The sequence below is a fragment of the Mytilus galloprovincialis genome, chromosome 6 (genome assembly GCF_965363235.1).
Source record: "Mytilus galloprovincialis chromosome 6, xbMytGall1.hap1.1, whole genome shotgun sequence".
In the NCBI taxonomy this organism is placed as follows: Eukaryota; Metazoa; Mollusca; class Bivalvia; order Mytilida; family Mytilidae; genus Mytilus; species Mytilus galloprovincialis.
The window spans coordinates 16542097-16614185 of NC_134843.1; the positions used below are offsets into that span (position 1 = coordinate 16542097).

General features: G+C 32.0%; 3 protein-coding genes across 4 annotated transcripts in view; all 3 read left to right on the top strand.

Moving 5' to 3' along the window:
- The first annotated feature begins 2377 nt into the window (after nt 1-2377).
- LOC143079067 (sodium- and chloride-dependent glycine transporter 1-like) lies at nt 2378-26455 on the top strand. Of its 2 annotated transcripts, none has more exons than XM_076254222.1 (15): nt 2378-2502; nt 7215-7460; nt 8421-8552; nt 10849-10989; nt 12203-12380; nt 13669-13801; nt 14178-14312; nt 17420-17523; nt 18955-19079; nt 19644-19756; nt 20020-20160; nt 20454-20553; nt 21463-21563; nt 22713-22892; nt 24655-26455. In XM_076254222.1, the coding sequence occupies exons 2-15, from the start codon at nt 7247-7249 to the stop codon at nt 24814-24816; spliced, it is 1959 nt and encodes a 652-aa protein (XP_076110337.1). In that variant the 5' UTR covers nt 2378-2502; nt 7215-7246; the 3' UTR covers nt 24817-26455. The 2 variants fall into 2 exon arrangements, with proteins under 2 accessions (XP_076110337.1, XP_076110338.1); XM_076254223.1 differs by lacking the exon at nt 2378-2502 and adding an exon at nt 6821-6843.
- An 8746-nt stretch (nt 26456-35201) lies between these two features.
- LOC143078520 (glucose dehydrogenase [FAD, quinone]-like) lies at nt 35202-45197 on the top strand. The gene is made up of 11 exons (XM_076253382.1): nt 35202-35325; nt 35658-35866; nt 36229-36418; nt 36760-36888; nt 40868-40989; nt 41552-41719; nt 42402-42549; nt 42751-42911; nt 43295-43469; nt 44031-44256; nt 45026-45197. Exons 1-11 carry the CDS (start codon nt 35202-35204, stop codon nt 45195-45197), a joined length of 1824 nt encoding a protein of 607 aa, XP_076109497.1.
- A 6203-nt stretch (nt 45198-51400) lies between these two features.
- Nucleotides 51401-72089, top strand: part of LOC143079068 (protein maelstrom homolog) — a 26433-nt gene continuing 5744 nt past the window's right edge. Inside the window, exons 1-10 of the mRNA XM_076254224.1 lie at nt 51401-51596; nt 54358-54474; nt 60813-60897; nt 61189-61335; nt 64603-64644; nt 65277-65410; nt 66345-66547; nt 66956-67018; nt 68003-68207; nt 69219-69330. Coding sequence (XP_076110339.1) covers nt 51465-51596; nt 54358-54474; nt 60813-60897; nt 61189-61335; nt 64603-64644; nt 65277-65410; nt 66345-66547; nt 66956-67018; nt 68003-68207; nt 69219-69330 — 1240 coding nt within the window. The 5' untranslated portion in view covers nt 51401-51464. The remainder of the gene's footprint in view (nt 51597-54357; nt 54475-60812; nt 60898-61188; nt 61336-64602; nt 64645-65276; nt 65411-66344; nt 66548-66955; nt 67019-68002; nt 68208-69218; nt 69331-72089) is intronic.

A 72089-nucleotide genomic window follows, 5' to 3' on the forward strand; every position in this document is an offset into this window, starting at 1 on the left:
AAATGGAAATCGAATAAGGAAACGAAAATCCAATTAGGAAATAGAAACCGAATAAAGAAATAGAAACCGAAAAAGGAAATGAATATTGAAAAGGGAAAAAGAAACCGAATAAGGAAATGAAAATCGAATAAGGAAATGGAAATCGAATAAGGAAATGAAAATCCAATAAGGAAATAGAAACTGAATAAGGAAATGAAAATCGAATAAGGAAATGGAAATAGAATAAGGATGATAATTGAAAAAGGAAAAAAAAACGAATAAGGAAACGAAAAAAAAATTTGAAGAAAAACTTTTTGAGGAAAAACATTTTGAGGGAAAAAAAAAATTTGAGAAAAAAAAATTGAGGAAAAAAAATTTGAGGACAAAATTTTTTTGAGGAAACAAAATTTTGAGGAAAAAAAAAATTTGAGAAAAAAAAATTTTGAGGGAAAAAAACATTTTTTAGGAAAAAAAATTTTGAAGGAAAAAAAATTTTGAAGAAAAAAAAAATTCAGTTTGGACTTGTAATATTTTTCAAAATTTGAATATCGAAAAAGGAAAAAGGAAAAAGGAACCAACTTGTGTCTGGTACATAAATTTGTCGTTCAATGTGAATACAAACAATTTTAAAATTTTCATAGGCAATGTACGCATACAGGGTTAAAAAATCAAAAGTATGTAAGAATAAATTACAGAAATAGACCGAGATTCAAACTAGTCCAAAAGTTATACATAGAATTTATGAGAATCCAAAAATTGTTAATTCCACTACGCCATTGATTGATTTTGACGTTTGTGGTTCAACATATATAGTAAATCATAATAGAAATATATCATAATGACATATGACATATTATAGACAAATATCATACTGACGGGATCTTTTAAAGTACAGAGTCACGTTATAAGCACAAAAGAAATACAAAGAGTCACATATACAAAACAAATCACCAAAAAATGAAAAGCCAATACAAACACATTGACGAGATGTATAAGTACCGAGCCACGTCAAACGGATATCACATAAAACCATTCAACAGTAAAAGTAATCTTAATAATAGAACAAAAACAAATAAAAGAACAATAAAACATGTTGTTAAGATGATACACAACATCAGTACGCAAAATCTATACATCAAGACCATCGTGTATTATTTGAGAAGTTGATACGGAATATTTATCAACAAGGTCTTGGTACCTTCCGATGAACTTTTTTAGAAAAAGGACGAGACGTTCTTTGACATACCCCTGGTTCATCAACTTTCTACTCAGACACTGATGACGTTTTACAAAGTCTGAGTAGGAGCTGCAAGCTCTTGAATATCGAATAAGTTGGTATGTGTGTACCTTGCAAGGTCCTCATGCCCGTCAGACAGTTTTCACTAGCTTGAGCTAGACTTCATTTCATGGATCAGTGAAAAAGGTTACTGAAGTTTTGGTGGTCACGTCCATATCTCAGATACTATAAACAATAGGTGTATGGAAGGATTGTGATATGTACATGTCCAGCTGGCTGGTATCATCTGACCTTGACCTCATGTTCATGGTTCAGTGGTTAATATAGTTAAGTTTTTGTGTTTTGATCTGATTTTCTTATACTGTATGCAATAGGTCTACTATATTTGGTGTATGGAAGGATTGTGAGGTGTACATGTCCAGCTGGCTAGTATCATCTGACCTTGATATATTATGTATGTCTGACAGGTATCATCTGACCTGGACCTCATTTTGGTGTTTCATTGGTCAATGTTGAGAAAAATCATGGTTAAGTTTGTTTCTTAGATGCTATTTATAAGCGGCAATATATATATATACTATATATAGGTCGACTATATAATTAATGCATACATTGATTGTAAGGTGTACATGTCTCAGTGCCGCTGGCATGATGGTTTATCTGACCTTGACCTCATTGGTCCTCATTTTCTTGGTTCATTGGTCAATGTTTTGTCTGTTCTTAGAAACTATAAGCAATATGTCAACTATATTTAGTGTAATGAATGGTTGCCTGAAAGGTGTACATGTATTTCTCTGGTTTATCTGACCTTGACCTCATTTTCTAAGATTATGTTAAGTTTATGTGATAGTTTACGTTATAGTTAAGCTTTATATTTAGGAACATCAACAGAATATCAATGGTTAGTAATTTACTAAAATAAAGAACGTGAGACATTGCATTGTAATCTTGAATCTGTCTGATATTTAAAATATTTCCCTGATATCATCAAAGGTTTGTCATTCGGAGAATACACATTGGACATTGTGACGTCAAACTATTCCAGGAAAAGGCACTAGTTGGAAGTTCATTTATAATATATTACATTTTAAATCATCTGCATTATCAAAACATTAAATTATTTATGGAGTTTTTAAAAAAGATATTCGTTTACCAAGAAAATCTAAAAAGTCAGCCAACCTTCTTTTCCCTGGCAGTTGAGAGTTAGGGAAATGTCACCGTGTGGTTTGGGAACCAGTTTTCAAGGTCCAGTGATGCTGTACGCGTGTGCAAGGTTTCGTCATCTGGTAAGCTGTAAAGCAGATTTTAGCAAAATTTTAAGCTTTCCTCTTTAAAATAACATTTTCTTTCATATAAAATAGACACCCAGTCACTACTTGAATGATAAAATCGTTATTATATATTTAAAGATATGTATTTACAATATTAAAATCAAACATTTACCGGTAAATTTCCATTGATTGCAATGCAATCTCGTTTAAAAACTATATTGCACTGCATTTATAGCAGACAAAACTTTTCGAACATTCTCAATCCTATGAATAATTTTATAACAAATAAGTAATTACAGTCATATCTGATACAATATGCTTTTGCATTTATTGTAGTTGATATGTTTTTTTTTTTTTTATATAGGTTTGACAGTTGGATACTTGTTTTCTTTTTGTTTTGATTTTTTTTTTTGGTTTTTTTTTAATGGACGAAAATGTAAATTGTATAGAAACTGAAAGTTTCAAAGAGGGTAGTAAAGGCGGAATTTACAAAAATAAACCATAGCCATTTCACCATATTTACTAATGCACAAGAAACAAATACTACATATACGAGGGTTTGGATGGGGTTAAATGATTAAGGTTCATGTGGACCCTATGGCTAAAATGGCCGTATTTTCACCTCAAAATTTAATCTGAGTACAGGCAAACCTGTGCATTTTGAGAAGTTTTAAGGCATAGCATGCCCTAGATAAATAGAATTCAAATGCATTGTATGATTTTGGAAAATTCAGAACTTAACTGAATTTTACTGTACACTTTTTTTCGTCCCTGCAGAAGATAATAAAATTAACAAACAGTTGAGTTTACCTTGATATGGTCCACTCAGGTACACAGTTTAAATAACCAATTATTGTCAGGTATCTATTGTCCATCTCATGTCCATGTCAAACAAAACAGCTCACTTCAATAATTACCTGTGGGGAAGTTCTCAAACCTGTTTCCCAACTTGGTTTATTTTGGCACCTTCTGGAGGAATGAAAAAAAGTGCACGGCAAAATCCTGGTAAGTTTTTATTTTTCTTAAAACATATTTGAAATTTATTTATCTAGGGCATGCTATGCCTGAAAATTTTTACAGATGCACAGGTTTGTCTGTACTCCGAGTAAATTTTGAGATGAAAATAAGGCCATTTTAGCCATAGGGTCCACATGAACCTTAAAGAATAGCCACAAGCACTATATATATATATGGACACTTTTTTCTTCCAATTGCCAATATTTTTATACTATTGACAGAACCTCTAGTGCTTGTGGAATAGCTTCAAAAAATGAAGATTAGAGAATAACGGGCAAAAAAAATGAAGATAAGAGAAATGCGTGGTCTAATTTTTTGAAGATTAGAGAAACAAGCATAAGACTTTCAAAAAGCGCTAGTCGACTCTTAGCTGATGAAAATGGAAAGTGCTCTCCCTTTGTAGATTAATTCATTTACTAGAATAGACAGGTGCATCAATCAACAAATTTTACCACACACGTGAGGTCACACGTTATGAAGTAGTATATATCAGTCTTCACGCTGAACTGCTAATTCTACAGGCCCGCAGCTCAATTTTTGAAAATTTTTAGTTAGATTCTGTTGGCCTGTAGGTCTGATTTTTACAGGCCCGAGAGCAATTTTACCAGCCTGGGCTGCCTGGACTGCCGCTCGGCGTGAAGACTGATATATCGTTTTAACGTTGTTGTTTACGAAACTCCAGAAGATTCGACTATTAATAGATAAAAGTTACCTGTGTACCAATATCATGAATATGCATGATTAATGACCAGGCAAAATCTAATTGCTAAAATAGAGAGGACAAATCCGATACTTTACGGGATTGAAGGAAATTTACTAGGTTTGGATTGTCCTAACCAATCAATAAACTTTGATTATTCACGTCTTGTAATATCTTCCAATCAGGTACATGTAGCAAGAAAAATTGTCATGATAAAAATTAGATAGAGATTGCAAACATGTTGCTCAAAATTATGCTGTACAGTGTACCACCACATGAACAAGTCTTTTATTTTTAGGAGGTCATCAGTTTCATCTTCTTTTTTGTATGCTTATTACAATTTTTATTTAAAAGTAAAATAATGGCACACAGTCATGACTTAATGTTATTTGAGAGAAAAGAGACAAATTGTAATAATCATCTATTTATGTTAAAAAGAGTCCATGGATTTATCTGTAAATCAACCAGAAATGCAACAAAATACCAAGAAACATAGGCAGATCCAGGGGGAGGGGGGCCGTGTCGAAAAAAGAAACAATTATATCAATGTCATGCATGTCGAAAGGATGTTTTGCTCAATTTGTCTGTCAGTTTTTGCAGATTGTTTGAATTAAGCATAAAACAGTCAGGGGACTTACTGAAATAGGTGACTTTAAATCACTTATTTGAGTAGCAAAATCGTGGTTATGTCACAAATTGGAATTTTGTATTTTTTTCCAAATTTTAAACACATAGGTTTAAATAATATCTTTTAATTTGTAAAATTTAAAAAAAATAAACTTTTTGCTTCTTTTAAGTAGAAAGGTTTCTGCCTTTGATGCTATCATTTAGCTGAAAATTCTATTTTAGTTGAAAAAATGCTATAATAATGGCTTTACATAATGAACTGATACTTTCTTCAAAGATTTTTCCCAGCAGTGGGAGTATTTTTCCTGTGAAGTTCAAGGTTTCATCTTTCAAATTATGTAATAAAATTCTACTGTTCGCGATAAAAATCTCACTGTTCGGGGGTGTTGAAATTAGTAGGGATTATTAAAAGAATGATACTTAAAGAAGTGATTTTTGGGAAGGAAATTGAGGTATGATACTTAAACAAGTGATTTTTATGTCATTATCCTAGATTCAGTACAAGGTCATCACCTGAAATGACCTGGTCATCCTAGACAACACAGATGTTGGTTCTGATAAGTTTAGAAACATAATTAGTCCCTGGATCATTAGTATTCTATATTTAAAGCTACAGTAAAATTAAATCACTTCTTCTAGTGATTAATTTGTACTACTTAAATAGGTGATTATTAAAGAAAGACAACTCTAACTTCCAACCTTTATGGAAATAATGTTACTTAAATCAGTGATTTAGAAAATCACTTATTTAAGTAAGTCCCCTGACTGTAAAAAGAATGATTTAATTTTAAGTTTGGACAAAACCTTGCATGAAGTTAATAATAAACTAAAGAAGTCAATGAGGTAGAGTTGCTGATCCCTATCTTGATGATAGAGGAGTTTTAATTATAAGAAAAATCCCAAGGCTACTTTGAAAGAATAAGTCCATTAACTTACTAACTTACTGGACTTGCATACTCCTGAAATTTATATATTAACAGAAAGGGACAACAGAATTATGTTAAAACAAGCAAATTACAAAATAATATCATGTAGTGCCTGGAACATTCATAAAATATGTACTTAAAGATCAAAGGAAACTTCAAATTCATTTAAATAGCCTGTTAATAGGTCATGTAAAAAAAAACATGTAGGTGTGATAACTAAAATTTGTAAGAGATAATAAAAACTCTTGTTAAAGTCATACCCCTGATTGTAGATGCAAAATGTTTAATTATGCTACTTAATGTTCATTTCCCAGGAACTTTGAAGTTAAAGGTCAGCTATATACTAGGTACTTAATAAATAGAATGATAGTATATTTCCATCTGACCTTGAAATTTGTTTGACCTTGACCTTATTTTTCTAGGAACAGAAACAATGTTACATTTAAATGTAATTTTCTGTTATACCTGGCTGTATTGAATTTGAAAAATTTCTGTTTCAAGACATCATTTATTTATATAAATACAGAAAAGACATTTCAGCCTGAGTAAACTTGTTTTCTAGCTGTACATTATTAAACCTTTGTTCAAACCTCTCTTAATCATGTTTAATCACTTCAACTTAACTTTAAAAAAATGTTATTAATATACGTATTCAAGATATTTATGTAGTTAAATCAATTACTGATTTGGTTCATATGAACTGATTTAAATAAACTATAAGGCCAAATAAAAATATATGTGTGGTTCCAGTAACCCTACCGTCCCTACTTTTTCTGCTGAAAAATAGCCTACCCTAAAGATTTTATTGTCATTTTTCATTAAGCACTGTTAAAGTCAGAATGTTGCTCCCATAGACTCAATGTAAAAAAAAACATAAAATAAAAAAAAAATCCCTACCTACCTACCCTAACTTTTTTTTAGATGTAACTGGAACCACACATACTTTTTTATTTGGCCTAATACATATTAGGAATTACGCAGTAGATTTTAATAATTTTTGTTTACAAAACAATGAAACACTTGAGTAGAGAATTAAATGCAGCATGAATTAAATATTATTCCAAACATTATTTAAAGGATTAAAAGGTAATCCACTATAGTTAGTTAAAGACAATTAATGATTTTGTAGTAATTAAACATTTGTGTATTGAAGTACAAGAAAGTTATTGAAAGTAAATTAAGATGCTTCTAAAAGTCAGCTTTATTGATTTAGATAATGTGACATGTTGTGTACAAATACTTCTAGCTCATTGTAACACTTTGTGTCTGTATTTTAGTCAGTTCTGTAAAAACATTTGTCTGACCTACAATTTATAGATGTTATGAACAGGTTGAATACCCTCATTGAACTTGGTATAAAAAGTTATAGGTGTAGTAAGGCCGCAGATTAATTACAGGTTGTCGACACTATGTCACATTTTATAATTATCTGTTTTGTTGGATGTCTCTTGTTTTAGGATAAAAGCATCAGTTTCAAGCTGCATGAAGTATGCCTGGAAGTCCTATACTACTTAGCTCAGCTCCGCTGAAACTCATAGATAAAGAATCCATGATGTCGAACAGTTCTGATTCTAGTGAAGATGAAAATCCTGAACGTGGAAATTGGGGAAATAAAATGGAATTTGTTCTCTCCTGCCTTAGTTATGCTGTAGGTCTTGGTAATGTTTGGAGGTTTCCCTATGTTTGCTACAGAAATGGTGCAGGTAATTCAGTTTTCTCTATTTAATCATATAAATCATCATTAATGATAGCCTATAGCCAAATGCACTTTTTGTTTGTTTGAATACAACACTTATTGCAAAGTATTCTTAATTGAACATGCAAGTTAAATTCTTATTTAAAAGGTATTATCATGATTATCATGATTATATGTAATGTAAAAATTTTATACAAATTGAAAAAGGAACTATCATTTTATTTAATATCCATTAGGAAATTGTGATTCATGATACATGTACATGTAGGTATGATAAGGCTTTTTTTTAATGAAATAATGGTATCTTTTTATCAATTTACAAATACATGAAATAGGATAAATTGTGTAACTGAATATAATATGAATTGAACAATCTTGAAATATGGATGAAAAATGACAATGTCATTGGGGCTTTTTTCTTGCTCACATATAGTACCATAATTGGGTATATATGAGATTAGCTGAAAAATGATATAACTTCAATTGAAATGCCTGTTTGTAATTATTATAAAGCGCAATATTTCACTATGAAATTGACATGTTTATGGGCAATGGCCATTGCGTTACTAATATCATAATCGATTTAAACATAATGTCAGTAATTTATCAATGTCATGGGGCAGAAACTGAATTACACAAATAACAGATAACAAGATGACATTCAGAGGAAAGTATGTTATAATCTACACTTAGTATACATTGTATGTCCATATACTGGTACACAGTATGACATGCTCTTACTAGTCCTGAGTATGAAAAAACTTGTAAATAAATTGAACTGAATCTAGAAATAACCATGACAAATTCTCAAAATTAAAAACTTCTATGAACTAGTGAAGATATTCATGACACAAGTTATGAAGTCCAAATTCACAATAAGTGTATTTAACGGTAACCTCTTTGTGTAGTTTCTAAGAAGACTGGTTAAAATACATATGTATAACATATTTATGTGGGTTTTTTTCAGGAGCTTTCCTAATACCTTTCATTATAATGTTATTTATAACTGGTATACCATTGGTCTTTATGGAGCTATCCTTGGGCCAGTACTGCAGTTCTGGAATTGTAACCTTATGGAAAGCATCACCAATATTTCAAGGTACATGTACATGTCTTAACTTTTGGCCTTGTATTAAACTACAAATTTTGATTACATTATACTAAGGCAATTTTTGGTTGGATGTGGGTTTTAGATACTTATTTAATTCAATAAATTGCATTATTACCAATAAAATTGAAGATTGTTTTAAACCTGATTTGCTTTTTCTGCAGAAACCATATTACAGAAATTGTAAAATATCAAAAAAAAAAATCACTTAGACTGAAACAAAAAGAATGTTCACATGTTGAAATTACTCATTTGCTATTAGGGATTATTTATTGTAATATTTTTGCGCATCTTTCCAGAGCTTAGAATTTAGTTATTTTCCATCAAAATTACAACCTTTATGAAAATGCAACTACATTGTAAAAATAGTACAATGATTAGTCACAAAGATTGAAACCCAGCCAATTGAGACTTTGACCCATTTTTGCTTGTTGGTTTTTGTTGTTGTAATTACTTTATTTTTTACACAAGACAGATACAGACATCAAGCTTGACTACATGTGTACATTTTGAAGTATGGTCTTAAAAAATATTTGTTTCCTTTAAACATGTTAAAGTCTATTATCATATATTAACTCTCCATAGCTAATAAAAAAAATTATATAAAAATAATTTTTATACCAGCTATGCAATACTTAATACATAGCTATGCAATACTTAATACATAGCTATGCAATACTTAATACATAGCTATGCAATACTTAATACATAGCTATGCAATACTTAATACATAAAACAGTTTCTAATGGCAATTGTTTTTATATAATTATGTATATTCTTTTTGTGTAGAGGATAAATGTTCCATTCTCATGCAATATTTAAGACAGTAGTTTTATCTATTGAATTTTAAAATGTAACTATAGGAATAATATTTCAAAATTAACATTACATGTTGAACTGTATTATACAGCTCAAATGTTTGCAAAACCAAAAATAACATTTTTTTTGCTTGTTTAAAAGTTTTAAGAAAAAATGAAATAAAAAGGTTCCAATTTCTGTAGACTTTCCTAAATTGGCCATTTTTAAAGATAGTTTTCATAGAACTCCTCCTCTTTTACTACAGTCCAAGTTAGACTGATTGCAAGTTGCAACCTAGAATGTTGTTATGTTCATTTTTTGTCCCATCAAAATGATCAAGCATTGCTGCATGTCAAGGTAAACAATTTGTAAAAGACTTGAAAGAGTTGTATTCACTGGAAACAGTTTTTATTAATGATTTATTTTTTTATAAAGGTCAAAAGTTGATGCTTTGTTAAATTTACATGTAAATATTTGTATGTGAATGATTTATTATGTCACCTATTTGTCATGTTAAAACTATACATCACTTTTGTATGTTTATACAACATTTAGTAGTTAGCTGCATGTGTATGCTTTATGTCATCTGTACTTTTTACTGGTGTAATGAAAGCCAAAATATTACAACTAAACTTTATATTTGTTTATAAATGCTTTTAAAAATACATCAGCTGAATCCTTGTTCATGATGATTTCCCTATAATCATCTTAAATAGTTTAAAGGTATTTTTATGCCCCACCTACAATAGTAGAGGGGCATTATTATGCCCCACCTACGATAGTAGAGGGGCATTATGTTTTCTGGTCTGTGCCTCGGTTCGTTCGTCCGTCCGTGCGTCTGTTCGCTTCAGGTTAAAGTTTTTGGTCAAGGTAGTATTTGAAGAAGTTTAAGTCCAATCAACTTGAAACAAACTTAGTACACATGTTCCCCATGATATGATCTTTCTAATTTTTATGCCAAATTATAGTTTTGACCTCAATTTCACAGTCCACTGAACATAGAAAATGATAGTGTGAGTGGGGCATCGGTGTACTATGGACACATTCTTGTTAAAGTTATTGTTATAATATACATATGTAATATAAACAAATTGAATGATTTTTTTATGGGCAGAATAAGTCAACAAATAGGATTCCAGTGACTTTCTTGTTTCACTTTTCAATATTGATATTCCTTTCTTTTTAATAACTTAACATGCTTTTAAGCCCAATTTCATGAATTTGTAGCCAATCCTAGTAATGGGTTAAATAGAAGTTTACATGAATTTAGATTCCCAAATGAGTTGAATTATTGACTTGCAATCTAATAAAACACTTTATTAATTAGAGGTTTTATTTAGCTTATTTTGAAAAAATGTTTCAAAAATGTTGCTATATTTCACAATTCCGTTTTTATCAATGTTTGAAGCACAAACAAAACCTTTTAATTTTATTTTTTTCCCCAGTTTATGATCACCCCTAATGAAAGGTTTTCTCTTTATCATTTCAGGAGTTGGCTGGGCCATGTTTGTTGTGTCAGTTCTGATCTCAGTATATTACAACATGATCATAGCCTACACGTTGTATTTTTTATTCGCATCATTTGCCAAAATTCTACCCTGGAGTGCTTGTGGATCCTGGAGTACTGAAGGTTTGTATATGAATGTTATAAACAAAAATTAAGTCTCCTTTGTTGATGGGTAAGTTAGTGACCCCCGGTAAGGCCTATGACATTTAAAAAAAAACATGGATAGCACTGAAGAAAGTCATTTTAAGTGAATGTTCCCCTTTAACTCATTCAGACATGGTGTATGTCAGCTATTGCCCTCATTTGACTTTGTACCTGCCCTTATTATCACATAAACTTAAAATTAACATTGTAACAAATTATCAAAAGTTATATCATGTATATCCTTTCAACTTGTTCCATATACCTTTGATTTATTGCCACAATTATTATACCATTAAAAGGCTTTGTATGAAATGTTGAGGCACTGTAAGGCATTAATCACATTTTTGGTGCTTGCTGTTGCTTAACTCTAATTACTGTCAGTGGATAATTTAGTTTTTACTACAATCTAGGCTAAAAGGGAAAAAAGTTATATGTCTAATTAAAGTACATGTAGTTGTCATTTATCAATGCTTTTAGGCCAGTTTTTTCAATGAATTTGACCACTACCACCTGCTGTCACTAAATGTTACCTTAGAAGGACTTGTAAGGTTAAAATTATAAAACCAGGAAGACAACTACTAAATACAACCACTAGGTATTCACCCTAACTTTGCCTTTACCACATGTCGACTACTTCATGGTGTTGGTTAACAAAAACCATTAAAGTGAAAAATGTACAAACAATATGATTGTCTCTTGAGGTTCTACTGTTAATCATGTTTGTGATTGTCTCTTGAGGTTCTACTGTTGATCATGTTTGTGATTGTCTCTTGAGGTTCTACTGTTGATCATGTTTGTGATTGTCTCTTGAGGTTCTACTGTTGATCATGTTTGTGATTATCTCTTGAGGTTCTACTGTTGATCATGTTTGTGATTGTCTCTTGAGGTTCTACTGTTGATCATGTTTGTGATTGTCTCTTGAGGTTTTTCTGTTGATCATGTTTGTGATTGTCTCTTGGGGTTTTTCTGTTGATCATGTTTGTGATTGTCTCTTGGGGTTCTACTGTTGATCATGTTTGTGATTGTCTCTTGGGGTTCTACTGTTGATCATGTATCCGATACTTATGATATGGGGGAACAATAGGTTTTAAATGGTTATAAAATGAAAATCACTAGTTCGAAATAAAGGGGTATTAAAGTGGGAAATACCTGTTTTATACCAGAAGTAAGAAAGAAAGTTGTTTACTTATAGTTTGTAACGATGGAGAATTATTCAAGATTAAAGCGTGTACGAAGAACGGAGGTGAATGGTGTAATGGAGGATGTATAGCTAACATGACAGCACTGAACGAGACATACAGAATGGCTATATCACCAAACTGTTCTAATTTTACATCAGAAATTAAATCACCTAGTGATGAATTCTTCCAGTGAGTACCCTGTGACATGTAGTTGTTAGATATGAAATGTAGCCAATAGTTCAGTATTGAAAAATACCCACAGGATGGTTGGGATACTGGAATAGAAAGAATCAATTCATAGCACAAAATCACGTTCTTGACTAAGCACACTTACAAAAAAATTAATGCAAAGGAATAGTGCTTCCTCTCTAAATCTCATTAAGGCCATAAACATCAAACAAAAACTATCATCACACTGCAAGTTTAAGATGGCCTTTGGTATTGGATTAAAATTCTCTGCTAATTGTCTAGCATACTACACCTAAGTATTTATATGAGTAAAGAACACAGCTGGGGGTGAAATCGACAAATTTTGAATAGTATCTGGCTAAAAAAATGAATTAAAACTATCATAAATAGCCGAACAATCTCACTGTGAATTGGGAGAAAACCTGATTGTAAAATAGAGAAGCCATGCAAACATTTGGACAACCAACCACACACATTTGTCAGATAACTTGACAGGAATTAATGTTTGAATAGAGTGATTCATTTGGTTGACTACATAACAATTTCATTCCACAAAAAAATGAAAAAGTTACCTGCCTAGCACAAAAAAATTACTGTGAAAGTACTTTTATTCGTGGGGAACCAATTTTCGTGGTATTCGTGGATGACTTTGAATAAAACAACCGTTGTCCAAATCCATTAGTGGCAATACTATAATAGTAGTCACAGGGTAAACACACAACTGCATGCAGTTTTAGACCCATTTAAACTATAATAGCCTAAACCTTGTTTGTTTAAGTTACTGTTTTCTTTAGGTGACATGTTTATGGCCTAATTAACACCTTTGATGGTCTTTAATCTGTTGACCACTTTATCTCCGTTTAATTAATGTGGTCATTACGATTTACACAGGTTAATGTTTACTTTGCAATTTCCTTCAATCCAGACAATTTGTAACAATCGTTCCTAATGGCTTTTATTTTTCAATTATTTGTTTTAGAAAACTAAAATCCACCAATTTAAAAACCCACGAACATGTAAATGTTGCTCAAACTACGAAAATTGATACCCACGAACTAAAGTACTTTCATAGTATAAGCTTATTCTTCATTTTTTCCCTATGGTATCAAGTTCACTAAGTGTTAGAGGTCAAGGACAATTAATAATTTCATGGATACATTGCATTTTGTTGTAAACCTAATTTCATGGTTCACCTTATACAACAGAAAAACCTCATTTATTAGAAGTTTTTTTAATTGTATATTAAACCTCTATGAAGAAATTTTCTAATAATATTTTTCTTTTAAAGTGAATATGTATTAGGAATAACTGATGGAGTTCATGAAATGGGAACTATACGATGGGAGCTTGTTGGATGTCTAGCTTTAGCCTGGATACTAGTTGGATTATGTCTAGCAAAGGGCATCAAAAGTTCAGGGAAGGTGAGTAAAATGTCCAAACCCATTAGTGCTTTGAATTTTGAAATTGTAGATTTTAAGTTGATGAAAAAAATGTGGAGAAACTAGGGTCATCATGAAATATGTGGCACAAAAAAAAACAAGAAATAAGCTTATAATGAAAAAAAAAACCATTAAACTGATGTGGTTCTCACTAGAATTTCATCAGGCAACTGAAGGTAACTTAGATATAAGAAGATGTGGTATGAGTGCAAATGAGACAACTCTCCATCCATATATTTTGACCAATCATAGACAAGACATAACCAAGAGGGACTTTACTGTGACAATTGCTATCTAAAAATACAATGAAGATGATCAATTTTACTCGTTGGACTTTAAATATGTATTTTGGTTTCAGGCTGTATATTTCACAGCATTTTTCCCCTATGTTGTACTGCTGATATTATTGGTGCGTGGATTAACATTAGAAGGATCTGTGGATGGTATTGTATATTTCTTAACTCCACAGTGGAGTCAGCTAAGTAAGGCTCAGGTTAGTCATCTGTAGAAATTAAACCCACTCTTGATATTGTTTTGTCATTTTATATCAATTTATATTCCTTTTTGTCAGTCAGGGGTACTACTTGTACAAGTTATTTTTAATTACTTGACGAAGTAATATTAATATACTTATATAATTAAATTTGTAGGATATTTATACAAGTGAACTTTATTTACTTGTATAGGTAAAAAAAAAATTGGCTGAGTTATGTCCCTTAGACATTCAGATTTTTTTACTTGTAGAAGTAGAAAAGTCATCCTATCTTCTTTTATTGAATTTTTATGATTTCTTTGCTCTAAAAGAATTTTAAATTATCTGCCCTTTGCAGATGTCTTTACTAATCATTTAAGTGTAATTTCATGGACAATGAAAATCCCATTTGTCTGTTATCTTCAGAACACTGCTCATTTACAAGCCCCCAAGGAGCAATTTTTGAAGGCTTTGTCACATACTTAAGATCTTTGCACAATCAGTTTCTTTGTTGAATTAATGAGATGAAACATTGAACTCTAATAAAAAAAAATTTGAGCAAACCTGGGAAAAATTATTAAAGGCATGAATTTACTTTTAAAAACTTGAGGACCTTTGTGGGATTGTAAGAAAAATTTATTTACTTATATGTGTATATTTTTCTTTACTTCTTCAATTACCCCCGACTGTTTGTGTAAAGAGGAAAATGTTTTTAAAAAATTTACAGAATGTTATTGAATTCAATAGATAAAAAGGTCATTTCAAAAGTTGCTCAAGTACTTTGAAAATTAAAATTTCTAGATCTGTTGTAAAGCCTAAAGGTTGTGACTGGTTCATTTCTATTTGAAGTAAAATAATATTTATATATAGAAAATGAATACGCTCTTTAAAAAAGTTGCAAGGATTTTGAGATTTTTTTTCTGAAATAACTTTTTACTTTGTTATATTGCAAGCATAAAATCTGTATTTGATCTTTAAAGAAAAGTAGACAATATGATCAAATATTTTGACGGGTCATGCATGTGAAGTTTGTCTTGAATGTAATTTTAGTTTATGTATCTATAAAGTTACAGGATATTGCATTTGAATTTTATTTTGATCTTTGTCATTTTTACACTAATGGTGACCAGTTATAATTCTTGTTGAATTAGGCTGTAAATTGATAATATTTTTGTTTTTCACTGATCAAAAGTAAAGGGAGATATAGATAAAAAATTTCAGGGATGACACTAGAATCAATCATTTTCAGGAAAAGCAATGTAATAAACATCTTTTCCCTTTTCACATATGATGACAAAACCATCCATGATGACTATACCCGGCGTGGGACATTTGCGCTTTTTCATATGACATTTGTGCTTTTTATTTTGGACAAATGGGCTTCAAATCATAGGACATTTGCGCTTTTTATTTTGGACACTTGGGCTTCAAATCATAGGACATTTGCGCTTTTTATTTTGGACACTTGGGCTTCAAATCATAGGACATTTGCGCTTTTTATTTTGGACTCTTGGGTTCAAATCATAGCGCTTTTAAAAAAAGGATATCTGTTCTTTTGCAATATTTGGTTTTTATAATTGACCTCCTCTTTTATAAGGGCTTGGGACCCACAGGTTTGACCTGGTAGAGTAAAAGTCATATTTTTCTTTATGGTCAAAAGTTTAAAAATCTATTCATGGTACCTTTCATATCACATTCAGGTCATAACACATTGATATATGTTTTCGCTTGATAGTTGAAGCCTAAGGAGTGAAAAATAGCTCTTGTTATCTGTTCTGACTTGTATTTTGTCCACAATTCAGATAAATAATCAAGTTTCTCTTTCTCAATTCTTGAGTGGGTGCCTATTAATCAATACAATGATTCTTACTGTAGTTCTGTAATTCGCCGACTATTATTCAATGATACTCTTCAAAAAGAAAAACATAGCAGGATGAGTCAAGTAAAACTGTTCATTATAGTGGGCATTGGGCATGGAAGGATTCTGGACCATGTGTCGTATGCTTACTGTATGATGGCTGGAAATCTTGATTCAATTGTCACATAATTTTCTGTCAGGTAGTCGCAAATTTGGAACATCTAGGTTCACTTATACATAGGTAAAAAGCGCAAATGTCCAATCACTTTAACCCTTTCACCGATTGCTGCCCAGACAGAAGCTACTCCGAGACGATGGCTTCCCTGGCTACTTTTACTCAAGTGGAAGATCTTCATAATAAATGTCAATAAAAACTTGTTTGTAGTTTTTTGTGTATTTATTTCATTCACTAACACCATGTTCACAGTTTTGTTTATGTTTTGATAATTTTTTCTTCATAAAATATTTAAAATTTTCAAATTTTCGGCATTATATAGGTGAAATTCTCAAAATTCTGCTCTTTGACCCCAAATCGTAATTATTTAACCCAAAACGGCAAAATTTTTAAAAAATTTATGAGGCTGTACAAATTCCTCACATTGAACGATGTCCATTCCAAGTGTTTTGTACATAAAACGACATTTTATGTCAAAAAAGTATACCAGTTTGGCTTCAATTCTTCCATATTCTTTCAAAAAAAATGCTCCCTCATTTCAAATTCTCGTAAATTCCATAAATTTCCTCTGATTTTGACACGGTTTTCAACAAACGGAAGCGCCATGTTTACACTTTCATCCGGGTATTCATCTAAGAAATATAACTCATGTTTGCACTGTTTTGAGCGGGAAATATAAAAGATGTATTCTGATCCCGGTAAAACGGGACTCGTCGTCAGCTGTCTGAAGCGTGAATCCCGGTAAACCGGGACTCATCGGCGAAAGGGTCAATACAGGTAAATCAAAATCTAAAGCGCAAATGTCCTATCATTTTACAGGTAAAAAAGTGCAAACATCCTGTGCCCACTGTACTAGTAGGTTATGACCTTGACCTTTATTGAATTGTTCATATTACCCTTTTTTTACGGTAATATTTGATGAAATTCAATTAAGAAAAGTAAAGCAGGCAAGTCTATGGGAATTTTTTTGTTATCTAAACCATAGTTGCTGATCTGATATGATGTTATGTAAGAACTGATCTAATTGGATATTATAAGCAAACTGATCTTATTGGATATTATAAAAGAACTGATCTGATTGGATATTATTAACAGGTATGGGCTGATGCAGCTGTACAGATATTTTTCTCTCTGTCACCTTGCTGGGGAGGTTTGATTACTTTAGCCAGTTATAACAAGTTCCGTAATAACTGCTTCCTGTAAGTATTTACAGGGGTGGGGAACCAGTTTACCTGATCCATATAATGCTGTGCAGTCAGTTACCTCCACTTGTCTGTGCACTTACAATTTGTGATTTTTGTTGTTGCTAAAAGAGTGCATTAGATTGATTAATTTATAAATGTGTTTTTGCAACAGTATCACTTTTCTAATACTTCAGCTGCTCCAAGAAAAATAAGCAAGGATCTTTGTAGGAACTTGCATATTTAAAATTTCTATTGGTGGTTATAACAATTTTTACTAGCGATCATATGGTACAAAATGTACTAGAATGTCAAGTGGGGCTTTTGGAAGAAATTATCATGGATTCTCTTTTAACATTCAATAGAATAAACCATATTTTAATGTCAAGTTACAGTAATTGGGCTTTATCCCACATCTTCTTAAATCTATGAGTGACAGTTTTTTGCTATTCAATTTAAGAATACTAAATAAAGTGAGCTGCATCGAATAGAAATCGACCTTATACATATGAATATCAATTAATCTATTTACTTATTTCAAATTGAAAAAAAATCTTTATGCAAAGTATGTTACTATTTAAAAATTGAGTTAATTCTAAGAACCCTACTAAACAGATCTAAATTTGTCTGTTATTTCGTATTTGAAAGTTCCAAAATCAATAAAAGTCTGATATATGTACATGTATAGGTGCAATTGCATTTGGTTGATTTTTATCTGACGAAGCTCAAGTGATACGTTTCTGGAGCACATTTAATTTTGCAGGTCCATACACAAGACATTTGAATTTACATCATATTATCTTACATAACATCAGTAAGTGCTAAAAAACAGTTTCATCAAATTAATAATAAAAAAATTAACTTATTGACTCACCAGATTGCTAAACCAGGCTTATTTTAAAGATTTGGCATGTAAGAATATGTCTATATATTTTGGAAGTACTTAATATATTCTTAGATGATATGGAATTCAGATGTCTGATGTATTCTACCCTTGTGACTTTACTTTAATTTTTGATAAAATTGACAAGGAGTTTCATACAATGAAAATAAGAATTATATTCAATAATTCCTGAGATTTTGTGCATTTTTGGATTTAAAGCAATGATATCATATACATATATCTAAAAACATAAGACTTTGAGAACTTCATGTCAGTTAATATTTTGTGCATTTGTTTATTTCAATATTGTAATCTTTATAGATCTTATAGAAAATTTCATTGACATTCAATCTACAAGAAATTTTCCATTCCTACATAATATTAAGTGTTAAAGCATTCTTGCTGTAGCAAAGCCATTCAATTTAGATATTTTTTTAATATAAAATATAAAAGATTATGTAAATTCATACATTGCTTGAATGTCAAAAATAGCTAGTTTATATTGATTTGTAGAGCTTTAACGTCATAAAAAATATCTGTAATTACATAAATTGTCTGTTTTCCAGCGATGCCATTATTGTATCTGTGATGGATTGTGTGACAAGTGTGTTTGCTGGACTGGTCATTTTTGCCATCATTGGATACATGGCACATGAACTGAACGTAAAACTGGACGAAGTAGCAAGTGAAGGTATATTATATTTAACACATTTTAGGAATAAGAGGAAATTAGACAAAATGGAACTTTTTTTTATACTTTGTCAAATTGTATTTTATGTCAGACTGATCATACTTTTTCTATAATTACACAAAAAAGTCAATGTTATTGAGCTTGTTTTCAAGTTTTTGGCAAGGTTATACCAGGGAAATAGTCAAAATGTGTTTGAAATTAAACAATTAAAAAGACTTTTTGGCAGGAGTCAATAACCATGGAAATAACAATAAAGTACGGATATTATGTGGAAATGATTTTGTGTGTGTGTTTTTAACACCACTTTTGGGCTATTTCTGAGCAGTTAAATTTATTGGTGGGGGAAGTCAGAGTGTCAATGAAAAATCACTGACCTTTGATAGGAAAACTGACAATCCTAGTCAATTATTAAAATTGATGTCGAGTGCACCCACACAAGCAGGGTTCGAATTCACAATCTCAGTGTTGACTAGCTAGTGATTACAGTAGTAACTACTTAGACCACTTGGCCACCAAGGCCCCTTTATGTGAAAATGAGATTTGATGATAATTTTGTTATTTTAGGTGCTGGTTTAGCATTTGTTGTTTATCCAGAGGTTGTGACAAAGTTACCAATATCACAGTTGTGGTCTGTTCTCTTCTTTGCCATGTTGATCACATTAGGTTTGGGTACACAGGTACGTATGATCTCAGCTTTCTAAATATCAATCTTAATTTAGAAATTTAATGACTTCAACATACATCAGTTGTTGTGAAAATTATCAGAAATAGCTATTAACCCTACATGTTTTTGGTGAATCTTTGTTTTGAAATGAAATGCAAATGTGTTGTTTTTTAATGTATATTCCTGATTTGTATTATATAAATATAAAATATTTGAAAAGAAAAATTGATATTCATGTGCAGAGCTTTATCAATAACATTATAATTGATCTTTCAGATTGCTACTGTGACAACAGTCCATACCACTTTAATGGATTACTGGCCACATGTGTTCCGTGTCAATCAGAGACGCAGGATGTTATTATTGGTCATGATTGCTGTGTCTTGCTTCTTATTGGGACTTGCATTTTGTACACAGGTAAGATTCTGTATGAATGTCTACATTTAATTCTGATCAGTTAAAATTTTGATTTTCAAAAGTCTTCTCTGAAAGTTAATAATGACGAGGAAAATTTTTGTCTATTTGATATTTCATATCAAATTTGAATTTGAAATACTGTTTGTTTTCATTTTGTAAATTGTTTACTGAACCCTGTCAGATTTATTTTAGTGTTGAAGAACGCATTCTTCCTGTTTTAAGTTAAATGTCAAATCTGGTAAAGATTGAAATAACTACATGTCTATAAGTTAACCATTTCTTTTTTGTTTCAGGGGGGAATGTTTATTCTACAGCTGTTTGACAACTATGCTGCTACATATTCATTACTATTGATTGGTTTAGTAGAATGTATTGGTATCGGTTGGGTATATGGTGAGTAATACTGTTTATTGGATTAAAGGGGGGTGGGGCTGAGATATAATGCTTATTACCAGAAAACAGATATCAAGTTGGAATTTGGGGGGCATTGCTTTTACTGTTCTCAAGTTAAAGTAACGGTACCCAAATTGCACCGAGTATCCAAATTGCACCTATTTAGAAAAACTAGCAGCGAAAATCTTACAAGATTTTCTAGAGACTAAACAATTTGTTTTTTTTATGATTTGATACTAAGCACATCTTTCAACATAGGTAAAACTATTTAGATATGCACAAAACGTTCACAGTATCTATCAACAGATGAAGTATTTACTGAAAAAGCAAAATGTACTGAAACGTCGCCATGCGACGTCATCAAAACGTCATCTTTTTAAAATGAGCAAATACAATATGTTACAAGTATCCATTTAAAAAATAATGAAGAGTAAGCATGGACTAATATCCAATTTTTCAAAATATTTAAAGAAATTAAACAAAAGCTCTGTTACTAGACTTTTGACTATGTGAATTTAAGCATGGAAGCAATTTGGGTACTCCTCATTTCAGAATCATTGATGGTTTGGAGGTCAGTTTAGACCAATTTTTCTATGATTCCATATGGAATAAAAATCAAATTGGTGTACCTTTATAATAAAGAAGGATAGGGCTACAAAATAAATACAGAATGGACATTTTTGTTTTCATCATAAAAAAACGTAGATGAAAAAACTGTCAAAATAGGTGCAATTTGGGTACCGTCACGTTAGCCCCTTTATAACGTTTTATGCAAGTGGGGACATCACGTAAAAAATGTGTCATAGAAAGTGTTGTAAAAATATATTTGTTGAGTGTCCAATAATTATTGCTAAAATCATCTCCTTCTCACTTACAGCATATTCATTTTCTGCTTTTATTTTTATCCAGGTGCTGATAGATTTTTGGGAGATATAGAACTTATGTTGGGAAAGCGTCCTTCCAATATATGGAAATACAGTTGGAAGTTTGTAGCACCTACAGCTTTATTGGTAAGACTACAGTGCTTTACATCTATAGATGAAGTTTTGTTCAGTTTTACTTTGAAGACTCAATAAGATACCTTAAGCATTTGTTTAGCATAAGAAGTAGTTAGAATTAAGAATGGAAATGGAAAATATTTCAAAGAGACAACAACTTCACTAAAATGCAGCAAACAGCCAAAAGCCAAAATGGGTCTTCAAGATAGCGAGAAAATTCCACAACTGGAGGTTGGCTTCAGCTGGCCCCTACTCAAAAATGTGTACTGGTTCAGTGATAATGGACGTCATACTAAACTTCAAAATATATAAATAAACTAAAATTAAAAATCATACAAGACTAGCAAAGACCAGAGGCTCCTTCCTGACTTGGGACAGCACAAAAATGTGGCAAGGTTAAACATGTTTTGTAAGATCTCAACCACATGATTATATTTATTGCTATTCAATTGACATGATGGCCTAGAATTAGAATAATGATAGGGTGACATGGGTTTCTGTGAACTAGCACGACACATATTAGACTTGGTGTGTCTATCTTTTACATATATATATATAGAAAAACAATGGATATGGGGCATCTATCCATGACACAAAATGAGCATAAGCACAGAAATAAACACACAAAAAGCAAATTTCTGTACCTAAATATGTGAGATTAATTTTTGCAATTTCAAGAATTACATAATGATATATGCATAAGATTTCTGAATTGAAAGTATTCATTCAATTTGGCACTTGAAGTTAACAGCCATCCACCATCAACATGAAAAATTGAGAGCTGTTGTGTAGTGGTTAGAGCATCTGACTACCAACACAAAGGTTCCTGGTTCAATCCCCGTTCCAAGGAGAAAACTTCAGGGACTGAATGTTCAGCTCTCCCTTGACACCATTTGCGAGTATGGTCCTGAAATACAATGATAGTCTGTGTAGGACGGGGATGATAAAGGCTGACTGGTGTTAAAAAAGAGTCATATCTCTTGCTAGTATATGACTCCTTCTGAAAAGAGCAGGCTAATGCCGCTACAACTTAGCACTCACACCAGCAAAGTGGATAGGGACTTATATAAGTTGCAATAACTTGTTTCCCAATCCACTATAAATAAATATGTTTAAACTAACATAAAAAATTATTCTTTACATGTAACTTTTTTATTTCAGGCTATTTTGATATTTTCATGGGCTGATTTCAAGTCTTCCAAATATGACAAATACGTGTTTCCATTGTGGGCTGATGGTTTGGGATTCATCATCACCCTATCTTCTATCGTACTGATACCAGCTATAGCCATTTATAAAGTGGTTTGTGCAAAGTGTACATCAGGACTGGGATTAGTAGAGGTAAAGTTTATGTCTTCTGTTGACTTAAGGATGTTCACTACTCTGTTTCAAAATAACAAGCTATCAAAAAGAATGATATAAACTGATAGTATATAAATAAAGGAACTGTTATATATTTGTTTGGGGGACGCCTCCGGGTGCGGGAATTTCTCGCTGCATTGAAGACCTGTTGGTGACCCTCTGCTGTTTTTTATTTGGTCGGGTTGTTGTCTCTTTGACACATTCCCCATTTCCATTCTCAATTTTATTAAAGCCAAAAAGAATGAAGGGTCTGTGTGCTTGTTTTCTAAAAGCAATTGAAAATTTGGTGGGAAAAGAATATCTCTAGATTGTTCATACATTTAACATTGTCATCATTTTTCTGTCAAAAAGTATGAAAAAATTACAAGGATTTAATAAGATTATCAAAGATGGCATTTTGAAACCATATGTAATCAAATGATGAAAAGAAAAGTAGAGGTTAGTGGGCAAAATAATGTATTGACCCTACATGAGGATTCGGAAATCTGGCAAAAAATCAAAAACTTGAGGAGCTCACATCCTTAATAGAAGTTTCTGTTACTGAAGAGGTGTTAAGAGCTATTCCAGAAAAAAATGTATTGGGGGGGGGGGGGGGGGGGGGGGGGGGGGTGGAAGGCAGTTTTTGTCAGTACCCGCCACCCAGACAATTGTAATTGAGAATTATAGTGCATTATAGTGTGAAAAGTTGCATCCCCCATGTATTATTAATACAATATGCCTTCCAACCCCCCGTACATTTTTTTCTGGAATAGCCCTAAGTTAAATAAGTCTTCTGTAAATAGATATACAATTAATTCTGTTTTCTGTTACTCTATAGATGAAAAGATTCATCTATTTTCTATTTTACTAAATAACGGTCAACTTTAATCAATGTCACATTAAGTAAATTTTCTTTTTTATTAGATAGAGGTTTAATTTTTTTTAAATCATCTATTTAAAACTCTGAACACTTTAGATAGGCACATATATACATTGTGCATAAAGAATAATATAACAAATACACACCCTTAAAACACATTTCTTATAACCATCACTAGATTCACCTTACTTCATAAGGTAACACTAAGACTTTTGAAGTTAAATTTTTATATAGCGGATGTGGTCAGCTGGACATGAGGCTATGTGTATTTTGTTCTGTAGTGTATCAAAAGTGTGAGTTCAAATCCCATTGAGAGACAAGAATTTGTCAGCCAAAAAATCTAACTCTAACGCTGTTTGGTTTTAATTTTTAGACAGATACATATATACATGTATACAATATGTGTCATTATAAGAAATTGATGAGGGTTAATAAAGTGATTGGAATTCATATTTATAGCTCATAAAGAATTTGATTCCAAAATATTGACTTGCAAAAATTGCATATGATAAATACTGATATAGGATTGATTTGATTTTGATTTTTGATGTTTTAATGCCACTTTTAAGCACTGCATTTAGGCTATTTTGTGGCAGCTAGTTTTTATTGGTGGAGGAAGCTGGAGTGCCCAGAGAAAACCACAGACCTTCGAAGGGGAAACTATCAAACCTAGTTAATTCAGATTTGAATCGAGTGCTCCAGCAAAAGTGGGGTTCGAACTAGCAACCGCACACTGATATAGGAAAATGTGAAGTGAATTATATATATTGATATGACAGTGACCCAACAACCAGACATCTATGAAAAAAACAAATCAGCCTTTATATCATGATATTTCTATTTAAATTCCAGTATTATATTTTTCACATTCATTTTATACAGGTGATAAAAAACTTGGCAAAACCAGCAGATGATTGGGGTCCAGTGTCGAAAGAACACAGAACAGAAAGAAAAATGATTGATGGAACTCCTACTGAACAGTTTGAATCTCAGATTCCATTTGTAGGCTCACAATACTCTGCTGAACAAGACACTAAAGTATAAAGGACAAACCAAAAGTCAGAACTGTTTGATGTTTCAATGTACTATTTAAAAATAGAATATCTGAAATTAAGATTTTTGCTGTATTGGGACTCTCAAGTAGTCACTTAAAAGTTAAAACACAAACAACTATTTAAAAGTCCTAGAACCTAGAACCATTTGTACAAAACTAACCAGATTTTATAGAATGCTCAAAATTTATTACATTCATTTCAAGAAAGGATTCTTTAGGATCTGATGCATTGGAAACCAAGCAGGATAACATGAAAAGTGAATTTTAGAACTTTGGCTGCAATATTTGTCTTGATATCCTATTGAGTAGGAGAGGTGTTTGAAAAGTAAACAAAATATTTAATGATCACTTAGCAGAAGTCCATATTTCAACATGGACATATGGTGTATTGGTAAAAGGCTTACTAACAACTTATTATAAAAATAAGTTTGAAGGATAGCTTCATTTACAACACATACATATTTTTAGAAAGATCTTGTACAATATATGTAAAGAAGGCAACTTTCTCGAGTTACACTCACAGAGGATGAAAAATGTGTCTATTGAAAATGCAATACATGCATATTTCTCAAAAAATATAAACTTTTTATAAGAAGATGCATTAAAGACCATAATCAAGTCACTTTTGGTCATTGTATATCCCAGTTCCAAAAAAAAAAACTAAATAAGAAGAAATATGTTATAGGTCTACACAACGAAATATTAGAAGTAAAGAATTATTTTATTTCCGACTGAGAAGTGCTATTTATTTATGTTTTAATGCTCATTTATATGGATATTTTTATTGAGAATGTGCCAAACTTGAATACAACAAACAATTTATTGACTTTTGAATTGAAGGGTAAATGATATATATTTTTAAGATGAAATTTTTATTATGCCTTTAGTATAAATGTTAAGAATTTGATTTCTGGATGTAGATGAACAGGGCTTTGACTAAATAATTAGATACAAAGGAAGAAAAGAAACCAAATTGCAGATAACAAAGTTTAGATAATGCAAGTTTTAATGGCCTGCTGCTGCCAAAGGGTACAAGTAAGTGTTTCTACTTACTTGGCATAGGTCATCCATCAGACAATACCATAGGAGTTTTTTCATTTGATGAAAATGTCTACCAATACTTTTTGCCTTTTATCTCTAAAACATTAATACTACTAGTAATTGTTATTGAAGTATTGCATATTTGGTATGCATTTGTATTTGTATAATGGTCTGTTAGATTTACTACTTGAATACTTTAAGATGAATCTCTAGACATTTTTAGTTCAGAATCTCGCTGTTTTTATGATATTAATGATTAATTTTATTTTATTTAACAATTTAAAACATAATTGAATTATGTTAATTTATTTGTTAAATTTCTGTGTTTTATGAAATCTCATATTTGAACTTTTTATATGTGTTTATGTTATTGTTTATTGTTTTATTACTCCTTATATTTTGTTTTGTTTGGTGAAGTCATTTATGTTGTGAATTTACATACTCTTAGTACTATTGCATATGATAGTAGAATTAGTAAAAAAAAAATATGATCTTGAATTAGTTGAAGTTTCTGAAGTGCTTTGTGCTTTATTTTTGTCATTTTGTAATTGACAAGATTGCTGGCATGAATAAAATTTATAAAATTGAGATGAGGCATCAATTTAAGTTACTTCGTTTTTTTATCAAGCCATGCTAGATCTTTGTGATCCCTCCAGATTATGAGATGTTACAGATTTCAAAGTTGAAGATACAACATGAAAGTAATTTTTAAAAGGGTTGGCCTAACAGCTACTGTATTTTAGATATACACTTGCACATATATAAAAAAAGAAGATGTGGTATAAATGGCAATGAGACAACTCTCCACAATAGACCAAATGACACAGAAATAACAACTATAGGTCACTGTAAGGCCTTCAACAATGAGTTCAATGAGTCAACACAGTCAGCTGTAAAATGCCCCGAAAAGACAAATGTTAAAAAATTCAAACGAGAAAACTAACGGCATAATTTACCGATTTATCCCAAAAAATGAATGAAAAACAAATATGTAACACATCAACAAATGACAACCACTGAATTACAGGCTCCTGACTTGGGACAGGCACATACATACAGAATATGGGGGGGTTAAACATGTTCGTGAGATCCCAACCCTCCCTTAACCTGGGACAGTGGTGTAACAGTTCAACATAAGAACAAACTATAAAAATCAGTTGAAAAAGGCTTAACTCATCGGATGGATGCAAATAGATATACATTTAACAAAAACACATAGTGGACGTGGCTGGGTACTTGTATATTCCAACAACCACACAAAAAGCACTTAAGTACAGATCTGAGAATACTTACAGTTACTGAAAGCTAGTTCAAAGCCACTAACAACTACCGGTAATAGTTCCTTTGTAAATTAAAATTTTTGTTAAATTACTATTTTTTTTTAAATAATGTGAAAAAGTAATATTTCAAATTTAAGTAGTTGAAAAAAAAGTAAAATAAAAAAATACTGAACTTCAAGGAATATTCAAAAATGGAAATTCCCTTACACATTAAACGTGGAAAACAACTATAACATTTCTGACTAGGTGCAGGCATTTCCTGTAGAAAATGGTGGATTAAACTTGGGTTTTAAGCTTGCTTCAACTCTCATTTGTATGACAGTAACATAAATTTACATTATATTGATTAAAATGTGTAAACAAAACAAGTAAAAGCATAATAGGTAAAAATGTCAAAAGTAGCTTCAGATAGACTTTGTTTAGAGAAAGAACGGGATATTCTTTGGCATAAACCTTGTCCATCAAACTTCTCCTCTGACACTATGGACGTTGAGTAAAGTCTGCAAACTCTAGGAAACAGAATGCGTTGGGATATGTGTATCCCATATGAAGGCGAAGTTGGTATGTTGCTACTGTAGTGGAGAAAATTGATAATTTCAAAATTTAAATCTTCTCGTTTGTCACAGGTTTCTCGGCTTCTGAGATGATCGCTTGAGTGAAATTCGAGGTATAAGTCGCAGGAAGCAGTAGCTGTTTCTAAAATCTCTAATTCTTGGGGCTATTTTAGTGAAACCCTTTGGAATTTGGATTGTTAATGGAAAGGGCATCACTTCTACATCTGAATGTGAAATTAAATGATCTGGGATTTGTCTTGTCTGCGATTACTATAACACATCTCACTGAGGTCCTGTTCACTATTAACAAAATATACCATATATTATCCCAAAGTAATTAATGTAAAGCGAATACTACTATTTTCATGTTAAAAAGCATTGTTGGTTATTTCTTAGTTCTTTTATACGATTTTTTAAATTTTTACATGGGGTATACAATGTTGAAAAATCAACAAGTTTTGACAGAGTTTATTTCAGAGAATGATCGAGATTTAAAATTATATATAAGTTCTTGATCAGTATCTTATAATACAATGAAAGTATTTCATTAGTATTTATTCAATTCTACCATATAGTGACTGCCTTCAACAAATTATTATTGTCACAGGAGGAAACTTACAACAAAACATAGATTGATAAATATACAACTTTTAAAAAATACAAAAAGTAAGATGTTATAATTGAGTTAATATTGATGCTTTGAACTAGAAGATTTGAAAGAGTCTACTGAAATGCAATTTATAATGTTATCGGGTAGTTTGTTCCAGTCGGTAATAGTTCTTGGAAACTAGGAGTATTTTCTGTACTGTGTTTTGCAGGATGGAGTTTGGAAGATGTTCGAATTAGAATGTCTTTTTTGTGGGATTGATTTATTATTTTAAGGTATTGCAACCTTTTCGTGTTCAATTTTATAAAGCGTTACCAATCTGGTGTCTATTTCTGTCAGAGAAACTGCGCCATTCAAGATGTTGTAACATGTTACCAACACTTGAGGTGTTTCTGGTTGGTAACAAAACGTGCATCCCTCCTTTGAACTTTTTCAATGCTATCTATGTCTTGTTGTAAGTATGGATCCCAATCAGAGCAAGCATACTCTAGTGATAGTCTTACTAGGGACGTATATGATTGCTCTTTAATGGATGTTGAGCTTATGTTCAGGTTACTCCTTAGAAAGCCTTGTGTGCTATTAGCTTTCTTGCATATGTTGTTTATATGCACATTCCATTTAAGGTTGGAACTGATGGTAACCCCCAAATATTTTGCTGTTGTTACGTGTTCTAATGAATGATTGTGTAATGTGTAGTTAAATGTGTTTGTTTTTTTTATTTCTGGTGACTGAAATTACATTACACTTATCTTATGTAGTTTCCCACGATTTCAGTTTGTCAAGATCTTTTTGTAATGTGGATGCATCGGATTTTGATTTTATTGCCAAATAAACTATTGTGTCGTCTGCAAATAAACGTACTGTAGATGTTAGACCAGTTGGAATGTCGTATATATAGTACCAGATAGAGACTTGGTCCAAAAACTGACCGCTACTGTCTGTGTACGATTGCTTAGAAAATTTTGTATTCAGTAATTTAATTCCCCCTGTATCCTGTAATGGTAACTTATTCTTGTGTAAAGTATTGGAATACATTTGGTACAAATAAGTAAGTAAGTAAGTAAGTAAAACTTTATTTGGATTCGGCATATTGACAAACAATACAAACATAAGCTCTAATGAGCTTTTCACCGAATATAAAAACATGTGCAATAACAAATAAAACAAGGCATGCAGCATGCAATAAATAATAAAAAGCAGCACCAAAAATTAACTATAAGCAATAGCATATACATGTATCTTGCAAAATACCAAAACATATATATGAAGCACTAAATTTTTTTTAAATTTGCAGTTTAAAAATTATTTTTTAAATAATTTATCATTTATAAAGTCAAAATTTCAAATCTTTCAAATTTTTAAAAAAACTAAATTTCAGTTGCAATGCAAGCTGTTAATGCAGCATAAAAAGCATAAACACTAATTATCTACAGGCAGAGCAAAAACATTATGTTCCACTCCAGGACTGAACAAGACTTAAAATGTGAGAAGCTGTTAACAGTCCTGAAATGGTCTGGTAAGCTATTCCATAAAGAAGCAGCAGAAAAACTAAAAGATTTTTTTCCATATGAGGTAGTTCTTACCTGTGGTATTTCCAAAATATTACTGTATCTAAAAGAATATTTAGTGTGTTTAATTTGGAGTAAATTTTGTAAACATACAGGAGGCAAATTATTTAAAAAAAAATTAAATAGTGTTTGATATCAAAGTTCCAGTACTATAGAAATGCTTTTTCCCCATCCTTATACGCAAATAAGAGTACTAATACAATATTATGTGATGATATACAAATGTTATTATTTATAAACAATTCATTTAAAGGTGGGAGTATTAATTGGAATCACCACCCACTTAAATGCCAATCTCAATTGACCACAGACAATAACTTTTTCATTGCATAATTGAATACACACTTTATTATATCTTCAAACACAATTATTGACGTTGACAGTATTCATATAATGTCTTGATCTACAGTACATGCACATTAGTCTGTAAATTATGCGTTAAAGATGATTGATTATGGATTTAAAAATGCGTTTTTTTGGTAAAAAATACAATAAACAAGACATGTATACAAAATTTGTTATAATAAAATCAGTGTTTAAATCATCCGAAATTAGTCGATAATTAAGGTTAAAAATAAAAAGGAGAAACGATCCTTTCCTAAACTTCCCTTTGACAACAAAGGTCTCATTGCCACCAACTTGGACAATATCCTTCATCATGAAGTCAGCACTCGATAATACCCCAAAGATAAGTCTGTTTATTATCCTGATACCTTTGATAACTATTTATACCTACACCAAACCAAATGCAACTAAGATTTACAATTACAAACACGTTTTGCAGGATCTCAACATTGACGCCTTCAAGTCTACACTTTTCTAGCTCTCTCATATATAATCCGGCTGGCCACATTATAACAAGTAAGACCTGGACATTGTCAATAATACATCACTGCAAACTGTATTGTCAAAAAGCATGAATTCGGAAATATAATTGGCCTAAATCCATCAATTGGAAAGTCAACTTTACAGTACTAATTAATTCAGTCTTCCTGCCATGGTAGATTGAAATATCCAGCTGTAACTTCTATTGCATTGTGAATATGTGATGCCCTTTCTATATATATTCTTGTCGAAACTGTCAAAGGCTTTCGTCAGATAGTGTTAATATTCGGATAGGTAGATGACTTTAATTCCAACTAGCTCTAGTTTGCACTATACCGTTTGCGATTCTGGAACAGATGTGGATATTTCTTACTACTTTACTTTATATGTTTCCATCATTTCCGCATGTATTATTCCAGTTGGGGAAAAAAACCTGAAAGTCTAACAGGCTGATTTTTATTCAGGTTCTGTCAACCAGATTTTGAAGCATTTTTTTTTTATTTAGTTGATTGAAAATGTAATTCCAAGTTCTCTGATGGTGCTATGATTTTTTAGTCGTCGTGGTGGGTGGTTTTGTTAGTGCGGTTACGTGGATAGGTTGCATCTAGTATGTTGTTGTTGGACTTAATTGCAAGTGGTTTGAAGTACCGAAGTCCATGCATGGAAACAGAATGTCAAATGATTCGGACAGTTACATGCAATGCATCCATACAACTGCGGGGTCATTCACATGTTCTGGGTAAATACTGGGTTTCCTTGACTTGCAATTGAAATGATAAAATTAATTTTTGACATGTTTATCATTCACATCGTTTGAAGTAATGATGAGGATTTGTTATGAAAATGATTTAGAGCATCTTAAATAGTTCATTGAAGTTATTCCATTGGAAATATAATCTTCATGTGATGAACATACTGGACTATACATGCTATATAGGCTTACCCTTCCGGAGCACCTGAGATCACCCCTAGTTTTTGGTGGGGTTCGTGTTGTGTATTCTTTAGTTTTCTATGTTGTGTCGTATGTACTATTGTTTTTCTGTTTTTTTCTGTTTGTCTTTTTCATTTTTAGCCATGGCGTTGTCAGTTTGTTTTAGATTTATGAGTTTGACTGTCCCTTTGGTATCTTTCGTCCCTCTTTTATGGTATATTGTTTCCTCTGTTTATCCTCTGTCGTAGAGTTTTTGATCAAAAACCAATGTAGGAGTGGAAAGAGTACGACATACATGAGTACGGTGGTTTCCATCTTGGTTGGTTACAGTCTGTATGAACATTTGATAGTTTGACATTTTTGTGGGATTTTTTTTTAAATATCTACACTTGATTATGATTTGATGAAGTGTTGGTGTGTTTGCGTTATTTGAACTGAATTCGAGAAAAATAAATTGAAGTGAGAGGGTTAGCGCTATAGAACCAGGTTTAATCCACCATTTTCTACATTTGAAAATGCCTGTACCAAGTCAGGAATATGACAGTTCTTGTCCATTCGTTTTTGATACGTTTTGTTATTTGATTTTGCCATGTGATTATGGACTTTCCGAATTGATTTTCCTCTAAGTTCAGTATTTTTGTGATTTTACTTTTTGCATACTTAAATAAAAAATCTTCTAGAGTATGCCAGATCAGTATGACCTCTCAAATATTGGTAAATATTGAAAATGGGAATAAAAGTTTCTCGTTTGCAACGTTTGCATACTGGTCTGTTATTAATATAAATAAGGTCAATTTAAGTTTTATAGATGCTATATTTGTGTTTTAATTTGCCTAAAAATGCATTGTTGTTGTTTTTGTCTTGTGAATCAGATGTAAATCCTTCCGATGACCTATTGACCTTTTATTACAAAGCGAAACCGTGATGATTGTAAAATTCGAGGGCACTAATACTTTATTCAGGTAAACCTTATCTAAACATGTAAGTACATAATGTTATCTTTATAGTAAGAAATTATAGTTATGGAATTCATTTTAAAACAGTGTAATGATAATGTAACTATAAATTATTATTGTTATAACTGCAACCAATGGTGTTACTGTGACACATTATAATACTGAAGCATCTTATATTCTCACTTTATAACCACCACATCAAAAGACAAATCATAGAGATCCAATGGACTTTATTGTGTTCTATGTTCTGATTGGTCCAGATGTCAACTACGTAAATTATTGCACACTGTATTCTAATAGGAAGGAAGTTAAATTCTAAATCAGTTAACTTCCTTAGAACTAAAATAGCGAGATAGTTGCACCATACGAAAGGCCTGTCAAGACAGAGACAAACTAAATTGATACTGCATATCATATTCAAAGATATTTAAACTAGTTAATTTGATTTAACAAAGTAATCAAAATACATTATCCCATCGTAATCTAGTATGTAAATTATTTTTCTAAAAAATAGAAATTAATAGATTATCAGAAAAATATGCAAATGAGCGTGGCAGATTGTTCGCAGACAACAAGACGCTGAGATCATGTATACTGATATTCAGTAAATATAACAAATACAAATATACAACAAATAGAAGTTTTTAACGACCTTGACCATGATACCAAAAGGACAAAACATCCTGCATAATGTGAAAAATTTCCAAGTAACGTGGCCGAAAATTTTCCGAGTAACATGGTCGAAAAGAGACACTGGGTTTTGAAATAAAGAAAATCAATGGATCATTAAACACATTGAGCAAATTTAGCCTACAGAAAAACAAAAAGAGGTTGTTAAATGTACAGGAAATCAGTTAACCTCTTGTATTCTTGTCTTTCATTTTTGCTAATGTGCTTTGTCTGTTTGCCTTTTGTTGTTTCTTTTATTAATACGACGTGACTCTGTACTTAAACATCCCGTTATTGTGTTATTGTAAAACATTTTTGTACTTATGTCTTTCATTTGTGCTAAAGTGCTATATGCCCCCTTGGTTTCTTTGATACATATAATACGTGACTCTGTACTTATACATCCCATCCTTGTGTTATTCAACTATGGTAAATTTGTGTATTCTTGTCTTTCATTTTTGTTAATATGATTGTGCTATTTTGTGCCTTTTTGTTACATATTTTATAGTGATTAAGATTATAACACAATGTTGACTGCTGTACCCCTTTTTAACATTTTACCAATTATGTCTGTTTGTTTTGTTCACACATTGTTGTCAATATAATGGAATTTGATGCGCCTGTCATACAAGTGGAGAGGTTTGACTAGCTTTAAAACCATGTTAAATCCACCATTTTCTACATTAGAAAAATCAGTCAGGAATATGACAGTTGTTATCCATACGATTGATGTGTTTGATTTCTGGATTTTGCCATGTGATTAGGGACTTTCCTTTTTGAGTTTTCCCCGGAGTTCAGTATTTTTGGATTAACTTTTCAATAGAAAAATATGATGCACATTCACTTAGCCTTGTCATCATTACGTTGGAGGATACTATACAACACAAGCATCGTAACTTGACTTACTACAATTAGATAACTTCAGTATATTATCATCATTGCAAGCACCATAATGAACATGCTTTGAAGCATTAAAGACCAAAAATACAAACAGAACAAGTAATACAAGTAATTAGCAGCTTGTTAACAAATAAAAATCGCTAAAATCTTCAAGAGTTTGTGCATACAATGTAGATGCATGTAACATCATATTTACTGTTCATATCATCATGAAAACGCAAATGTTGTAAATCCAATCCTGGACCAACTCATAATGAAAGCACTGTATATCCCTGTGATCCACAACCGCAAACCTATAAGATGCGATACATATAACCAATGATTTCATATGAACAAAATAAAATTTCCTTTGTTGGTGATCGAAATATTTCAACTATATTGAATTGTCTCATTTACTCGAACTACCAATTTATTGTTTGACAGCATTTCGAACTAATAAAATATTAAGCCTATTACTAAAAGGTACATTTGACATCAGCTCATCATATCTACCGAAACTATTATGACGAAAAATCAATAAAGACCGCAGTAGTATACCGCTGTTCAAAAGTCATCAATCGATTGAGAGAAAACAAATCCGGGCAACAAACTGAAACCGAGGGAAACACATCAACGATAACAGGCAAACAACAAAACAACAGAAGCACTGAAGTGCACCAAAAACAAACGACAATGCAAGTTATGCAACATACATAGAAACGAACTATTAGATAACAACTGCTAAATTCCTGTCTTGGTACAGGTCATTTTAATAAAAACAAATAAAAAGAGTGGGTTGAACCTGATTTTGTGGCTAGCCGAATATACCACTATAAGGACAACATTATATGACAAGAATACAGTACATATAAATGCAAGAACATTCAGGACAGAAAAGTACATAAATAAACAATGTAATAGTGCAATAATCAAGCGAGATTATAACTACTTCTTTCTTGTCACTAGTAGTTATGACAAAATTATTCTTCTGTCTTATTTGTATCGGTTTTTTTTTTATAATTTACGCAGAGGACCTTTGCAATTTTTTACAATTGACGTTGAACCATGATCGCTTTCTCATCTATACTTGTGATATTTCTGGGTATTATCCTCACACTGTATTTTAACACAACGAGAAAAGATGAGGTGCTCAATGTTCATCTAAACTCAACATATGATTATATTATAAGTAAGTATAAATTAGAGTTACTAATTTCTGTCCACTATCCATGAAGTCCGTATGATTTGTGTACGCAACTATTAAAATATGTAAACGCCATACAATGTGATAAAGAGTGTTTCATTGCTGAGAATCGGAAAGTTGACAATTGAAAAGTTCATAATGTGTGTCATAGAATCTAGATGACTATATATGATTAGTTTCGAGTGAAATGTAGATAACAATTTTGAGAAGTGCTAGTTCTCTGTCATTCATTTATACAGCATATAAAAACAAAGACAAATAATACTTCTTATAAAGATAGCTTTTGCATCAAAAATGTCTTTTACTATTTATTTCAGTTGGCGCAGGATCTGCGGGTTCCGTAATAGCCAATCGTTTGTCTGAGGACTCTGGTGTCACGGTCTTATTAATAGAAGCTGGTGGTTCCGAATATGGTAATGATAATATTAAAATACCATTGATTGGTGGAGGGCTGCAAAAGTCGTCAGCTGATTGGAATTATCAAACGCTACCTCAGAAAAACAGTCATTTTGCCATGAATGAGCATGTAAGATAAGAATCTGATTTATCATTGTATATCTATAATGGTTACATTGTTTAATACTAATTTTCAGGATTTAACTAATAGTTATCAAAAGTACGAGGATTATAATTTAGTACGCCAGACACGCGTTTCGTCTACACAAGACTCATCAGTGACGCTCATATCAAAATAGTTATAAAGCCAAACAAGTACAAAGTTAACTAAATTTGTCTGTTTTTGATGCTCATGCAATTTTAAAAAGTGAAAGTGTTTAATAAAAAAAAGTTCTAGAACTAAATGAAATTAGTTTCATACATACGTGATAAAATGCAACTTTAATTGTTATTGGCAAATAATTTAAGAATATTAAATGTAACTATTCACAGAGGAGTTACTGGCCACGAGGACGAGTGTTAGGTGGAACTAGTTGTCTTAATACTCTAGTATATATACGTGGAAGTAGACATGATTATAACCAGTGGGCTGAGGAAGGGTGTGATGGCTGGAGTTACAAAGATGTATTACCATACTTCATAAAAACGGAAGATTATCAAATGCCAAATGAATATGACTCTGGTTTGTCTTTCTATTGTATGTGTTGTATTCAGTTAAAGTATTTCATTTGAATAACAACAAGAACGACGCATTAATGTTCAATAAAAAAAAAGGATAATGCTCAAGATTGAAAGAATGACAATATACGTTATTAATTAACACTTAAACATTCTCCAAACGCAATGATCAAGTTATTGAAAGACAAAAATCCTTAAAAAAACGAATATTAGTTTAGAGACTGGAATAAATTTTGGGCCTAAGAGGTTAAACATCGAATGAAATCACACGATGAGACAGAAATGAATCATATTTGGAAAAATACTTGTAGAGCTGAATTTAAACAAAACAAAATTCAATTTTAGCGTATCATGGTAAAGGTGGATATATGAAATTGACAGACAGTACACTAACCCCTCTAGTTGAGGTTTACAGAAGAGGTGCTGAAGAGATTGGATACAAAACCGTGGATGCTAACGGAGAAGATCAGATTGGTGGGTTTCTAAGACTTTTATAATTGTTCTGTCAGATAGTTGTGTCGATTTACATCATGTAAAAACAAAATTTATATTTTTTGAAAACTAGTCCTGAGAGAATATAAGAATATAGATATAGGATAATAAGGTAAATTGTTATGCCCGCGTCACACTGTCCCGATTTTTATATACGATGGACACCCGAATGCGAAAATTGTAAGTTCGTACGAAGTTGATCCCGATCTCGTTAAAATACCAAAAAGTGACCGAAGCAAGTACGATGAATAACGAAGTCTATACGATGGTGCCGAAATTATATACGATAGCAATAGATGGACATACGAAGGTTAACCGAAGACGGGTATTTAAGCTTCATATCTCAGTCGAAGCCTACACGATGGATCACGAAGGCTACACGATGGATTACGAAGGCTACACGATGTATTACGATGATGGCGCGATGGCCATACGATGTCGTGTACAGTTTATTATCCCCTCGCCTACTACATGTAAGTTGCGTGTAGATAAAATTGTTATGGACACTCTAGAACCAAAATGCTCAAAACTTGGTATGGTGTTACTCGTTAAGAATATCTTAAGCGCTATTGACTTTAAAGTTCAAAGGTTAAGGTCACAGTGGCACTTGTAATACAAGGCAATATCACCCTAGTGGACACTCTAAAACCAATATGCTTCAAAAGGTTTTAACCACATTTGGTATATTGTTCCTCCTTGTAATGATCTGACATTTTTTACATTCAAGGCCAAAGGTCAAGGTCGTGCAGATAGACTTGTTTTTTTCTCCTTAAAATAGCATAATACACAGGAAATTGGTTGCTCATTTTTTACCTGCTGGTTCTAAAGACAATATTAAAGGTATTTCCAGTTACTGAATGTTTTGGTTGATTTCTAAAAAAATAGTTTATGTATCAAATATGCATATTTAATTTATCATTTTCTGCATGTGTCATATACAAGTATAGTGTCCATATTTGTCCCCAAAATGTTACATACGAGGGGATGCCACGCTCGGCATTGCTTTTTTTTAACTGTAAAATGTGTGCACTAGTCCGAATAATCACCCATATTTATGCCCATGTTTACTGATCTATTTTAAAGGTAAGGTAATGGGTTCGTTGATCCCTTTTATTCAAAAAGGGCTTTTTCCAGGAGAATATCATAATAATATAGACAAAAGGAAGGATGTGGGGAAAGCAACAAATGCGCAAAATATGACATATAGAAAACAAAATGGCTTTGGAGAAAACATTGGTGTGACAACAACTCAGACGATACATAAAAAATCAGAATAATGAAGAAGAAGTTGGTTTCCCTATATACGTGTACCTGCAGTGTTGGTATACGAGGCGCGTTTATGATTTTCATTATGTTATTTGATATGCAAAATTGACAAAAAAGTAATATTTTACTTGTAAAAGTAAATCCTGAGCCTGTTATAGCTGCTCTTCTTGTTCCATTTGAATCAATAGAAACAACGCTGTCGCCTTTCTTGTTCTCATAGAATCATATGATATGAGCTCCATGTTTTGTGAACGTCTTTCTTAACTGTCATATTAGACTGACCAGTGCATATCGGGCATGGCACTTTAAATGTATTTTAGTGCGAAAATTAACTTACATTTAGCTGGATTTATTGCCGTCGTAGTTCCATCTTGTCGCCTTCGTACTTTTATTCGATGGCAACACGACGGAATTACGAGGTCTTCATGAAGTCGTGTTGCCATCGTAAGACCTTCGGGTAGCTTCGTGATTCATTCGTGTAGACATCGTAATGTCAAAACTGCCTGATGGAAACGATGGAAACACGAATGCAATACGATGTTCAAAGATGCATTCCCGGTGACATTACGATGGTGAAGATGGTGATACGAACTCAATACGAACCCTCAACATCGGACGCACCTTCGGGGATTTTTTAACATGTTAAAAAATTTAGAACCCTTCCCGAAGTTGTCCCCGAAGGCTAGAAAAAGTGGCCGATGGTTCTACGATGGTTAAAGATGGCACTACGAATAGCCCGATCTGGATACAATCAGTCCCGATTTTCACAATTTTCATAATCGTGTTGCCATCGGCGTAAAAATCGGGACAGTGTGACGCGGGCATAACAAAAATACCGAAATCCAAGAGAAGTGAAAATGGAACATCAAACGAGTGGGAAAATAACTGTCTTATTTCAGGCTTAGTTTAAACTTGCAGGCTTGCTTTACCAATGAGACCTTAAGTAAGTGTAACAATTATACTGCTGAGATTAAAGTATGGTCTGCAATAAATGAATATAATCAAGTATGATGTTGTTAGTAAATATATGCACTCAAATTGTGATAACTACAGGCGGGAACAAGGACAGAAATCGTAAGCATTAACTACGGGGCGCCGAATGGGACTCTTGTGGTTTTGTACAAAATTCAATTCTGTCATAACAGAATCATTTTTGTCTACAAAACTATGTGCTACAGACTTGTTTTGTGAGAACTTCAATTTTGTGATGACAAAATTCATTTGTGTAGACAAAATTCATTTTTGTCATGACAAAATTCATTTTTGTAGACAAAATTCATATTTGTCATGACAAAAGTCAATTTTGTCTAAAAGGTATGCAAATATGTAACACAATTGACTTTTGTTACCTGATATGGAAATTAAATCACAAAAGTCAATTGTGTGAGGTAAGATTCAATTTTGTGAGACAAAATTGACTTTTGTGAGACAAAATTAACTTTTGTGAGACAAAATTGACTTTTGTGAGACAAAATTGACTTTTGTGAATCAAAACTCAATTTTGTGAGACAAAATTCAATTTTGTCAATTTCGTTGAGACAAAAGTCAATTTTGTTAATTTTGTTGAGACAAAAGTCAATTCTGTCAATTTTGTTGAGACAAAAATCAATTTTGTTGAGACAAAAGTCAATTTTGTTAATTTTGTTGAGACAAAAGTCAATTTTGTTAATTTTGTTGAGACAAAAGTCAATTTTGTCAATTTTGTTGAGACAAAAGTCAATTTTGTGACGACAAATTCATTTTTGTGACGACAAAATTCAATTTTGTAACAACAAAATTGACTTTTATGAGACAAAATTGACTTTCGTGAGACAAAATTGACTTTCGTGAGACAAAAATCAATTTTGTTGAGACAAAATTCAATTTTGTCAATTTTGTTGAGACAAAAGTCAATTTTGTTAATTTTGTTGAGACAAAAGTCAATTTTGTCTCACAAAAGTCAATTTTGTCTCACAAAAGTCAATTTTGTCTCACAAAAGTCAATTTTGTCAATTTTGTTGAGACAAAAGTCAATTTTGTCAATTTTGTTGAGACAAAATTCAATTTTGTCAATTTTGTTGAGACAAAAGTCAATTTTTTCAATTTTGTTGAGACAAAATTCATTTTTGTCAATTTTGTGTAACAAAATTCGATTTTGTATGCAAATTAGTTCACAGAAACCAAACTAAACTAATTTGAATACAAAATTGACTTTTGTCGCCCAATTTTCAAATTAGGTAACAAAATTCAAGTCTGTGTAACAAAAATGAATTTTGTCATGACAAAAGTGACTTTTGTCCGCTGATAGATAATTTTGTATGACCAAATTTTAAATTTGTAGTATGATACAAATTTTGTTAAACTGAACTTATTTTTGTTGAACAAAAGTCACTTTTGTCCGTACAAAATTGAATTTTGAGTACAAAACCACAAGAGTCCCATTCGGCGCCCCGTAATAACGACTGGTTAAATTAAAGTATTTGCCATCAATGAAAAGCAAAGATGAAAACAATTAACTAGCTATTACAAATGATGATTCTGAGACCCAAAAAAATAAAACAACACTTTATAAATTGTATGCTAACGAAGTTCTTAATTTATGCAATTATCTGTGGAAAAGGAGATTGTAAGAACATCATGAGAGATTATCACACATGGTCCTAGTTTTGTTTAAAGGGTATGACATTATATTGATAATCGTTTCTCTTGGCTTCAGGGTTCTCGTACGCCCAAGCTTCTGTACACAATGGCGAACGATGCAGCACAGCTAGTTGCTATCTAAGACCAATATTAAGCAGACCTAACCTTCACATAAGCATTGATTCATTTGTAACAAAGGTAAACACATACGTCTTTTGAAACATTCACAATACGTTCGTTATCTTCGGTATACTTAATCAGTAATTTCATGATACTAAAAAACGACAATGTTTTGTGTCAACGTCAAAGAGGATGTAAAAAGTGAAATCACAAAAATACTGAACTCCAAGGAAAATTCACGGAAAGTCCCTTATAAAATGTGATGGTCAAAAGCTCACGGTGTATGTTTTTCTCGCGAACTCACGTTATTTTTTTTAATCTTTTCTTTATTTTTCTAGTTTTTATCGTGATATGACCTAGCGTTCATCGGTCTAGAAATTTGAATTGCCCTCTTTGAAAGTTTAATTTTCAGTCTGTTTTGTTCCATTAAAAAGATACATTCTTATATGCCTCCCTCGATCATTTATAATATTTTCACGGAATGTTAAAGTTAAATGGAATTGTAAGGTTCAATTCGGATGTTTAGTGTGTCATAAATTTTAATTTTAAGTTTTGTGTGATTCCATTTTATTTTCTAATCTTTTTTTCTTTTCTTTATTCCTTCGTCGTTTCTTCTGTAATTTACGCTTTCTTTCCTCAGGTGATTATAAAAAACAAAATTGCTACAGGCGTTGAGATGTTAAAAAGTAATCGAAAATTGAAAATATCTGCCAAAAGGGAGGTCATAGTATCAGCTGGTTCCATCAACAGCCCACAGATACTTATGTTGTCTGGTTTAGGACCAAAACAACATCTACAGAATTTGAAGGTAACCACCACTTTAAATTTATTCAAATACTGCAAAATTTATTTGTTTGTCTTCTTTTCAATACTTCTTTTTTCACATCAGCTACTTTCGTAGACAAATAAATAATTAAGCAACATCATCATTCATCATCAAAAAGGAAATCACAAAAATATTGACCAATGAGGAAATTTCAAAACGGAAAGTCCCTAATCAAATGGCAGATCAAAAGATCAAACAAATGGATAACAACTGTAATATTCCTGGTATACGCATTTTCTTATGTACAAAATGGTGGACTCAACCTGATTTTATGGCTTAGCCTAGCTAAACCTTTCACTTGTATGATAGTCGTATAAAATTCCATTATATTGAGAAGGATGTGTGAACAAAAAAAACCACAAAAGGCAAACATGTAAAATATAAGGGTACATCAGTCAATATTGAGCCACAACCTTAATCCCTATAAAACAAAAATATGTCAACAACGAAGCACAAACAAGCATAAAGACAAAGCACATAAGTAAAAACGAAAGACAAGAATACAAAAATCTACCATACCATTGCACAATAACACAATGACGGGATGTTATTAAAAATTTGTTTTGTGATATATCAAGACGTCATTTCAAATTTTGCTTTTTCTATGGATATTACATTTTATCTAAAAAATGGATGAACCCTGTTTACTGTTGTGATATTTCAGATTCCAGTAATTGCGGACTTACCGGTTGGAAATAATCTAGAAGATCACCTCCAGTACTTTGTAAAACACAAAATAAACCAGTCGTACAGTTTATCATCAGAATCAAGAAATATGTTTAGCTCACTCCAGTATGCATTGACGAGAACGGGTAAGGTTTGACAAGATATCTCAACATGTATCTCGATTTGTAGAATTTCGTAGTTCACTTATTCATTTATATTCATATTTGGTTATTACTATAACATGTATAATTATGTTAGAAACAAAATGCTGAATGTCATTTCAAAGTTTTTGTTGTTACTAAGTAAAATTGTTAGCCACTCATTTCTTGATATTTTTTTATGTTTAGGTCCTTTGTCAGGAACAGGTTTAGAAGCCAATTTATTCGGCAGAATGATAAACAGGGAAGAAAGTTTACCAAATTATCCTGATTACCAGATCCTATTCTTAAGTGTTGCACATGATAACTTTTTCTACGACTATGGTTTACAACTGAATCTGAAGGAATCGGTAACTATTCGTAATTTCCGTACCATAAATGATATACTAGTATATGTTATTCTGTGAATGATCTTTTAAGACTATGGTCAACGGGAAAAGACGAACAGAAACAAAACACTACTTGCAAAACGAAAGATTGAATAACAAGCTAAAGTTATGGATCAAGTTAGATTACGGGAAATCAATGATATTTGGTATACCGTTGTAGCCGCATTGACAGTCTTCAGTCATAATTCAAAAGATGGGATATTCAAAGGCAACAAATGATATTCTTCCCGATTGTTATAAAACATACGAAAATCAAGACTTGAATCAAAGCTGATATATTGCTCGGGGTATAGATGTTTTTCTGATTACTATATAATGTGAGGAAAAACAGGATATTTTTGTAGGTGAAAGATCTTATAAAAACAAGAACGTCCACAACAGAGTTCACATCAGTATTAATCCAACAACGACCTAAGAGTACCGGAACTATCCGTCTGGCCAGTAAAGATCCGTTTGATTATCCTCTGATTCAGCCAAATTACTTAGATCATACATACGACGTCAAAAGTTTAATAGCTGGTATGTTCGTTTAAAATTTGAAATTTAACGCGGGCTAATAAAAAGACATACCAGTTTAATTTCAACGATGAACAGCTTCAGTACATCCCGGTTAAGTAATCTGTTTGTAACCAATAAATGAGTTTCAATTATTTAGTATTCTCCTTAAAAAGATTATATGTCAATATATAGAGACTTTGAAAACCGCTGCTTTGGTAAAATGCATTGTTTTATATTGCTCTCAAATAATAAAACTGAGAATGGAAATAGGGAATATGTCAAAGAGACAACAACTCGACTAAACAGCAGATAACAATAGAGGTCCACCAATGTGTCTCAATGCAGTGAGATAATTCCACACCCAGAGGTGGACCTCAGCTGACCAGTAAATAGAATGGGTACTAGTAATGTGAAAATGGGCGTCTTCTTTACTCCAAAACGTATAAATGAACTAAAATTAAAACACATACAAGACTATCAACGCATATATGGTAGATTGATGAATTTAAAATAGGTTGTACTATACTTTAAAATTGCCTAAAAAGGCATGGATATTCCGAAAAATGTACATTAATGTTTTAGGTATTAGGAAAATACAAGAGCTGGCAGCATCGAATCCTCTCCAAGAAATCGGAGCAACATTAAATAGACAAGACTTTGATGGAATATGTGACAAGGCGAAATTTGACTCTGATGAATATTGGGAATGTATGTTACGTCATTATGCTGTCACGTGCTACCACCCCACTTCAACATGTCGAATGGGAGCGAAAGATGACCCGACTGCTGTTGTGGATACGAAACTAAGGTAACGATAAGATATTTTGGAAATTTGTCAATAGATTTTTTTTTGTTTATCTTCTAAATATAGTTTCATTTTTTAAATTATTTTCAAAAGTAAAAAATCATTGTGTTATTTAAATTATTGTGAAAATTATGCAGCAACCACAGGAACCATCAAAGGCGTATGTAAAGAAAAATGTTTTGATTTGGATGTGAACTAACAAATTTAATGATATATGTTTAGTTTCGGGTGTGAACTAGATTTTTGATTAGGTAATGAATAACACTATGGTTATTATGATTGTAAAACATGTCTGAAATATTGTAATATAGGATATAGACTACCAATTGATATTTTATCGTGATTTCTATGAACATTGTGATGTTATGCTATTGTTTCAGGAAAAAGGGAGAAGGTTTGGTACCATTAAAACGTTTAATACCGCTGCAAATGTTTGCACCTGTAAGTCAGGAATCTGATGTACAGTAGTTGTCGTTTGTTTATGTAAATTATATGTGTTTCTCGTTTCTCGTTTTTTATATAGATTAGACCGTTGGTTTTCTCGTTTGAATGGTTTTACACTAGTAATTTTGGGGACCTTTATAACTCAGTCTCCGTGTTTAAGGCCGTACATTGACCTATAATGGTTTACTTTTATGTATTGTTATTTGGATGGATAGTTGTCTTATTGGCACTCACACCACATTTTCCTATATCTACATATAGTGCATGTAGCATTTTGTATATGTGATGCCAATCAAAGAGGGATGATATTAATAATATTATTTTGTAGAGTTAGAGGAATAAAAGGCTTAAGAGTGGCAGATGCATCTGTGATGAGACACGTCATATCTGGGAATACAAATGCACCAACCATTATGATTGGGGAGAGAGCAGCGGATTTTATTCGCGGAAAAGATACAGTGCAAAAATTTAAAGAGCAAATAAAACATTTAAAACTTTAATAAAAGAAATTCCTTTATTTGTATGTTAATTATAGAAAAGGAAAACTTAAAAATAATGTTATAATAATTGTTATTTTTATATTATCCTTGAAATTGGCCTTGACATACCTGACCAAAAGCTTACATAGAGGTAAATGTTCGTATCGTGAAAAACAAAATATATATGCATACATAGCAGTTCATGAAAAAAAAATGGTAACGGAAAATAAGTATAAAGTTTTTTTCTTAATAATCTCTGTCAATCCTATCTTAGCTCTACCTCAAACTGCAGTGTGAGCTATTCCAAATACTTGGCGGCGTCCGTCGTATGTCGTAGTTCGTCGTCGTCTGTTAACTTTTACTGAAATGGTCTCCTCTCAAACCATTGAGCTTAATTTAAGCAAATTTTGTTTCAGTCATCGTTTCGGGTATCTAGTTAAAAAATGTGCCCGATTATCCCATAAGTTTTTTTTCTATATTTTTTAAAACTGCTATAGATGGCGAAAATCTGGCACGAGAAAACATTCATGTAAGATCTACCTATGCTGTTCATAACATCTGACGACTTTTATCATTCTATTTCATTTTTGTATGTTATCTTGAAAACGTTTATAGAAACAATATTTCTATAGTATAACAAGAAAATGATCAGCAAAATAAGATCTACAAATATGACAACAGGACCGAAATGGTCTGTCGACTTTTTATTGGAGTTATAAACCTAAATGACGACTTGTGCATTTTTTTTTTGGCCGATTATCTTGAAAACTATAACAGATAGATATAGATAGACACTTTAAATAGCCAAAAAAAAAGTCAACATCTACGTACATATATCTATACTTGTCAAAATGATGACTTTTTACACTTTTTGTGTTTGGGAGAAAAAAAAACTAAAGCGAATAGAAATAAACTATATACAGATAAAATAATCAGCAAAACAGATTTAAGCCATATCCGTCATAATATTCAAGCTTTTACAGGTTTCAATATAAATTCTTCTATTGTCCGTCAACTTTTACAAAAATTGTCACCTCTCAAACTATTGAGCTAAATCTAACCAAATTTGGTTACAATCATCGTTGGGGTATCTAGTTAAAAATTGAGCCCGATTATCCCGCCTGCATGCTGCATTTTTTTTCTATTTCCTTGAAAAACCCGGCGCTAAAGATAGATAAAAACTAACACGAGAAAACATATTCATGAGAGATCTACCTGCACTGTCCATAACATCCATCCATTTTGTCCATAAATTCTATCCTTATTATCTTGCAAATGGCCGTAGAAAGCAAGGATGTGTATAGTCTCACCAAACAAATCCTTGTAGAAGGACAACAAAAATGATCAAAAGACCTGTTGGTGACCTTCTGCTGTTGTCTGTTCTGGTCGGGTTGTTATCTCTTTGACGCATTCCCCATTTCCATTCTCAATTTTAGATCTACTAATAAGACAACAGGGTCGAAATGGTGAGTCGTCTATTTATTGGAGTGATAACCCTTTAATGAAGATGTTTTCCATTTTTGGAGGTTTTTTTTAGCACTTTTTGTATTTTTGAAGAAAAAAAAATACAGAAGATGGAACTGTATATATATGAATACAAATAGACTAATCATCAATACAAAATGAACAAAAAATTGATTTTAACCGAGAATTATATGTTAGTCTACCAAGTGTTGTAAATTTCTCTAGTATAGCATTGGTTTTCCCGTTTGAATGGTTTTAAGCTAGTAATTTTGGGGCCCTTTATAGCTTATTGTTCGGTGTGAGCCAAGGCTCCGTGTTGAAGGCCGTACATTTTTGTACATTGACCTATAAGAGTTTACTTTTATAAATTGTTATTTGGATGGAGAGTTGTCTCATTGGCACTCACACCACATCTTCCTATATCTATTGTATGTCCGTTTGGCATAAGATTAAAAATAATTGAGTATGCATACGACAGTCGTTCACGGCAACGTTATTCATATACAGTGAGGTAACATCATGGCAAATTCTTTTTTCTTCTGGTAAAATTACATATTTGGTCTTGATAGCTTCTTATTAAATTCTACACAACAGAATAAAATGACAAGTTATACAAGAACTCTGTATGTTATTCAGGGATTATGTTATAGGCATCTCATCATCAACAGTACAATAGAATTGAGTGAAAACGAAGACTGTATCAAAGCAATTACAACCCGACCATTTTAAAACAGAAAACAGCTCAATGCAACTATTGGGAATTCAACTCAGCGTTCCGCACCTGTTTTCCTAGTATGGTTGACTTATCGACAAAGGAGTTGTGAATCCGGATTACACTACTGTCGCTTAGCTTAGCGAACACCAATCCATTCACATCCTATGTTTCTTGTTGGCTTTTTACGCACGCTTACGTTTTTATCGTTGTTTTTTAATTTTTTTTTATATCAGTTGAGAACCTGAGTGTGTACCTATACTATGCCAGACCAACACAATACGTATTAATAGCTTAGCAAACACCAATCCATTCACATCCTAAGTTTCTAGTTGGCTTTTTCCGCACGCTTACGTTTTTATTGTTTCGGTGTTGTTTTTTTTTTTTTTTTGTTTTTTTTTTTTATATTAGTTGCGATCCAGAGTGTGTACCTATGCCAGACCAACACAATACTTATTGCGGGTACTTGTAGCCAGTGCTATGTATTATAATTATAAATTAATATTGAACAATAAATAGATGTAAATAGACATTTTAAAAAGCAAATATATGATCAGCAAGTAAAGATCCTCAATATTAACAGACATGTTTTAAGACCAACAATACAGAACAGCACTAGCATAAGTTTTTCTGTAGTGGTGACATACATGCATGTAAACCTGCGCGGTCCAGTAAGAAAAGCGGCTAAGTACCCATGTACTGTTTGTGAAAGGGGTGTGATTAAAACAGCAAATTTTAAATGTTATACGTGTAAAAAGAAGACTCGCATTAAATGTATAGTCCTACGACCAAGCGGCAATGAATGCACCATCAAAATATTGCCGTTTGTTAATGATTAATTCTCCATCGGATATTTATTTTAAAAACATACTTTAGCCATGGATTACACCAGTCTGTATCATAGTACATTCTGAGATAATCGTTCCGTTGGTTGGGGGAGGGGTCCAACCATTTGTCTCATTCAAACGCATTGATCGTCCAAAAAAGTGGGTAACCCCCGAAACCCCCTTCCCCCCAAATATGGCACTGGGTGGACACGTTTCTGGAATCGAAGCCTGGTAATAGTGGGAGTAAGATTGGAGGGAATTGAGAGTGAGGCGGGAACCAGGTGACGAGGGTTGTAAAAAAGGGGGCGGCAATTTGGAATCATCCTATGTGCACCCCCTCAATTACAAGGGTCAGTGTATTAATTAAGTCACTTTATTAATTGAAGAATTTTTTTTTTATGTTTCCTGCAATTATTTTACCACGGCCAGATTAACATTTTCATTGAAAGTAGTACTTTTAAGCTCTCAACCAAACATCAGACAAACTTAAAAATTAATGATTCAAGATTTTTAAGATCTTTTTTAAACGACTGTGTTTTAGACGGGACGAATTACGGTATACTGTTTTCTGACCGTCTCTGTATGTCGTCAACGTGTCGTACATTAACTATAACCTGCCTTCAGGATTTCCCATTAAATTGTGGTGGATTGTTTGAATCTTTGGATGTAAGCTCTCTCTCGATTTTTAGAAATTTCAATTTTAACATTTTGGATTATAAAGGGGGGGGGGGGTACAGTTTTCCGAAAATCCATCACTGTTATTAAATCATAAATACAATTGATATAATTACAAAAACAGTCCTTTTGTTTTGAAGTAAAATTGAAACAGTACTTCTTTAAAAGCCCAGAAACCACTTTTGCATGAAGTTGTACATGTCACTGCAATACCATGAATCCCTGATACATATGAAATATTATAGTCATCACTGCAATTTATTAGTTTAAAAGAATAATTTACTTTGTAAACAATGAGTTTAACTGAACAAAATTAACTTTTCATATATTTATATATGCTCTAAATATGCATGAAATATTTGCGACTGTACATCAAGCAATCAACCAACAAGAGTTAATGTAAGTGTTGCAAATTATTATGGTAAATATATATAAACAACTGACTTTGAACAAACCAATGCTAATAAATGACCACGTAGTTGGAGCACTATTCTATTAAAAACTGGCAAGATAAAACTAAATGTATAATATTTGGGGATTAGTTCAAATTCCCGTCAATTTTTTTACCAATAAAAATGATATCGATGAAAAATTAATAAAGAGCTCTCGCAAAATAAGATAATTTTTGATTGCGCTATTCTTTTGTATCCCCCACCGTAATAGAGGGGCACTAAGTATTACCCTTGTCCAACATTGGTTTCCGTTCTCTAACTTTAGTTTGCCTCAACCTAATGTTATGAAACTTAAACACAATGCTTATTAATACAAACACAGATCAAGTAAGAGCTTGGATAGCATCACTTTTACAATTCTACAGTTATGTACAAACGGAATAATTGCTTAATTAATTGATCGTTTCCTTTCTCTCTCGCTTTAGTTTGCCTAATTCAAATAGTATGAAACTTACATGCAATGCTTAAGCTTATTACCACAAAACATTGATCGTGTTTAAATTTTGGTGGCCTCACTTTTCCTCAAGCAAATGTTATGAAACTAATACAAACGCTTATTACCACAAAACACAGATTAAGCACACACTTTTGTAGTGTCACTTTTACCGGTCTTGGGTTACAAAAAAATGTATGTACATTGTGTATCTATAGGCCTCTATAAAATCGTATAATATTTATCCAAACGGAGGCATCATCTGTGTCCAGACTAAGCCCACATTTTTTGTAGTGTCCCTTTTACCGGTCTTGAGTTATGTACATTGTGTATCTATAAAATCGTATTCATCCAAACGGAGGCATCTGATCATCTGTGTCGCTGCTTACAATTATCTCTATCTATAATGAACTTGGCCCAAAAGTGACAGTGGAAAATATTTTGTAAAAATTTACAAAATTGATGAAAATTGTTAAAAATTGACTATAAAGGGCAATAACTCCTTAAGGGGTCAATTGACCACTTTGGGCATGTTGACTTATTTGTAGCTCTTACTTTGCTGTACATTATTGCTTTTTACAGTTTATCTCTATCTATAATAATATTCAAGATAATAAACAAAAGCTACAAAATTTTCTTAAAATTACCAATTCAGGGGCATCAACCCAAAACAAGTTGCCCGATTGGTCTGAAAATTTCAGGGCAAATAGATCTTGACCTAATGAACAATTTTATCCACAGCAGAGTTGTTCTAAATGCTGTGGTTTCAGAGATATGAACCAAAAACTGCATTTTAACCTATGTATTATTTTAAGATCATCATACTAGTGACAATAGCAATATTACAAATTGATATACAGCCATGTTCAGTTTTCCTTAAAACATTTTGGATCTTGACAGTGGCAGATCCAGGGGGGGGGGGGGTCCGGGGGTTGGAACCCCCCTTTTTTTTGGCCGATCAATGCATTTGAATGGGGACATATAGTTGGAACCCCCCTTTGTTCTCCCCCTTTTTAAAATGGCTGGATCCGCCCCTGCTTGATGACTTTCAACAACACTGTTGCATTTCCAAATGTGAAACAAAAGGCTGCAAAACTTGTTTTTAGTAGAAAATAATATTATGTATGAATTTCAATTAGGTTTTAGAAATTCAGTTGTTGTACCTGTTTAAAAATATATACATTTGTACTTCAGTCACATGTTTTAATTTAAAACTCAGTCAAATCATTAGACATTATAACAGTGTTATAAAAAATAATGTCTGTTTTGATATCTGTTTTGGGAAATTTTGATACTAAAGTATCAGCTGTATATTAATATAGTTGAAAAAAAGTTATTAAAATAGTTAGCCACTCTATATGATTATCGACAATCATTTCTCATTATCTATATTTTACAACTTTACTTTTGTCTGTCTGTTTACGGTACGGCCATGCTTTTAAACTGTTTATCCGATAAGACATTGATGAGGAAGACAGTTTACGTAATAATTCTGAGCTATAATAATTGCTTATGATAGGCATATTTTTTATATGAAATTATCTGAGTGTCTATAATTCGTTCCACGCTCGAAAATGATTTACTTAATTTAGCGATTTCTGCAATACATTCGTTTCGTTTCTACATTTTCCGAATTAAAATTTCGGAATCGCGGGAAGTAAATCAGCAACTGAGTCTGAGAAAAACACAACATTTTGCCTTTAAATTCGTTGTTTGGGAGACAACATGCCGAAGAAGCAAGTTAAAAATGCTTTTTATTTCTATATGAAAGAACTTGAACCACAGCTAAAGCGGGAGGGCCGAGTTTTCCCTCATGGAATGGCAGATATTGTTCCCATTGCTCATCCACGATGGAAGGTGAAGATTCTTTAATAATGCTGAAACAGTTTTTATTTAAAGTCGAAATTATTCAAACAAATACACAGAGCATAAACTTATCTTAGGTTTTCAATAACACACGTAACATGACAATAATTAACTGATAGACATATGAAACATAAATTAACCTGTTAACACTTTTAAAATTAATTGTTTAAATTAGGAACTGCCCCTTCTAGTCCAAATAATTACAACGTCTTGAAAGGCTGTTATAATTTTTTTCTTTGACGCCTTACTTCGCATCATAATGCTGAAGCCGCCATTTTTGGTTGGACTTTGAGAGCACATTCTGCTCTCAACTTTGAGACCCAATTTAGCCATCAAATTTTCATTAAAGGCTAATAAAAATTGTGTATATAAAGATTCTCACCTTTAATGTGTTTATTTGATCAAAATATTTCCAATTAATCCTACAGAAATAATAATATAAGTAACAATTCCATCCGAGGCGGGAACATGTCGACTGCATTTTATAAAACGTTAATCTGATTTCTTTTTAGGAGATTATTAAATAATATTTACACCAAACTCTGTAAAATTTTACAGACCCGAATTTCCAGAACCTTTCTTTTACATTAAACGGAAATTCAGGTCCATCAAAATGTACTGAGTTTGGTTCAAAAATATATTTTATACTCCTAAAATGAAGCATCTTGAGGAGAAATCAGCTAAACGTTTTAATAAAGCTGTAAATTCCCTCTCAAAGTCCAACTGAAAATATGAGTTTGGCGTTATGATGTCGAAGTTAGATGTCAAAGAAAAAAATTATAATAGCCTTTCAAGACGTCATAATTATTTGGACTATGCCCCTTCATGCCCTTAGACAATGGGTCATTTTGCTGTTGTAGAGCCCTGTTGTAGAAGAGTTAAAAGAAAATGTCATTTTTTTTTTTACTTAAACTTGTTTAACCCTTTCACCGATTGCTGCCCAGACAAGCTACATGTACTCTGAGACGATGGCTTCCCTGGCTACTATTGCTCAAGTGGGAGATCTTCATAATAAATGTCAATAAAAACTTGTTTGTAGTGATTTGTGTATTTATTTCATTTACTAACACCGTGTTCACAGTATTATTCATGTTTTGATAATTTTTCCCTCATAAAATATTCAAATTTTCAAATTTTCGGCATTATCTAGGTGAAATTCTCAAAATTCTGCTCTTTAACCCCAAATCGTAATTTTTTAACCCAAAACGGCAAACTTTTGAAAAATTTTATGAGGCTGTACAAATTCCTCACACTGAACGATGTCCATTCCAAGTGTTTTGTACATAAAACGACATTTTATGTCAAAAAAGTATACTAGTTTGGCTTCAATTCTTCCATATTCTTTCAAAAAAAATGTTCCCTCATTTCAAATTCTCGTAAATTCCGTAAATTTCCTCTGATTTTGACACGGTTTTCAACAAATGGAAGCGCCATGTTTACACTTTCATCCGGGTATTCATCAAAGAAAGATAACTCATGTTTGCACTGTTTTGAGCGGGAAATATAAAACATGTATTCTGATCCCGGTAAAACGGGACTCGTCGTCAGCTGTTTGAAGCGTGAATCCCGGTAAACCGGGACTCATCGGCGAAAGGGTTAAAAAAGGGGAAACTGACTATTATACTTGTCACGTAACAACTTTTCTAAAACTTTAAGATAGGTCCACTTATTTTTAATGATAAAAAAGATACAAGTCAATAAATATTACAAAATTCATGGACATGTTTTTACCTTATTATACCAGGTAGATGTACATATATAGTTCTTTGGGAAATGTTTCTTCAAATATTATTAATATATGCCTTTTTGTTCAAAGAAGTGTTTTTAACAAAAAATATTTGTTATCACTTTAAATGTACATTTGTACCCCTCATAAAAGGGATGTCATAACACATTTACACTGAGGGGTTGTTCCTAACCTGATTAAGCTAAACAAGAATCACTTCTGAGTACTGTAACATAGCTATTAATTTTTTTGAATCACCATGATCACTGTTATATGGAGAATTCAAGTCTCAGAATCACATGGTCAAACAGTATCATTATAGGATGAATTGTAGACAGTTCAGAATCGAGACAAATCTGCATCTAATTATGAAGCTACTTTCTTTATATTCCACTGTTGAGCTTTTAGAATTTATTAGTCCTAATTCTTTTATCACAGTCACTTGATACTAATACATGTGTAGAATATAATTGTAAAGATTAAAAACATATCTTCCATAAATTTGGAAATTTGGTGTAATAAAGCAATTGTTTTGATGTATGGTCACAAATCTTGTACAGAATACAAATGAACTATAGGATATGGAGTACATTAAAGATTCAAATATTTGATATAGGTAGAATTTTATTTGGAAAAGCAGGTGTTGATGACAGTTTCTTTAATTAAACCTGTTGCATGTCCTTAATCATTGTTCTGGCTTTTAACAACACATGCTTTATACAGATCCTTTTATGAGACCTGCTGTATGCACTATGTTGTGCGTGTAGCTTGTGTTAATAAAACAATACACATACTATTCACCATAATGGTCTTTCATTTTAAGTTTACAGATTCAGATGTTATTGTACATGATATAATGCAAAAGTTTCTTATAATTCTATTACTATTTTGTCTGTTGTACATGACGTGCATTGTTCATGGTCATTCGCTCTGTAAAAAGTTCATTTACCTTAGGACTATCTGCATTTTGTGAGGATAATGTTTTTGTGGATAAGAAATGCATGTTAATATTTGATTTTGATTCAGATTTTACCAGAAAAAGAGAAGGAAAGGTTTGAAAAAATATCTAAAGAGTACAAGGCTAAAATGAGAGGAGCTGAAGGGGACAAATATAGACAGGATAATACAAGAACATTGTTATCTGTAAGTAATAGTAGAAGTATAATACAAGGACATTGTTATCTGTAAGTAATAGTAGAAGTATAATACAAGAACATTGTTATCTGTAAGTAATAGTAGAAGTATAATACAAGGACATTGTTATCTGTAAGTAATAGTAGAAGTATAATACAAGGACATTGTTATCTGTAAGTAATAGTAGAAGTATAATACAAGGACATTGTTATCTGTAAGTAATAGTAGAAGTATAATACTAGGACATTGTTATCTGTAAGTAATAGTAGAAGTATAATACAAGGACATTGTTATCTGTAAGTAATAGTAGAAGTATAATACTAGGACATTGTTATCTGTAAGTAATAGTAGAAGTATAATACAAGGACATTGTTATCTGTAAGTAATAGTAGAAGTATAATACTAGGACATTGTTATCTGTAAGTAATAGTAGAAGTATAATACAAGGACATTGTTATCTGTAAGTAATAGTAGAAGTATAATACTAGGACATTGTTATCTGTAAGTAATAGTAGAAGTATAATACTAGGACATTGTTATCTGTAAGTAATAGTAGAAGTATAATACAAGGACATTGTTATCTGTAAGTAATAGTAGAAGTATAATACTAGGACATTGTTATCTGTACAGTACACCCAGAGAGTTTGTAATCGCGAACTTTTATCACCGATTTCCGAGTGTAGCGGTGTGACACCGCGAATCACGGATTCTACTCCCAATTTCCTCCAAAGATTCTCTCCCAACACAGCGTGGCTGTTAATTGGTTTATTGCCCATCGGATGAACTGAAAATTAATGACGCGTGACAACATAATCGGATTAGCCAGATTTATTACCTTTGTACATTTAATCGATCTTGATTGCACCTGTGTGCTTTAAAATACGTTATTTAAATGTCCATTCATTGTCAGATAAAAGTGTGTCATTTTTATTTAAAATAAGATAATTATTCTTGTATGTATATGCCCATGTCATTGTCATATGAAATAAAACGTAAAAACGTATAAAAATACGAATAAAACACTTATTTAGTATTTTCATTATAGTCCGATCAGGTCATAATTTTTGTTTTTTTCAACAAAGTTTCAACAAAGATGATTTTACCACAATTAGAACCTTTTATGACCTACTCAGTGAGCAATATCCGGTTCATTAATAGTTCAATATTATATAATTAATATCAACTGGCTTAACACAAAATGATGTTTTTACGGTAATTTGTCCAATCTAAATCAAACCCTAGAGTTAATTTATCGGACCAACAAGTGAACTCTGTTACTTTCAATTTATTTTGAAATGTAAAATATTATGTTTCACTACCTCGGTAGATTACCGACTTGAAATATTTGAATTTAAAAAAAGAAACTGTAAAGTGACAAATAGTTTTGTATGCAATGTGGCAGCCCTATATTCATAAATACTGAGATAATTCCCCGCCCAGACACAACACAATAATCACAACCTTTTTGTCGAGCCTTCGACTTTAGTTGAAAAAGCGAGACATAGCGATCCTACATTCCGTCGTCGTCGGCGTCGTCGTCGTCGGCGGCGTCCACAAATATTCACTCTGTGGTTAAAGTTTTTGAAATTTTAATAACTTTCTTAAACTGTCCTTGAATTGTACGAAACTTTGACAGAAGCTTGTTTATGATCAGGAGATAGTATCCAGAAGTAAATTTTGTAAAAATAAAATTCCATTTTTTCCGTATTTTACTTATAAATGGACTTAGTTTTTTAAGTTTTTAAAATTTTAATAACTTTCTTAAACTATCCTGGAAATGTACAAAACTTGGCCAGAAGCTTGTTTATGATCAGGAGATAGTATCCAGAAGTAAATTTTGTTAAAAAATTAAATTCCATTTTTTCCGTATTTTACTTATAAATGGACTTAGTTTTTCTGCCAGGAAACATTACATTGACTCTGTGGTTAAAGTTTTTAAAATTTTAATAACTTTCTTAAACTATCCTGGAATTGTAAGAAACTTGGCCAGAAGCTTGTTTATGATCAGAAGATAGTATCCAGATGTAAATTTTGTAAAAATAAAATTCCATTTTTCCCGTATTTTACTTATAAATGGACTTAGTTTTTCTTCCAGCTAACATTACATACAGTCTGCAGTTAAAGTATTTAAAACATTTTTAAGATTCTTAAACTAGCCTGGATTTTTACCAAACTTGGACAGAAGCTTCTGACAATCAAAAGATAGTATCGAGAGGAATAATTTTATTGATTTTTTTCATTATTTTTGATGAGTGTGTGATTAACAGCAAAAGTAGGCGAGACACTGGGTTCCGCGGAACCCTTACAAATTTTTTAATTATATGAAGAAATAAAATCATGTGTTTTTTATCTGTTATGATCTGTTATTGATCTTTTATTATTTAAAATAAAATTGGATTGGCGCAATCCGTATTTTACTGCTCGTTAAAAGTCCTCGGCGAAATATAAAAAGAAGTATTTCAACAATTTATACTATAGAATATTAAAATGAAATTATATCGTACAAGAAAGAAATATGTAAAAAAAAATGTGGATCGGATTTTTACGATCGACACATTTTCACAGAGGATCTCTACCAACGCCCATCAGGAACTGAACGACATGCATCCTGTTTTCATCTACCATTAATGTATAGTGTTGACTATGGAAGTATAAATGATGTCCAGGTTTATGTCCTCTGTTGACTGAGAAACGTATAAATAAAAGGCTGATGTTCGTTTATTCAGAAAAGGAATAAAATTTAGAATCCGGTTAATCAATTGTAAAAGGACCTTCTAGAGCCTCAATCTTAACGCACACAAATGTCAATCTGATTACAAAGCAAGTTTAAACCTTCAATGAATTTTCCCACGGTTATCCAGAAAGGTCACCTGAGTTTACTGTTACATGATACTATTTCCCGCCAAATAAAAATCTCGTGGACAAAATTGATGTCACTATTTTTAGCATTCAATATTGTGAGCGAAGTCAAGTTCAAGTTCAACCACGCACTGTTGATCACTGAGATGCGTGTCGTCTTCCCACAGCAATTAATTGTTTTAAAAATATTTAAAGATCACTGTTCTAAATACAACACAAAAGTTTACATTCATTGTGCGTAAATGAATATTATGCAACGACGAGTTGATGCAGCTATAGAAGTATTTCTGTTGTAGCCGAAATGTATTATATCCTAAAGTAATGCTAATCGTGAAGAGAAAATGCCGTAGACTTATTAAGCATAACGAATGGTGAATAGTATTTTCTTTTTTACTTGCATATACAAGTTTTAAGACACGTAATTTTCTTTAAACTCACTGCTCACATTTTATACCTTCAGCGTTAGTTTCCGTTTATTTTCACGCAAGTATGTCTCTTTTCGTAAGTTATATCTATTGCCGATAAATAAAAAACGAGGTCATAATCAAGTATAGATTTTTTTTATAAAACTTTAATGCAATTGAAAGCATTAACAACAACGTTTTGGATTTTAAAACTTTTATTTTGTAATCGTAAAATGGAAATGGCGTAGAATTATTAGCATAACAGATAGAGAATTATTAGCATAACAGATAGTGAATAATATTTTCTTTTTTACTTGTAGTATAAAAAACTTTGAGACGTGTAATTTTTCTTTAAACTGCCCTCATTTATTCAGCGTTAGTCTCCGTTTATTGTTGCACAATTATATCTCTTTTAGTAAATTAAATATTTATTAACTGATAAAAAAAACGGAAGTCAAAATCAAATAAAGTTGTTTAAAAACTTGATTAAAATGTACAGTGTAATTGAAAGAATTAACAACAATGTTTTGCTTTTTATTTTAATCTTTCATTTGTTTCAAGCAATCAGATATAACCTGATAATCAATAGACAGGAAATACAATTGTTTAATTACATTAGAAATCTCACATACCTTGACTGTCGCGTGCCGGCATAGATCAGACGGATTAGGGCAATTAATTACCTGGTGTCACACCGCGTCACACCAGACTGGGAGAGATGTCGCTAATACAATAAACAAAAGGTAGCGGATTTACGCGGAAGTCGGAGGAAATACTCCCAAATTTCTCCGAGAATTTTGGGAGGGATGTCGGAGTTTCCTGGTGTTACATCAGGAAAAATATCGGAGTATGGAGTTTGGGATTACAAACTCCTTAGGCGTACTGTAAGTAATAGTAGAAGTATAATACAAGAACATTGTTATCTGTAAGTAATAGTAGAAGTATAATACTAGGACATTGTTATCTGTAAGTAATAGTAGAAGTATAATACTAGGACATTGTTATCTGTAAGTAATAGTAGAAGTATAATACTAGGACATTGTTATCTGTAAGTAATAGTAGAAGTATAATACAAGAACATTGTTATCTGTAAGTAATAGTAGAAGTATAATACTAGGACATTGTTATCTGTTAGTATTAGCAGAAGTATAATACTAGGACATTGTTATCTGTTAGTAATAGTAGAAGTATAATACAAGGACATTGTTATCTGTAAATAATAGTAGAAGTATAAAATAGTAGAAGTATAATACTAGGACATTGTTATCTGTAAGTAATAGTAGAAGTATAATACTAGAACATTGTTATCTGTAAGTAATAGTAGAAGTATAATACAAGAACATTGTTATCTGTAAGTAATAGTAGAAGTATAATACTAGGACATTGTTATCTGTAAGTAATAGTAGAAGTATAATACTAGGACATTGTTATCTGTAAGTAATAGTAGAAGTATAATACTAGGACATTGTTATCTGTAAGTAATAGTAGAAGTATAATACAAGGACATTGTTATCTGTAAGTAATAGTAGAAGTATAATACTAGGACATTGTTATCTGTAAGTAATAGTAGAAGTATAATACTAGGACATTGTTATCTGTAAGTAATAGTAGAAGTATAATACTAGGACATTGTTATCTGTAAGTAATAGTAGAAGTATAATACTAGGACATTGTTATCTGTAAGTAATAGTAGAAGTATAATACAAGGACATTGTTATCTGTAAGTAATAGTAGAAGTATAATACAAGGACATTGTTATCTGTAAGTAATAGTAGAAGTATAATACTAGGACATTGTTATCTGTAAGTAATAGTAGAAGTATAATACTAGGACATTGTTATCTGTAAGTAATAGTAGAAGTATAATACAAGAACATTGTTATCTGTAAGTAATAGTAGAAGTATAATACTAGGACATTGTTATCTGTAAGTAATAGTAGAAGTATAATACTAGGACATTGTTATCTGTAAGTAATAGTAGAAGTATAATACTAGGACATTGTTATCTGTAAGTAATAGTAGAAGTATAATACAAGGACATTGTTATCTGTAAGTAATAGTAGAAGTATAATACTAGGACATTGTTATCTGTAAGTAATAGTAGAAGTATAATACTAGGACATTGTTATCTGTTAGTAATAGTAGAAGTATAATACAAGGACATTGTTATCTGTAAATAATAGTAGAAGTATAAAATAGTAGAAGTATAATACTAGGACATTGTTATCTGTAAGTAATAGTAGAAGTATAATACTAGAACATTGTTATCTGTAAGTAATAGTAGAAGTATAATACAAGAACATTGTTATCTGTAAGTAATAGTAGAAGTATAATACAAGAACATTGTTATCTGTAAGTAATAGTAGAAGTATAATACAAGGACATTGTTATCTGTAAGTAATAGTAGAAGTATAATACTAGGACATTGTTATCTGTAAGTAATAGTAGAAGTATAATACAAGAACATTGTTATCTGTAAGTAATAGTAGAAGTATAATACTAGGACATTGTTATCTGTAAGTAATAGTAGAAGTATAATACAAGAACATTGTTATCTATAAGTAATAGTAGAAGTATAATACAAGAACATTGTTATCTGTAAGTAATAGTAGAAGTATAATCCTAGGACATTGTTATCTGTAAGTAATAGTAGAAGTATAATACAAGAACATTGTTATCTATAAGTAATAGTAGAAGTATAATACAAGAACATTGTTATCTGTAAGTAATAGTAGAAGTATAATACAAGGACATTGTTATCTGTAAGTAATAGAAGTATAATACAAGGACATTGTTATCTGTAAGTAATAGTAGAAGGATAATACTAAGACATTGTTATCTGTGAGTTATAGAAGACAAATACAAACATGAAAAAAAGCTCTTTAAAATATTCCCATTTGTCCTGGCAGAAAGATTAATATTACAGAATACTTTTAAAAGTTAATGATATAAAAAATTATGTAATAGAAAGGAGCAGTCGTCAAAAATGATCTTTGCAAGTGACAGATAAACTCTCTATCCACAGTCAGGATACTGTTTCAACTTTTGACTTGATTAATATACTGTATATTAAAAACAATTGTAGGAGAGAAGAGATGAATACGCAGATTTACAAAAGAAAAGAACTAAAGAAAGAAATTCTGTAAAATCACAATGGCCAACAGGAAAATGTGAGTATTTATCTCTTCTTAGACTCATTTCGCTTTATAAAACTTTAGTTTTCTACAGTTTATAACATATTTTTGCCAATGTAAAACGGTCCTAGCATACACAATAGCTTTTATATTTATTAAGATGAGTGTATAAAAGCACAATGACTAAAATATTTTTTTATTGCGATCCACATTCTATGCAAACAAGTAAATTAGGTCTGAGTATTTACACAATTGTTAAACAAATATTTGAAGATATAATGCAGAATAATAAGAATTCCACTGTAAACACAATTGTTTTTTTAACAGTATTGGCAAATGAAAAGTTTTATCTACTGAACATACAGACATTGTGCAAGACAGATGATGGAGATTATCTCCCCTGTGAGATTGGTGCTATAGAATATAGCATAAAATCTGGGATAACAAAGACACTGCATAGATTCATTGAGCCAGGTAAATATTAAATGATGGAGATTATCTCCCCTTTGAGATTTGTGCTATAGAATATAGCATAAAATCTGGGATAACTAAGACACTGCATAGATTCATTGAGCCAGGTAAATATTAAATGATGGAGATTATCTCCCCTTTGAGATTTGTGCTATTGGATATAACATAAATCACAGATAACAAGATGCCACATAGATTTATTGCGACAGGATTTTTTTTTTTTTATATTTGATATGATGATGTCTGTCAGGGGATTACCGCCCTTGTGAGATGGTACAATTGAATAAAGCATTAAATCAGGGATAGCCGAAACACTCCACAGATTCATTGAGCCAGATAACTATTTAAGTTATGTCGGGGGTTGCCTGACCTTGACCTCATTTTCAAGATGCATGATGTATTATTATGATGATGATGATATTACAGACTTTTAACATTATATATCATAATTGGGTCTGAAATTCAAATTTTTAACAAGAATATCATACTAAGACTCTGAAATTTAACTATCTGAAAATCAACCATCTGCAGTGTTCTCCCCAGAAATTTTTGATAGCATCACATTTGGCGTAAAAAATAAATTGTATTTTTTTCAATGTAATTTGTCGCGTCGTGCTAATGCTCTATTTCCTTTATGTTATATACGTTATTGTTTATTACAAAATGTATTATATTGTTTGTATGCTATAGGCCCTTTTTAACCGGATTTTTGTGACAAAAATGTCGGTTATTGATTTGGGGATGTACGGCGGGCGGTCGGGTGGCCGGGCGGGCGGGCGGGCGGCAATCAAATGTTGTCCGTGCATTTACTCATGAACCGTTCAACCAAAGCTTTTAAAATTTTAATATGTTATTACTGACAACTATACGAAGGTCAAGTTCAATAATGGCGATTTTGACTTTTACCGTTCAGGAGTTATGGTTCTTGAAAGGCGGCAATCAAATGTTGTCCGTGCATTAACTCATGAACCGTTCAACCAAAGCTTTTAAAATTTTAATATGTTATTACTGACAACTATACAGAGGTCAAGTTCAATAATGGCGATTTTGACTATTACCGTTCAGGAGTTATGGTTCTTGAAAGATTGAAAAATGGAGTTTTCAGTCGTGTCTGTGCATTTACTCATGAACTGTTCTACCAAAGCTTCCCAAATTTTAATATGTTGTTACTGATGACAGAATGGAGGTCAACTTTAATAATGACGATTTTGACTTTTACCGTTCAGGAGTTATGGTTCTTGAAAGATTGAAAAATGGAGTTTCCAGTCGTGTCCGTGCATTTATGCATGAACTGTTCTACCAAAGTTTCCGAAATTTTAATATGCTGTTACTGATGACAAAATGGAGGTCAAGTTCAATAATGACGATTTTGACTTTTACCGTTCAGGAGTTATGGTTCTTGAAAGATTGAAAAAGGGTGTTTCCCGTTGTGTCCGTGCATTTTCTCATGAACCATTCAACCAAAGCTTTTGAAATTTTAATATGTTGTTACTGATGACAAAATAGAGGTCAAGTTCCATAATGACGATTTTGACTTTTACTGTTCAGGAGTTATGGTTCTTGAAAGATCGTAAAATGGCGTTTCCATTCACGTTGTTGCATTTACTCATGAACCATTCAATCTAAGCTTTTCAAATATTGTTATTTCAAAATGTTGATACTGATGACAAAATGGAGGTCAAATTTAATATTGATGATTTTCACTTTCACCATTCATCAGTAATGGTTCTTGTGATATTGCCAGGACACAAATAAATGTAATTAAATCCGGTTTGCTGTCGTTGTGACAGCCTCTTGTTTAGTGAATAAAATATTCTATTCCACCCTATTCTTTGTATCTATATTGTTGAATTCATAACTGAGAATACAATTAAACTAAAACCATGATAACAGTATTTTCAGTTTATGTTTTCTATATTCATTTATAGTTCCAGAAATTTTTTTTTTCCTCTTGGGCCAAATAAAAATATATGTGTATAGATACAATTGCACTAAATGTGTAGGAAAAAACACTGGTTTTTATAATAAAAAAAAAGGAAAAAGAAAAAAGAAAGTATCATATAGCAATAAAATTTAAATTAAAAAACTTTCTCTATCATGTCTATCAAATATATTGGTTCATGGTCCCAGTTGTTTTCTTTTATCAAAATGATATATATTTTTAACAAAGTTATCTAATTAATAGTCTGTTAATGCTTAGTTTTCTCTTTAGGTGTTGTTTTCTGTCTACTGTGCCATTTGTGGATATGTAGTTATCTTAAAATGCGGATTTTTGTCATATCTGGTCCGATTCCGATCAGTAGTTTACACTAAAATATTAAATGGCCGCCGAAAGCAATGAAAAATACGAAAATAAAACGTTTGACAAGAGATTGGGAATGAATATGGCGTTTTTAATGCATTAAATGGATAAAAACATAAACTTAAGCCAATTATGATCACTTTCTGAAGAAAGTACAAAACTTACAAGTTCAAAATCAAAATTTTCACTCTCGATTTACAACTAGTAATAGGAAGAGAAAGAAAGTAATACTAATATTTTGAGTAAGTCATAAAAAGATAAGACTCAATCTCTTTTAAAAAGAGAAAAAATGTTTGTTTCTTTGAACTTTCATTTTGCAAACATATATTTTGATTTATTTTATGATTTTCTGACTACAGTTTCTCCTTGTCGAAATTTGCGATTGCATACCACGTGGTATTAATCATGTCACAAGTGACAGCTTGGGGTATTAGTATCCAACCAGTTATCACCCAAAGGGCAATTAACACCTATGTAATAACTTAAAATTGCCTCTATTGTCCGACTTGAAGGGATTACAATTAACGGTGATATATTTTTTTATGATCATAAGCGGTAATTAGATGAAAGTTCACAATTTAGGACATGGCTTTGCCATAGTTACAGAAACGAGAAAAATAACATCCTGAAAATAATTATAGCGTCACGGATATTATAATAGCGTCACGGGAAGAAAATATAGCGTCACGGTACCGCGACGCTAAAACGGCCTGGGGAGAACACTGCATCTGTATACTGTATTTGGTTTAGGAAATCAACCAAAGTACTGACTAAAATTTTTGAACAATCAGCTAATGCATTTCACTTTTTGTGCATTTATAAAACTGCTGCAATATCTTTTTATGTGTTTGCTCTTTATTTCTAAGAAATGATTTTAATTTACAATCAACACTATTCAGCTATTTAGCTCTTTGAAAAGATAGAGGAAAACGGAAAAAACAAATAACAATAATTTTGTACAATTCCAGGAAGAATTCCAACTGGGTACAGATATGAGTGCAAAAGTAAAAGTAAGTCTATGTTTACCTTTTTATATTCTGAAAGTTCAGAAAGTATTACTTCCATTTATTTTTATGTTTTTTTAAGATTAATTATTGCAATTTCAGGAAATCATACAAATGTCAGATTGTGAGTTCTAAATATAGCGATATTCACCAAGTAGCATTATTTCTATAAAAAACCTTGCAATAATTTCTGAATTAACAGAATTAATATAGATGTAGGGAGATGTGGTATGAGTGCCATTGAGACAACTCTCCATCAAAGTCACAATTTATAAAAGTAAACCATTATAGGTCAAGTTAACCTTTACTCGGCAATGAAAATAAGGCAGTTGAAATTTTTTTTTTTATGGTCAAATATCTTTTTCTGTAAAAAAGAAAAGAGAGGACCATTTATTATACACAAGAGTGTTTGATATTGTCAATTTAGAAGTTCAAAAGGATTGGGTGAAAATCGCTGATGGATTCATGCCAAATGAGGGATAACTTTAGAACATGTAGAACATGTGCCACAAGCCCACAAATAACTACATGTACATATTTTGATGTTAGTGTCAAAATTACAGTAATTATGCAGTTAACAGAAAACGTTAGACAAATAGAAACTTTCTTCAATTGATTATACATTTAATTCATTTTAGGTGAGGATACCCATCAAATTCCTATTGAGAGATTTGAAAAATCTGATGCCAATTATCGTGGACTTTGGATTCAGTTGGAAAACTTTGTAAATCCAAATGGTGAAAAACCAGAGTACCCTCCATTTTACTGTATGGTAAGGATAGCCTATTGTTAAATATGAATTTAGACCTAATAAAATACAAATTATTAAGTTGGTCAAGTAAAATTATGTTTTACTTTTAACATTTGATTAAATTACAAAAAATTCAAGTGTTAGAAAATACACATGTGAAAGAAAAACATGACTAATTATTTAGATCACATTAGGGAACAATTTTAATAAAAATCTTGAAAGTTGGTGTCTAGGTTTATGGTATCACGCATTTTCACATCACTCTCTCAACAAGATGCAGATTACTGCATACTAATAAGGAGGTATAATTGGGGAGCTATTGCTCACAGTATGATTTGTTTATTATACCCCCGCTTTAAAAAAGGGGGGGGGTATACTGTTTTACCTCTGTCTGTCCTTCCGTCCGTCCGTCAGTCCGTCCGTCAGTCCGTCCGTCCCATGAATATTTTTCGTCGCATTTTTCTCAGGAACTACAATACAAGGATTTCTGAAATTTTGTTTCAGGGTTTATCTAAGTCAGCTATACCGTGTGATGCGTTTTCAGATTGATCACTTGACAACTTCCTGTTTACCGAACACTTGTATGATTTTACACAAGATAGCCAAGTTGAAAATTTTCGTCACATTTTTCTCAGGAACTACAATACAAGGATTTCTGAAATTTGTTTCAGGATTTATATAAGTCAACTATACCGTGTGATGCGTTTTCAGATTCATCTTTTGACAACTTCCTGTTTATCGAACACTTGCATATTTTTACACTATTAATATGATCCACTTGCGGCGGGGGTATCATCACTGAGCAGTAGCTCGCAGTTTCACTTGTTGTTTATCTTTTATGTACTTAAAAGTGTATGCATACCCAAATATGGATTTTGTCTATTGTGATAAAATTGTAAAAGCATTTATAGAATACTGCAAGAATTGAGATGGAAACTATTATCTTATATTATAGGGATCAGATGTTGAAGAGCTAGAATATTCATTAAACTGGGTCCATGACAAAGCTTGTTTAGGATATGCCAATAGACTGAAGAGGGTATATAATTTAGAAGGACTAGTTCAGGATTTATTTGGACATATAGGACATTCTGTGTCAGAAACACAAGTAATTGATTTAATGACAGCACACACATGGGATTTTGAACCAAAAACCAGGTATTTATATGAAAAAAACTATGCAAAATTCTTTTGTGAAATGACTTGATCTGGATGGAAAGCAACCTGCAAGCAATAAATCAGTTTATCATTAAATGTTCGTTTGTCCGTCCGTCTGTTCTTCAGATAAAGTTTTTAGTCAAGGTAGTCATTGCTGAAGTCAAGTCCAATCAACTGGAAATTTAGTTCACACGTTCCCTATGGCCAAATTTGAGTTTTTACCCCAATTTCAAGGTCCACTGAACATAGAAATTGAAAGTGTGAGCGGGTCAGCTGTGTACTATTGACACATTGTTTTTTTTTCAAATTTCATTGCCAACCTATTTTTAATATATTCTTTTTCTATGAAGAGAAATATTCTTTTTTTTATGAAGAATTATGAATTAATACAGTAACTAATGATTTCAGATGTGAATTCCACGAAGAGTTAGAGTGTAAATTTTGCTCCCTCGGCTTTGTAAACAGATATGCGTAAGTAAATAAATAATAAAAAAATATGTGAATTTAATAACAATTATTTTTACTTTTATTAAGGATAAGATAGTATGCCTTATTCAAAACTTGGATGATAATTCGCAACTGGACATTGAGGGAAATATTTTATCAATATGTAAACAACAAGACCAAAGAAAAGGAAACAGGCAAGAGCGTGAATGGGTCTTAAACACAGCAAGCACAGCATCCTGCACCAAGAAGCAGGTTTCAGCTGGCCTTTAAACAAAAATGTGGTAATGGAAAAAGAGATCACATTAAACATAGAAACAAACAAAATAGCTAAAATTTAAAAGAACACACATAACTAACAATGGCCAGAGATTCCTGACTTAGGACAGGTGCAAAAATGCAGTCTGTAATACTGTGACTCAAATAAATATCTGGATTATAAATAGAAACAGTTAACAAATTAAGAAGTTTTGTAACATTCATTTCTTTTCTGTGTTTTGCGAGAGTCTTGGACCTTCAATCCTTTGCATTGATGATTAACACAGGATCTATGCCTTTGTTAAGAAAGGACATTGACTTGGCATTCAAAAGGTCCTAGACCTCTTTTTTTATAGACAAATTTGAACCCTTAAAGCAACACAAGAACACCAAAAGTCCATCTAGAAGTCATATGATAAGATTAGAGCTACTTTCCTAATGCATGTAACTCAAAAGTTTGGTTGGATTGCTTGCTTTGTTTGTATAAATGTTTGCTCAAGAATTGTAAATAAGAGTGACATCTGCAATAAATAGATAGTAAGGGCTACTGTTAATATAATGTTATTGGATGCTTAAGCAAACATTTATACAAACAAAGCCAGCAAGCCAACCAAACCTTTGAGCTACATGCATTAGGAAAATAGCTCTTACAATTATAAACATACAAGAATTTGGTCTCAATCATATATATTTTCAATGTTTACCTTCAAGATTTTCACTTGTTAAATATATGAATTCTAAATTTGTTTTTAGATATGCCATTTCTGATAGTGTGTGTCCATTGTTTGGTGTTCAGATAACACCAAAACATCTGCCGATCCGTGAAGAAGGTTCGGTATCCTGTGTCGTACTACCTCCCTCCTCCATGAAGATTGATAGGAACCAAGAAGCCAGAATGCCATCACGAAGACCACAGAATGACAATAGACCTCAACAACAGCAACAGACATTTCAACCAGTAAGTTTAGCAACACACCATAGTAAAATGTTCTTCACAATATCATACTCATACATTGTGCAACACACCATCATAAAATATTTTACACAATATCATACTCATACATTGTGCAACACACCATCATAAAATGTTTTACACACTATGATACTCATACATTATGCAACACACCATCATAAAATGTTTTACACACTATGATACTCATACATTGTGCAACACACCATAGTAAAATGTTCTTCACAATACCATACTCATACATTGTGCAACACACCATCATAAAATGTTTTACACGATATCATACTCATACATTGTGCAACACACCATCATAAAATGTTTTACACACTATCATACTCATACATTGTGCAACACACCATCATAAAATGTTTTACACAATATCATACTCATACATTGTGCAACACACCATCATAAAATGTTTTACACACTATCATACTTGTACATTGCACTATAATTGACCGAAACTTTCAAACCATAATCAGATGGATGAGGCAGATGAAACCAATGGGATATTCAGTAGTAGACAAGTAGATGACAAACTGACATTGCACAACTTTGAAAAAACTTAAGACTGAGCAAAAGAAACCAAATCAAAAGTTAGGGGTGATATAAAGTCATATCGTTGATTAAGCTGTCGTGATTGACTGAATAAAGTCAAGGTATTATTAGACAAGCTGTAATGAGACTTCTCAAACAACACAGTTGTTGTAGAAAAAGTAAAAACATGACTAGCTAGATATATAAGTCGTCAGTGATGATGATTAGCAAGCTCTCAAGTACATGATTTTTGTGGACTTATACAAAAACTCAGGTTATCAAATTGATTCAGGAAAAACTGTAAATAAAGAAATATTTTTAATGTTCTTGTTAATGCAAAATTTGTGAGGAGATAACATTTTCTTTACATATACTTATATATATTTTGGAACAGAGATTTTATTATTACCTTTATACCTGCTGATTAATTCAAGTGTTATCTTAACTCTTACTTTTTGAAAGGCTCCTACAAATAGATATGCTCCCACGTTAAACAGAGGTGGTGACAGTGACGACGATGATGAGGGCGAGGACGACGAGGAATATACCTCATTAAGGAGACCACATAATCCAGGTAATCTTGATTCATTTCTCTTTCTTATTTATATGAATCACAATCTCCTTAAATTTGCTTTGATCTTTACAGTATCTCGTATTAAAATTAGCTGAAAGCATGCACATACCATTTGAAATATCCTGTTTTTTTTTGGGTCAAATTTATGTACAAAACAATAAGCATAAAGCAAAGATGACATACAACCACAGAGTTACAGGCTCTTTATATTAGCATGCATTTGATCTAGAACTTTTAAAATATCCAGTATAAAAAAAACCACCTGAAAGTATGATTAGGCCAACCTTAAAAATATGTTTGTTTGCAGTTTTCCGACTGTACCTTCAGACTGAAGGGTCGGTAGGTAGGAAAAATATTTTATTTTATCAGCCAAAATAGTTTAAACAAGCAGTTACACTAAACCAAGTTTCTTGTGAAGAAAAAAAAAACATTTTAAAACAACAAACACTGGACATGCTGAAAACCAACATCAAATGAACAGGCATTTTCAGATAAAAAACTTTTTAACCAAAACTGAAACTTTAACATAGTGTCATTATCCAATTTATGACATAAAAAATATGGTATAATTATTAAATACTGGAACACTTATAAACAAGGAATGTCATTATGACTAGAACTCAACTGTTTTAAAGAAATATATTCAGACATGTATGCTTCTTGACTAGAATGTTTTCATGAGTACAGTATTTTCATCAGAAAAATGTAGATATTAAAGATTTATAAGACAATGTATTAAAGAGTGTATTTTTAATAAAAAAAAATAACCATTGAATCTTCCCCAATTGAAAAAAAGGCAACTTGAAAAACTAGAGGCTCTCAAGAGCCTGTATCGCTCACCTGATTCTACTTGGGTTTTTGAAATCATATAAAAAAATATAAAATTTGGCTAAAAGTGACAACACAACCTCATTTATAAGGAAAGGAACATGTTTAATTTCATTCAAAAGTCCCCCACTGGCGGCCATCTTGGATGACGGATCGGCTACAAAGTAACAACACTTAGTCAGCACCTCATAAGGAACATTCATGCCATGTTTGGTTTTATTCCATTCAGTGGTTCTCTAAAAGAAGTCATTTGTATGCATTTCCCATAGGGTCCTATGTTAAACTAAGTCCCCTGCTGGCGGCCATCTTGGATGATGGATCGGCTACAAAGTAACAACACTTGGTCAGCACTCATAAGGAACATTCATGCAATGTTTGGTTTTATTCCATTCAGTGGTTCTCTAGAAGAAGTCATTTGTATGCATTTCCCATAGGGTCCTATGTTAAACTAAGTCCCCCTCTGGCAGCCATCTTGGATAATGGATCGGCTACAAAGTAACAACACTTGGTCAGCACCACATTAGGAACATTCATGCCATGTTTGATTTCATTCCATTCAGTGGTTCTCTAAAAGAAGTCATTTGTATGCATTTCCCATAGGGTCCTATGTTAAACTAAGTCCCACGCTGGCGGCCATCTTGGATGATGGATCGGCTACAAAGTAACAACACTTGTTCAGCACCCTATAAGGAACATTCATGCTATGTTTGGTTTTATTCCATTCAGTGGTTCTCTAAAAGAAGTCATTTGTATGCATTTCCCATAGGGTCCTATGTTAAACTAAGTCCCCGGCTGGCAGCCATCTTGGATGATGGATCAGCAACAAAGTAACAACACTTGGTCAGCTCCTCATAAGGAACATTCATGCTATGTTTGGTTTCATTCCATTCAGTGGTTCTCTAAAAGAAGTCATTTGTATGCATTTCCCATAGGGTCCTATGTTAAACTAAGTCCCCCTCTGGCGGCCATCTTGGATAATGGATCGGCTACAAAGTAACAACACTTGGTCAGCACTCCATAAGGAACATTCATGCCATGTTTGGTTTCATTCCATTTAGTGGTTCTCTAGAAGAAGTCATTTGTATGCATTTCCCATAGGGTCCTATGTTAAACTAAGTCCCCCGCTGGCGGCCATCTTGGATGATGGATCAGTTACAAAGTAACAACACTTGGTCAGCACCCCATAAGGAACATTCATGCTATGTTTGGTTTTATTCCATTCAGTGGTTCTCTAAAAGAAGTCATTTGTATGCATTTCCCATAGGGTCCTATGTTAAACTAAGTCCCAGGCTGGTGGCCATCTTGGATGATGGATCGGCAACAAAGTAACAACACTTGGTTAGCACCTCATAAGGAACATTCATGCCATGTTTGGTTTCATTCCATTCAGTGGTTCTCTAGAAGAAGTTCAAAATGTAAATTGTTAACGACGACGACGGACGCCAAGTGGTGAGAAAAGCTCACTTGGCCCTTCAGGCCAGGTGAGCTAAAAAGTATTAAGACATTCGACTGTTTTCATATTTCTATCAATATTTAATTATATGTGATAAGGTTATGTTTTTGCCAGGCTTTAATGAAAACCAAAGAAATCTAAAGTTTGGGGTGAAATCCATAGCACCCCATTAAAAGTAAATGGTCTGTACTGAAATGTTTTTAATGCATAAAAAAATTTGGCAGCATAGCTCCTAAGGACATGTTTTAATTGAATTCACACAAGCCACACAGTTTGGGTATATTTAATATTGTAAGAAAGAGAATAATTGCAATGAGTGGGGCAGCCCCCCTTATCCTAAAGGAGCATACTCATTGCAATCGAAGATAGATTTAATATAGAGAGTATATTTATTTTTCAAGCTAACCATTCATTTTCTCTACATCTTTGTGTAGTTAGGGTTGCTTCTTATTGATTTGGCATGATCTATATCCATTAA

Bases quoted from the DNA above. Each gene is read 5' to 3' on its own strand.
- LOC143079067 (XM_076254222.1), top strand. From the start codon at position 7,247: ATGCCTGGAAGTCCTATACTACTTAGCTCAGCTCCGCTGAAACTCATA. The intron at 10,990-12,202 runs GTTTGTATATGA...GTTTACTTATAG, and splicing joins TGGATCCTGGAGTACTGAAG to TTTGTAACGATGGAGAATTA. The intron at 19,080-19,643 runs GTATATTATATT...TTGTTATTTTAG, and splicing joins GGACGAAGTAGCAAGTGAAG to GTGCTGGTTTAGCATTTGTT.
- LOC143078520 (XM_076253382.1), top strand. From the start codon at position 35,202: ATGATCGCTTTCTCATCTATACTTGTGATATTTCTGGGTATTATCCTC. The intron at 40,990-41,551 runs GTAAACACATAC...TTCTTTCCTCAG, and splicing joins TTGATTCATTTGTAACAAAG to GTGATTATAAAAAACAAAAT. The intron at 42,550-42,750 runs GTAAGGTTTGAC...TTTTATGTTTAG, and splicing joins GTATGCATTGACGAGAACGG to GTCCTTTGTCAGGAACAGGT.